The 72089-nt window shown below is 35.6% G+C and overlaps 1 long non-coding RNA gene across 1 annotated transcript; it reads left to right on the top strand.

The window, feature by feature from the left end:
* The first annotated feature begins 11175 nt into the window (after window positions 1-11175).
* LOC123594100 lies at window positions 11176-26724 on the top strand. The gene is made up of 3 exons (XR_006710668.1): window positions 11176-11185; window positions 12939-12942; window positions 26440-26724. It is a non-coding gene; the product is annotated as an uncharacterized LOC123594100 (long non-coding RNA).
* Window positions 26725-72089: the final 45365 nt, after the last annotated feature.

A 72089-nucleotide genomic window follows, 5' to 3' on the forward strand; every position in this document is an offset into this window, starting at 1 on the left:
CTGTCTCTTATTGATATCCATTTTAAGGAATATCATACTTGAAAATGTACTTTACGCATTACACTTTTATAGAAAAATTCTGTTTGGAAAAGACAACTTTATACCACCACAGTAATTTCCCATAACTCATGTGCTTCTCATGCTGTGCAACTTACAAATGTTCTCCTTCTTGAACAGGATTAAAGTCATATATTTCATGGGTGATTAGATAGCCCCTTTTCTACCCCCAAGGTACAAGGAAGTGAACAGAAGAAATTTTCCCTTTAACAGACAATGGTGGATAAGCAAGGAAATATGCAAACTTAACTTTGAAAGGTCAGCTAATCGGCCCATGGCAGTGTCTTAAACATATACACAGCAATAAACCTGATAAAGAATACCTATTATTTCTTATTATGATATTTTCCTCTGGATTATAATATTACACCATTGGAATTTTCAGAGAAAATAGAGATTTCATATATTTTTTAAAAGTTTATGCTAAAACTAGCAAACTCGCTCACTCTACCTATCTAAAATCCAAATTTATTTTTAAGGGTTTTCTATTTCTCTCCTAATTTAAGACATACTTTCTGGAAATAATTCTATTTGTTTGACATATTCCACTTTTTGATTGAATCTCAAACACTATAAAAATAAATTTTTTTAATTACATATTACAGTTAGTGTAGTAAGCTTCAAAAATATCAGAAACTTGAGTCTAGTCTTCACCCATAGTGGCCCTGGCACAATTTTATTTCTTTATTGTCAATAGTACTATATTTGGTCTTAGGTGTAGTAAAGACAGAATCAGAGACTGAAAGATAACACAAAATAGTCTAGTTTTCTTATTTTCTCAAGCCAAAATCTTTGATAATAGATAGGACTTCTAATTAGTTTTTGCCATATACAGAAAGAAGTTTACCTTTCCAATATATTCTTTGGAGTGGTATTACTTCCTTGGTACAGTACCCAAGAGAAGGGTTTTATCCCTTTTCTAGTAATACACAACATATACAGCAGGAAGAAGGCAGTTCATGTACTTTTGAAATAGATATTAAACTTTGAAAAAATATGAATATATCTGGATTGATGGTACATTTGTGTGTATATTATCTTTGTCTGTGTACTCAAGTGGGACATCTGTCTTTAATTTGACAGTATATCTCATGAACATACAAACTGATAAATTTTCAGATCCGAGCTAATCAAGTTCTCTCTGAGAGCCCCAGCAATCTTTCTGTTTTGGGTTGGGTGACATATCTGTCCTCCTGGATCGAGTCATGACTAATGGATAAGAATGTTAACATCTTTCATCCTTTATATCTATCCAGACATAATTGAGGAGGGAGAGAAGATAGCGTTTGCCACATTAGGGCTTGTTTTGTTCATTCTTTGACAATTAAGAGGAGGCAGATGAATATGAAATATGACAAAACTAATATTTATTTTCAGCAGCAATGTTTTTACTTGAAGTCCTTTATTTGGTATGGGAGCTTCTTGTCAACACATCTGTATATCATATTTCTATTTAAATGAATGCTTATAGCTCACTGTGTCATTATGTGCCATGCCATGCTGAGGCCTTTGGGAACATCTTTTCCAAGAAGACAATCTCTAACTGGTCAAGCACCTATTCCTTTTGAAAGAGAGCCAAATGGGAAACTTTGCAGACATCCAAAAATCATAAGTACTATAAGGATGCCTGGGTGGCTCAGTAGGTTAAGCATCCGACTCTTGATTTCAGCTCAGGTCATGATCTCATGGCTCATGAGTTTGAGTTCTGCATTGAGCTCTGTGCTGACAGCACAGAGCCTGCTTGGGATTCTCTCTCTCTCTCTCTCTGTCTCTCTCTCTCTCTTTCTCTCCCTTCCCCTCCCCTGCTTGTTTTCTCTGCCTGTCTCTCTCTCTTTCTCTCAAAATAAATAAAATAAATATATATTTTAAACGAAGGTACTGTAGACCTGTGATTCCTTTTAATGCTGGAATCAATGCGTTGAAAGACAAGAATATTTGGGGATACAATAAGGATTTTTATTTTGCTTATTAAGTAAAAAAAGTAATAGAAGCTACATGAAGATCATACCTATAGTGGTATTGAAAATTCATTAATTTCTTCCCTTTTCTGTTTCTTTTATAGATTATTTTATTTCTCTATTATGTCCTAATTCTACAATGCCATTTAGGACCAAGGATATAATATTAACAGTAATATTTCTTCATTCTCTTTATAGTTAATATATTTATTCTTTACCTCATCCTTCTATAATTTACAGTAACAATGTTGAGCTTTGGAATTATTGAGAGGACATGAAAATAGGATTCTCTCAAGATTAATAAATCTCTTCCGGCATACACACCCACATGTTAATAAAGAACCTCTAGTCCCTCTCAAGGGGTACTCTTTCTTCATTGTTGGGGGGTTTGTTGTGAGTTAATCTTTGAAGATTATTAAAATACAATGTATTCTCTGGTAATCCAATAGTGATAAGCAGACTTCAGAATTTGGAGCCAGTTAGTTAACTTTTCAGCTCCCATATTTGCCACTAGTGGACAAGTCATTTAACCTATGAATATAATGAAGATAACATTAATACCTACCTTTTAATTTAGGCCACTCCAGAAACCATGTTTGATCATGTGACAGGACACATAAAATTTTAAAGAAAATGATGCAGAAAAAAAAGAGGGACAATAGAATGTAATGAAAAGATATGCTAGTCAAACTCTTTGAGGTTTCAAGGAAGAGAAAAATTAGGTTACTTTTAGTTTTGGAGATTTGCTATAATAATATTCAAGAATAATGTATTTTGAAAGGCCACTTCATCAAAGTTTTAGTCTGGGATTCATAGCACGATTTATGAAAATTTGAAAATTTGATCAGTGTTCCTTTTCGTGGCAGCCATAGCTAAAATAATCTATCTTCTATTTGTAACTCTAACACAGTTGCCCAGATGGAGAATCTGATTGGTTTGATAGACTGATATCTGATATGGAGTAACTAATAGACAGTTGGTTTTCTTCATATTCAGACCATTTACTGTTGCTTTCAAAGAAAGTGTTGTCACCTAGTACACTCCTAATTTTAGGGCAGCAGAGATTGTTTCTATGAAATGTAGTGTCAAAATTAAGTCACTGCAGCCAATGCATGAGAAAGAACACTAAAACTAATGATAAATCGTTAGCAAACAGATGTAGTTGTATAAGAATAGTATTAAGTATTGACTATAGTATTTTGATGCTGATGAACATATTTAATATGTCTTTTGTCTTCATTTTGTCCCAAAAACTCTGACAGTGGATATTTAAAAAGTTTCTTTTGTGAGAAAGTTTCCTTATTTTAAGCATTAAAAAGCTTTAGAAGATCTTCTTCCTCCTGAACTTCTCAGAAGTATGCACTGTTGGTGGGAATACAAACTGGTGAAGCCACTCTGGAAAACATCAGGGAGATTCCTTAAGAAATTAAAAATAGAATTACCCTATGACCCAGCAATTGCACTACTAGGAAGGATACAAAGGATACAAAAATGCTGATTCAAAAGGGCACATGTACCCTATTGTTTATAGGGCACTATCAGGAGTAGCCAAATTATGGAAAGAGCCCAAATGTACATCGACTGATAAATGGATAAAGAAGATGTTGTTTATATATATAATGTAATACTACTTGGCAATGAAAAAGAATGATACCTTGCCATTTGCAACAACATGGATGGAACTAGAGGATATTATGCTAAGTGAAATAAGTCAGAGAGAGATATAACAATTACACTCATATGTGGAATTTGAGAAACTCAACACAAACACAGGGGAAGGGAAGGAAAAATAAGATAAAAACAAGAGGGAGGCAGAGTATAGGAAACTCTTCAATACAGAGAACAAACAAAGGGTTGCTGGAAGGGAGGTGGGTGGACAGATGAGTTAAATGGGTCATGGGCATTAAGGAGGGCACTTGGGATGAGCACTGAGTGTCATACATAAGAGATGAAATCACTGGGTTCTACTCCTGAAGCCAAGATTACACTGTATGTTAAATAACTTGAGTTTAAATTAAAAATGTTCAACAAATGAAAAAGAAAAAGGCTCTAACATTCCTTAGCAGCAACAAAAAAGAAATATGTATGTATCGTAAATCTCCAATGGTAGAGGAAGTCCTTTACAGTGTGTGTCTCCATGTATTTTGTTTCACCTTATGAAACTGTTCTTAGAGTACAAACTAATATGTATTTCCCCTTAGGGTACAATTTGGAAAGCTATAGGAATTTAAGGGGTAGTATTCCATTTTGTCAGTTTTAAAGTAATATTCAGACTCCCCTTCCTAATCTCAAATTGGCTGGAGTATTACATAACCAAATTACACAATCCTTAAGAAACATAGTCATGGCAACATAAGTAAAATCACAATGGATTTTTTATTAATCTCATTTATTCTACATAATTTAGGTTATCTCTATTTCATAAAAGAACACCTATGAAATTTATTATTTTGCAGGTTCTTGAAATATAGTATTCCTAGGTTATTTGTAAGCAGGATTTTGGAAACTCTGAAGGAAGAAAGAGCTTTGGAAACCTTGTATTAGGGTCTAGGTTTGTTGGTTGGCCATTGTAGGACTCATACTTTGCAGGTTAAAGCACTCATTTTTCTTTCTTTCTTTCTTTTTCTTTCTTGTTACCAAAGAGCTGATTCTCATAACATTCTTCAGAAGGATTCTTGGTATTTGACAAGCATTTAAAGATTTTATATGCATTACCTGGAGCCATGCAATATGAAGAGGTACCATACTCAAAGGGTTAATAATATTTGGCTTATTTGATTAGTAATTTTTCTTTTTTATTTAATATGAAATTTATTGTCAAATTGGATTCCATACAACACCCAGTGTTCATCCCAACAGGTGCCCTCCTCAATGCCCATCACCCACCCTCCCCTCCCTCCCACCCCCCATCAACCCTCAGTTTATTCTCAGTTTTTAAGTCTCTTATGGTTTGGGTTCCTCACTCTCTAACTTTTTTTTCCTTCCTCTCCTCCACGGTCTTCTGTTAAGTTTCTCAGGATCCACATAGGAGTGAAAACATATGGTATCTGTCTTTCTCTGTGTGACTTATTTCTCTTAGCATAACACTCTCCAGTTCCATCCACATTGCTACAAAAGGCCAAATTTAATTCTTTCTCATTGCCACGTAGTATTCCATTGTGTATATAAACCACAATTTCTTTATCCATTCATCAGTTGATAGACATTTAGGCTGTTTCCATAATTGGGCTATTGTTGTAAGTGCTGCTATAAACATTGGGGTACAAGTGCTCCTATGCATCAGCACTCCTATATCGCTTGGGTAAATTACTAGCAGTGCTATTGCTGGATCATAGGGTAGATCTATTTTAAATTTTTTGAGGAACCTCCACACTGTCTTCCAGAGTGGCTGCACCAGTATGCATTCCCACAAACAGTTCAAGAGGGTTCCCGTTTCTCCACATCCTCGGCAGTATCTATAGTCTCCTGATTTGTTCATTTAAGTCACTCTGACTGGCATGAGGTGATATCTCAGTGTGGTTTTGATTTAAATTTCCTTGATGAGGAGTGACGTTGAGCATCTTTTCACGTGCCTGTTGGCCATCTGGATGCCTTCCTTAGAGAAGTGTCTATTCATGATTTCTGCCCATTTCTTCACTGGATGATTTGTTTTTCAGATGTGGAGTTTGGTGAGTTCTTTATAGCTCTTTTTTCATTTTTTAATATGAAATTTATTGTTAAATTGGTTTCCATACAACATCCAGTGCTCATCCCAAAAGGTACCCTCCTCAATACCCATCACCCACCCTCCCCTCCCTCCCACCCCCCATCAACCCTCAGTTTGTTCCCAGTTTTTAAGAGTCTCTTATGCTTTGGCTCTCTCCCCCTCTAAACTCTTTTTTTTCTTTCCCTCCCCCATGGACTTCTGTTAAGTTTCTCAGGATCTACATAAGAGTGAAAACATATGGTATCTGTCTTTCTCTGTATGAGTTATTTCACTTAGCATAAGTTCCATCCACGTTGCTACAAAATGCCATATTTCATTCTTTCTCATTTCCACGTAGTATTCTATTGTGTATATAAACTACAATTTCTTTATCCATTCATCAGTTGATAGAAATTTAGGCTCTTTTCATACTTTGGCTATTGTTGAGAGTGCTGCTATAAACAATGAGGTACAAGTGCCCCTATGCATCAGTATTCCTGTATCCCTTGGGTAAATTCCTAGCACTGCTATTGCTGGGTCATAGGGGTAGATCTATTTTTAACTTTTGAGGAACCTCCACACTATTTTCCAGAGTGGCTGCATCAGTTTGCATTCCCACCAACAGTTCAAGAGTGTTCCCGTTTCTCCACATCCTCGCCAGCATTTATAGTCTCCTGATTTGTTCATTTTAGCCACTCTGACTGGCATGAGGTGATATCTGAGTGTGGTTTTGATTTGTATTTCCTAATGAGGAGTAACGTTGAGCATCTTTTCACATGCCTGTTGGCCATCTGGATGTCTTCTTTAGAGAAGTGTCTATTCATGTATTCTACCCATTTCTTCACTGGATTATTTGTTTTTCAGGTGTGGAGTTTGGTGAGGTCTTTATAGATTTTGGATGCTAGCCCTTTGTCCGATATGTCATTTGCAAATATCTTTTCCCATTCTGTCGGTTGCCTTTTAGTTTTGTTGATTGTTTCCTTTGCTGTGCAGAAGCTTTTTATCTTGATGAGGTCCTAATAGTTCATTTTTGCTTTTAATTCCCTTGCCTTTGGGGATGTGTCAAGTAAGAAATTGCTATGGCTGAGGTCAGAGAGGTCTTTTCCTGCTTTCTCCTCTAGGGTTTTGATGGTTTCCTGTCTCACATTCAGGTCCTTTATCCATTTTGAGTTTATTTTTGTGAATGGTGTAAGAAAGTTGTCTAGTTTCATCCTTCTGCATGTGGCTGTCCAGTTCTCCCAGCACCATTTGTTAAAGACACTGTCTTTTTTCCATTGGCTATTCTTTCCTGCTTTGTCAAAGATGAGTTGGCCATACTTTTGTGGGTCTAATTCTTGGGTTTCTATTCTACTCCATTGGTCTATGTGTCTGTTTTTGTTCTAATACCATGCTGTCTTGATGATTACAGCTTTGTAGTGGAGGCTAAAGTCTGGGATTGTGATGCCTTCTGCTTTGGTCTTCTTTTTGAAAATTACTTTGAAAGAGCCTAAATGTCCATCAACTGACGAATGGATAAAGATACTGTAGTTTATATACACGATGGAATATTATGTGGCAATGAGAAAGAATGAAATATGGCCTTTTGGGGGCGCCTGGGTGGCTCGGTCGGTTAAGCGTCCGACTTCAGCTCAGGTCATGATCTCACGGTCCGTGAGTTTGAGCCCCACGTCGGGCTCTGTGCTGACCTCTCAGAGCCTGGAGCTTGTTTCAGATTCTGTGTCTCCCTCTCTCTCTGCCCCTCCCCTGTTCATGCTCTATCTCTCTGTCTCAAAAATAAATCTGTCTATTAGAATTCCCCAGGGAAGTCATCTGATCCTGGACTCATATTTGTTGGGACATTTTTCATAACTGATTCAATTTCTTCACTGGTTATGGATCTGTTCAAATTTTCTGTTTCTTTCTGTTTGAATTTTGGAAGTGTGTGGGTGCTTAGGAATTTGTCCATTTCTTCAAGGTTGTCCAGTTAGTTGGCATATAATTTTTCAAAGTGTTTCCTGGTAATTGCATGTATTTCTGAGAAATTTATTGTAATAATTCCTTTTTCATTCATGATTTTATCTATTTGGGTCCTCTCCCTTTCTTTTTGATAAGCTTGGCTAGAAGTTTATCAATTTTGTTTATTTTTCAAAAAACCAACTCGGTTTCATTGATCTGCTCTACTGTTCCTTTTTTAAGATTCTATATTGTTTATTTCTGCTCTGATCTTTATTATTTCTCTTCTTCTGCTGGTTTTGGGGTGTCTTTGTTTCTCTGCTTCTATTTCCTTTAGATGTGCTGTTAGATTTTATATTTGGGATTTTCTTGTTTCTTGAGATAGGCCTGGATTGAAATGTATTTTCCTCTCAGAACTGCTTTCGCTGCATCCTAAAGCATTTGGATTGTTGTATTTTCATCTTCATTTGTTTCCACATATTTTTAAATTTCTTCTCTAATTGCTTGGTTGACCCTTTCATTCTTTAGTAGGGTGTTCTTTAACCTCAATGCTTTTGGAGGTTTTCCAGACTTTTTCCTATGTTTGATTTCAAGTTTCATAGCATTGTGGTCTGAAAGTGTCCATGGTATTATCTCAATTCTTTTATACTTAAAAGGGCTGTTTTGTGACCCAGTATGTGATCTATCTTGGAGAATGTTCCATGTGCACTTGAGAAGAAAGTATATTCTGTTGCTTTGGGATGCAGAGTTCTAAATGTATCTGTTAAGTCCATCTGATCCAATGTATCATTCAGGGCCCTTGTTCATTGATCCTGTGTCTAGATGATCTATTCATTGTTGTGTGTGGGGTATTAAAGTCCCCTGCAATTACTACATTCTTATCAGAAAGGTTGCTTATGTTTATGATTAATCGTTTTACATATTTGAGTGCTCCTGTATTCGGGACAAGGACATTTTTGTTAGCTCTTCCTGATGGATAGACCCTGTAATTATTATATAATGCCCTTCTTCATCTCTTGTTACAGCTTTTAAGTTAAAGTCTAGTTTGTCTGATGTAAGTATGGCTACTCCAGCTTTCTTTTGACTTCCAGTATCATGATAGATAGTTCTCCATCCCCTCACTTTCAATCTGAAGGTGTCCTCAGGTCAAAAATGAGTCTCTTGTAGACAGCAAATAGATGTGTCTTGTTTTTTTATCCATTCTGATACACTATGTCTTTTGGTTGGAGCACTTAGTCCATTTACATTCAGTGTTATTATTGAAAGGTATGGGTTTAGAGTCATTGCAATGTCTGCTGGTTTCATGCTTGTAGTGATGTTTCTGGTACTTTGTGGTCCTTGCAACATTTCACTCACAGAAACCTCCTTAGGATCTCTTGTAGGGCTGGTTTAGTGGTGATGAATTTCTTACGTTTTTGTTTGTTTGGGTAAACCTTTATCTCTCTTATTCTGAATGACAGACTTGCTGGATAAAGGATTCTTGGCTGCACATGTTTTCTGTTCATCACATTGAAGATTTCCTGCCATTTCTTTCTGGCCTGCCAAGTTTCAGTAGATAGGTCTGCCACTACTCTTATGTGTGTACCTTTGTAAGTTAGGGCCTGTTTATCCCTAGCTGCTTTCAGAATTCTCTCTTTGTCCTTGTGTTTTGCCAGTTTCACTATGATATGTCATGCAGAAGATGGATTCAAGTTACATCTGAAGGGAGATGTGTGTGCCTCTTGGATTTCAATGCCTTTTTCCTTTCCCAGATCAGGGAAGTTCTCAGTTATGATTTGTTCAAGTATGCGTTCAGCCGCTTTCTCTCTTTCTTCTTCTGGAAGTCCTATGATATGGATATTGTTCCATTTGAATGCATCACTTAGTTCTCTACTTTTCCCCTCATACTCCTGGATTTTTTATCTCTCTTTTTCTCAGCTTCCTCTTTTCCATAATTTTATCTTCTAATTCACCTATTCTCTCCTCTGCCTCTTCAATCTGTGATATGGCTGCCTCCATTTTATTTTGCATCTCATTTATAGCATTTTTTAGCTCTTCATAACTGTTTCTTAGTCCCTTGATCTCTGAATCAATAGATTCTCGGCTGCCCTCTATATTTTTTTCAAGCCCAGCGATTAATTTTATGACATTATTCTAAATTATTTTTCCGTTATATTGCTTAAATCATTTTTGATCAATTCATTAGCTGTCGCTACTTCCTGGAGTTTCTTTTGAGGAGAATTCTTCCATTTCGTTATTTTGGGTAGTCCCTGTGGTAGCTCCAAACTTCAGGGCACTTCCCCTGTGCTGTCTGGAGTACTTGTGTTGGTGGGCAGGGCCTCAGTCAGACCCAATGTGTGTCCCCATCCCACAGCTAGGGCCTCAGTCAGACTGGTGTGTACCTTATCTTCCCCTCTCCCAAGGGTGGGACTCACTGTGGAGTGGTGTGGCCCCTGTCTAGGCTACTTGCACATGGCAGGCTTGTGGTGCTGCTTCGATAGGATCAGGCCAAGGGCATATTAACCTGGGTGGATCCACAAGGTGCACAGGGGCAGGAAGAGCAGGCTTAGCTAGCTTTGCCTTTGGTGATTCCCTGTGGGAGGGACCCTGCAGCACTGGGAGGGAGGCAGGCCTGTTGGAGGGATGGATCCTCAGAATCACTGCCTTCAGCATTTGTGTGGTGCAAGCAAGTTTGGTGTCAAGAACTGGTTCCCTTTGGAATTTGGGCTGGGGGATGGGAGAGGGAAAGGGCGCTTGCCAGTGCCTTTTTTCCCTTGCCAAGCTGAGCTCTGTCTTCCGGGGCTCAACAATTCTCCCTCCCAGCGTCCTCTCGCCCTCCCCACTCTCTGAGAGCAGAGCTGTCGACTTTTTAACATTCCAGATGTTAATTTCCACTCGCTGCCAGGGTTAGTAATTTTTCAAAGAAGGGGTACAGTTAATGGAGCATGGTTACAAATTATTGAAGACAGGATAAAATGATCCAGTGGTTCTGACACTTTTGAAATCTAAATAAAGTTTAAGAATTCCTGAGAATGAGCTAGTTACTATAAAATCTAGCCATCCACTTAAATGGATGGCTATCTATTTAGCACTATAGATAGTCATCAATATTTCATATAACAATTGCTCCCAGTGAGCTTACTATGTAATTTGAATTTGTATTTCTACTTTTTCCAATGTTCCTGGCTTCTAATAGATTTTTAAAGGCAGATTTCTGGATGATTCATAAAATCAGTGTGGTTGTCATAACTTAGACAAAGCTTATTTTTTGTAATATTTTGTTATTTGAGGGAAGGTAAAAAATCAAACACTAATATCATGTTTTCTGTATTCCAAGTATTGTTAAATTCTTTATTAATTCATTTGATACTGACAACAATCCATGATGTAGGTATCATTATCGTCATTCCTGTGGTAGTTTTAAAATATGTCCACAAATTCTTTAACATTCCTCCATTCAAGAGGTGGAGTTTAATTCTCCCCTGTGTGTGATCTAGACTTAATACCTACCTAATAAAGTAAGACACAAATGACAATGTATCATTTCTGGGATTTGGTCAAAAAGTTTTCTTCTGTTATCTCTATAGCAGTCATTCTGCAGCAATATAACTGCCATATCATGAGGACACTCAAGCCACCCTATACAGAGGCTTATGTGATACAATACTGATGACTCTTGTCAATGGCCATGAATGAACCAATCTGAGGCCTCCCACCAACAATGATGTGGATGTGTTTAGAAGTAGATCCTCCAGGCCCAGTTAATCCTGCAGATGACTGCAGCCTCAGCCTTCATCTTGACTGCAGTGTTATGAATGTTATGACTAAATTGTCCTCATTTATTCAGGACTTTGTTTGATTTTAGCATTAAAATCTTACGTCCCAGGCCTCCAGCTTTAATGAGAACTTATTTCAGTTTGCCAGAATCTGTCCCAGTTTTAAAACTGAAAGCCCCACATCTTGGGAACTTCCTCAGTTCCAGAGAAAACAGGACTATTGGTCACCTTTTCATGCAGAATCTATTAATTTTTTAAATTATTTTTAGAACTGTTATTTATTTTGAGAAAGAGAGGGGGGTGGAGGGGCAGAGAGAGAGGGGGACAGAGGATCTGAAGCAGGCTACATGCTGTCAGCATGGAGCCCAACACTGGGCTTGATCCCACCAACCATGAGATCATGAAACAAGCCGAAATCCACAATCAGAATCTTAACCAACTGAGTCAGTCAGGTGCCCGCTCATGCGGAATCTTGAGCCAAAATCTCCAGTTTAGTTTCTCCCAAATTCTTAACTCACAAAAACTGTGATAGAGTAAATTTTGATTGTTTTAAACCACTGTTTTGAGGTAATATTTACATACCAACAAATAACTAATACAGTATCTGTTTTACAGTTGAAGAAATGGTGGCAGACATTTTAGTTTAAAAAAAAAATCCCTTTGATATAGTTGTTTAACCCAAGTATTTAGCATGAAAATATACTCAATGTGATTGTGGACCACAATTACCAGTAAGATACATGTGCCAAAGTTATATGAAAACGTAAAAATATAAACCACCAGGGGCACCTAGTGGCTCAGTTGGTTAAGCATCCAACTCTTGGCTCAGGTCAAAATCTAATGGTTTTTGAGTTTAAGCCCCATGTTGAGCTCTGCACTGACAGCGCAGAGCCTGCTTGGGATTCTCTCTCTCTCCTTCTTTCTCTGCCCTGACCCTACTTGTGCTCTCTCTCAAAATAAATAAATAAATAAACTTAAAAAAAATATAAACTATCGATAATTAAGTTTTCTGCAAAGGCCTGGGATTTAAAAGAGAACAAATAAACATTTTTGGTCGTATAAACACTAAAACCTTCTGACACCTTCAGAATTTACTATTGAAGAAATTGATTACTCAGCACAATTTTGAATTAAGTAAGATAAATTGTTCTTTCTAAGCCATCAATATTTTGAATAAAATCCTCCAGTCAGTACCTTAATCATCTTTTAGGCTACTCAGTCAATGAAATGGGTTCCATGCATTTGTGTTTAATGCAGCAAGGCTTTCACAATAAGCCTTGTTGTTCCTGTAAGTATTTTGAGTAAGCAATCAAACATACTCAAAGTAGATGCAAATTTTAGCAGTCTGTCTTAAGCAGCCCCCAAATTAAGATTTTACTTGCAGCTATATCATTTATTGCATTGTTTTATTTTTTTCTGTTATTTATGTACAAAGCTATAGCTAAAGGTATTCTAGTGCTTCAAGATATGAGAAAAAAATCTGCCTTTTAAAGTTAGATTGTTATGAAATTGATAGTTTAGAATTTAATATCCTCCCTGTGTGAAACTCAGGTATGTGTTAAAATTTCACTTGTTTTGGATAAATGAAGGAAATCTTTTTCACATTCAAGTTAGTTAGAAGATATTAAAATTAATGAAATTTGCTGTTTTCCAAAATATATTTCTGGTAAATATAACAACTTCCAAGTCATATTGAATTGAACTTTAGATAACAAATTGAAGACTTTGAACGTGCATGCCAGCAATTCCTCAATCTTGCCTACAATCGTGACCTGGAAGCTTTAAAAAGACAGATTCTAAGACTGCAACCCAGACGGAATAGTGAAGGTAGCCATTCAGTATTTTTGCTTTGATTTATTTTTATCATAATTTGATGAAAGTGAAAAAGTGTTTTTATAAAGAAAATTCCAGGCAAAATGTACAAAAAGGACTGATATGAAGATAGAGTGATAAGAGATGAGTTTATTGAGAGGCAGTAGAAGCATATGTTCTAGGTAAGGAGTTTTTAATATAGTTTTAGGCATAAAGGTGAATGCCAAGATTAGGACAGTGGCAATGGTAATGAAAAAGCATGTTACTAATGTCAGACCTTTCCAAAGAAGTGTTTCTCTTTGCTATTTTTGGCTTGGTTTTGTTTAGCTCTCATGTGCTCTTCCTTTAAAGGCCAGATAATGTTAAATTTACATTTGTATAGAATAAACCACCAGAAATTCAAACACTTAGAAATGTCATCCTATTGGCCTGGATTCTGCTTTGAAGAGCCTTTCAGTATGAGAAAAGCTTGGACTTCCCCTGAGATTATATTTGATCCTCAAATCTTTATGTTTCTACCAAAAAAGAAAAGAGGTTAAAAAGAGAAAAAAAAATCTCAACAAATGCTTTTTGCAAACAACCAACACCAAAATAGAGGAGAAAAGATAATCAAGGTCAGGAGATAAAAGTCTCAGATAAGAGCATCCGTTTATGTACAGAATAATATTACCCATTACTCTTGGAAGTGGAGGTGAGTTGGATGAAAGCACTCTCATTTCATCAAGAGAAACAAGCAGCTCCAAATCACCCATGGAAGTCTGTCTAAGCATGTTGATATTGAGTAGCAACCTACTATTATACATGTTCAGTCAGATATCCTTAGCAAGTGCTCTTTGTACCTGGCCCAATCCTGATCATTCTCCCCAAAGATTAGAAATCTTTCAGAGTTGGGTTATATCATAATAACTTGATTTATTATATTCTATGTCAGCAATTACTGACCTAAAACAAAGTGATGTGCTACGTAAACTGTATGCTTTACCCAATCAGCATGATCAATACTACCAAAGTCAACCTAGGATATATTTAGAAATGCAAAGAAATATATATATATATATATATATATATATATATATATATATGAATAAGCTGAAGTAAATATTAACAATGGTAAAAGCAATGGCAATAGTAAAAGCAGCAGCAACAGCAACAGCAAATTTCAGCAAATTTCTGAAAATTTATTTTCTGCCAGGTATCTTTGGGATTCATATAAACTCTGTGAGAGCTGGGAGTTTTGTCTGATTACTGCCATACTTTCAGTGCATAGAACCAATGCCTGCAACCATTGCATGGACTCTAAAATACTGGAGTACCTTGGTGGCTCAATCAGTTAAGATCAAGTCTGACTCTATCTCAGCTCAGGTCATGATCTCACAGTTTGTGAGTTTGAGCCCTATGTCGCGCTCTGCACTGACAGTATGGAGCCTTCTTGGAATTCTATCTTTTCCTGTATCTCTGCCCCTCTCCCCTCTCAAAATAGATAAATAAAATTAAAAAAAAAAAACTAAAATAGGGCATATAACCAACTACTATATTCCAAGCACCTTTTTTTTTAAATCAAAAAGTGAACAACATAAATAAGATATCTGCCTATAAATTTTGTACTTTTAATGTATTTAAATTTGTTCATTCTGTGTTTCTCTCCATTAGAATATAAGTTCCATGTGGACCAGGACCTTTTCTTTTTCACCACATCCCCTAATGTGCTGAACAGTATCCTGCATATGACACTAAATAAATGTTGAATGAATGATTTAAACTACCTAAACTTGGTTTACATTTTCTGGGCATTTATCTCCTTCAGAAAAGGGGGAACTTACATTGAACCTAAAGTGCTTTAGTGGAAAGTTACCTGAGTAAAAGTCACAAAAAAAGAGCTGAAAGGTAGGAAAGTGGAAGCAATAGAGATTATATCCTAAAAGCAACTGGGAATGACAGATTTATATAAATGAAGAACAGATGGGGGTTTTTTAGAGGTTAGGAGCAAGGTAGGGTAGGGAAAAAAAAGCAATAGCTGTAAACTGCAACTCAAAACTCCTTGTGATGATGAAAGTATTTTGTATCTTGATTGGGTCAATGCCACTATTTTAGTTGTAATATTGTACTATATGTTTGCAAAAATGTTACCATTGGAAGAAACTGCTTAAATGGTACACTGGATTTCTTTGTATTATTTCTTACAATTGCATGTCAGTCTATAATTATCTCAAAATAAAAGTTTTAAAAAGTCACTGTAAATGAGTCAGAAATAATGTCCTTCAAACATTTAGATATTTTAAATACAGAAATTTGTTCACCCATAGAATGCTCACTTCTAGTTTTATTTTCAAAGGATTCATAGAGACGTCTCAGAAGCCCAAGTCAGCAATTACTGACATAAGACAAAGTGGTGTGCTACATAAGTATATGTGTTTTACCCATCTCTATTGCCATGAAAAGTATTTCTAAAATCCAAAATGTCATGTTTTCAAGTTATTCTCAAAGCTGCTGGCAGTTGTAGCTGTTTGTAACATTGATTCTCAGTCTGGAATGTATGCTGAACAATTCAAACATGGTTCTGGGATTTGGTGTATAGGTCTATTCATTCCTTTCAATGATTTTGGATGACATCCAAACAAACTCATAAATGTAATATTCAGAGCATACTTGTTTTCTTTCCTAGGCTTCTCCCAACATATAAGTCACTTTCAGGGGTGGTTATTTGGATACTTCCCACCTCTGAATATTTTCCGTGGTTTTTATTTTTTTTAATTATTTTATTAGAGTATACTTGATGCAGAATGCTACCTTAGTTTCAAGTGTAAAACATTGTGATTCAACTTCTCCATACTTATGCTATGCTCACCACAAATGTAGTTACTGTTTATCACCATACAACGCTATCACAATATCACTGACTATATTCCCTACACTGTGACTTTTATTTCCATGACTTATTGATTCCATAATTGGAACCCTGTATCTCCCACTCACCTTCATCTATTTTGCCCATCCCCTCACCCCTCTACTCTGGCAACCATCAGTTTGTTTTCTGTATTTATAGGACTGATTCTGCTTTTTGTTTGTTTATTCATTTTTTTTTGATTCCCCACCTGAGTGAAATCATTGGTGTTTGTCTTTTTCAGTCTGACTTATTTCACTTAGCATAATACCCTCTAGGTCCATCCATTTTGTCTTAAATACCACAATCTCATTCTTATGGCTGAGCAATATTGCATTATATATGTATACCAAATCTTCTTCATCTATTCATCTGTCAATTGGCACCTAGATTCCTTTCATATCTTGGCTATTGTAAAAAAATGCTGGAATAAACATAGGGGTGCATGTATCTTTTTCAATTAGTGTCTTCATTTTCTTTGTGTAAATTCCCAGTAGTGGAATCTCTGGATCATATGGATTTCTATTTTTAGTTTTTTGAAGAAACTCCATACTGTTTTCCACAGTGACTGTACCAATTTACACTTCTACTAACAGTGCATAAGGGTTCCTTTTTCTCCACATGCTTGTCAACAACACTGGCTATTTCTTTTTGATTTTGGTCATTCTAACAAGTATAAGGTGATATCTCAGTGTGGTTTTGATTTGCATTTCCCTCGTGATTAGTGATGTTGAGCAAATTTTCACATATCTGTTAGTCAACTGTGTTTTCTTTGGGAAAATGTCTATTCAGGCCCTATGCCCACGTTTTAAATAGATTTTTGTGGTGTTGAATTGTATAAATTCTCGTATTTTGGATATTTAGCTCTTATCTGATATATCATTTGCAAATGTATTCTCCCATTCAATAGGTTGCCTTTTCATTTCGTGGTTGGTTTCCTTTGCTCTGCAAAAGGTTTTTATTTTGGTGTAGTACCAATAGTTTATGTTTGCTTTTGTGTCCCTTGCCTTAGTAAACATATCTAGAAAAATGTTGCCATGCTACTGTCAGAGAAATTACTGTCTGTGTCTTTTTCTAGGATTTTTATAGTTTCAGGCCCCACATTTATGTCTTTAATCCATTATGAGTTTATTTTTGTGTATGGTTTAAGAAAGTGGTCCAGTTTCATTATTTTACATGTAGCTGTCCAGTTTTCCTAGCACCATTTGTTTTTCCCCATTGTATATTCTTGTCTCCTTTGTCATAGGTTAATTGACCATATAAGTAGGAATCTATTTCTGGATGCTGTTCTATTGATCTATGTGTCTATTTTTGTACCACCACCATACCATTGTGGTTACTACAGGTTTTCTTTCTCAAGATTGGTTTGGCTATTTGGGGTCTTTTGTGGTTGCTTACAAATTTTAGACTATTCCTTGTAGTCCTGTGAAAAAAGTTATTGATATTTTGATAGAGACTGCATTGAATCTATAGATTGCTTTAAGTAGTATGGACATTTTAAAAATATTAATTATTTCAATCTATGAGTATGGACTATCTTTCCACTTGTCTGTGTCATCTTTGATTTCATTTATTAGAGCTTTACAGGTTTTGGAATGTAATTCTTTCACCTCCTTGGTTAAGTTTATTCCTCAATATTTTATTCTTTTTCATGTAATTACAAATGGAATTTTTAGTTTTTCTTTCTGATACCTCATTATTAGTGTATAGAAATTCTATTGATTTCTGGGTATTAATGTTTATCCTGAAACTTTTCTGAGTTTATTTATTCTAGTAGTTTTTTGGTGGAGTCTTTATGATTTTCTAAATATAGTATGACATCATCTGCAAATAGTGAAGTTTAACTTCTTCTTTACCACTTTTTATGCCTCTTATTTATTTTGCATGTCTGACTGCCATGACTAAAATTTACAGTACTATGTTGAGTAAAAGTGGAGAGGGTGGACATCCTTGTCTTGTTCTTCTTAAAGGAAAAAGTCTCAGTTTTCACCATTGAGTGTGATGTTAGCTGTGAGTTTTTCATATATTGCTTTTATTATGTTGAGGTATATTCCCTCTAAACACAGTTTTTTTTATTGTGAATGGATGTTGAATTTCCTCAAATGTTTTTTCTACATCTATTAAGATTATCATATGATTTTTATCTTTTGTTTCATGGATGTGGTATATCACATTGATTGATTAGCAAATATTGAACCATGCTTGCTTCCCTGGGATAAGTCCTACTTGATCATGGTAAATGATCCTCTTAATGTATTGTTGAATGCAGTTTGCTAATATTTTGTTGAGGTTTTTTCCTTATCAGGGAGGTTGGCCTGTAGTTGCTTTTTTTTTTCCTGGTTGTTGTTATTTTTGTGTCTTTCGTTTTGGTATCAGGGTAATGATGGCCTCATAGAATGTATTTAGAAGCTTTCCCTCCTCTTATATTTTTTGGAGTAGTTTGAGGAAAATAGGTTTTTAGCTCTTCTTTAAATGTTCAGTAGAATTCACCTGTGAACCCATCTTGTCCTGGGCTTTTTTTTTTTTTTTTGGTAGTTTTTTTGATTACTGATTCAATGTCATTACTTATAATTGTCTGTTTAGGTTTTCTATTTATTTCTGGTTCTGTTTTAGAAGATTGTATTTCTTTTAGTAATTTATCCATTTTCTTCTAGGTTTTCCATTTTGTTGGTATATACTTTTTCATAGTATTCTTTTATAATTTCTTATATTTCTATGGTGTCAGTTGTTACTTCTCCCATTTCTGATTTTATTTATTTGAGTCCTTTTTCTTTTTCTTTTTTTTTTTTTCTCTTGGCGAGTCTGTCAAAGGGTTAGTCAATTTTGTAGATCTTTTCAAAGATCCACCTCTTGGTTTCACTGATATTTTCTATTGTTTTTTAATCTCTATTTCATTTATTTCTGCTCTGATTTTTATTATATCCTTCCTTCTACTCACTTTGGCTTTTTTATTTTTCTTTTTCCAGTTCCTGTAGGTGTAAGGTCAGATTGTTATTTGAGTTTTTTCTTGTTTCTTGAGGTAGGCTTCTATTGCTATATGTTTCCCTTTTAGAACTGGTTTCACTGTTTCCCAAAGGCTTTGGACCAATGTGTTTTCATTTTCATTTGTTCCCACGTATATTTTTAAATATTTATTTGATTGCTTCATTGACCCATTATTTATTAAGTATAATGTTGTTTAGCCTCCACGTTTGTGTTTTTTCCAGTTTTATTCTTGTGATTTGTTTCTAGTTTCATACATTTGTGTTAAAAAAAAAGGATGCAAGGTATGATTTCAATATTGTTAAATGTATATATCCATTATGTCCATCTGGTCCAATGTGTTGATTATTTCCTTGTTGATTTTCTGCCTGGATGGTTTATCCACTGATGTAAATGGACTATTAACGTCCCCTACTATTATTGTATTGCCATCAACTTCTTTCTTTCTGTCCATTGTTTACTTCATGTATTTAGGTGCTCCAGTTCATTCTGCCACCCTGTGTCTTTTGATTGGAACATTTAGACCATTATATTTCAAGTAAATATTGATAGGTATGTTCTTATTACAATTTTGTTATTTTCTTTCTGGTAGGTTTTGTAGTTCTTCTCTGTTTGTTTGTTTTTTTTTTTTTCTAGTTCTCTTGTTCTCTTTCTTGTGACTGATGAATTTATATAGTGATATATTTGATTTTATTTCCCTTTATTTTTCGTGTATCTGTTATGGGTTATGAATTTGTGGTTACCATGAAATTTGTATATTGCATTCTATGTATATAGCAATATAGTAAGTTGATGGTCATTTAAGATCAAATGACATTGTAGGGGCCATTGTAGGGGCGCCTGGGTGGCTCAGTCAGTTAAGCGTCCAACTTCGGGTCAGGTCATGATCTCGCAGTTTGTGAGTTCAAGGCCTGCGTCGGGATCTGTGCTGACTGCTTAGAGCCTGGAGCCTGCTTTGGATTCTGTGTCTACCTCTCTCTCTGACCTTCCCCAACTCACACTCTGTCTCTCTCTCTCTCTCTCTCTCTCTCTCTGTCAAAAATAAATAAAATATGAAAAAAACTAAGATCAAACTCATTGTAAAAACAAAACTTTCTTTTTTCTTTTTTTTACTTTCTCCTCCACACTTTATGTGCATGCTATCATATTTTACATCTTTTCATTCACACTTTTCTTACATTTAATTATGACCATTTTTTTCCACTTAAAGAAGTCCCTTTAACATTTCTTCTAAGGCTAGTTTAGTGGTGATAAAATCCTATAATTTTTGTTCCTCTGGAAAACTCCTTGTATCTCTTTCAAATATGAATGATAACCTTGCCAGGTAGACTATTCTTGGTTGTAAGTTTTTCCCTTTCAGTAGGTTGAAAATACCATGCCACTTTTTTCTGGCCTGCAAAGTTTCTGCTAAAGAATCAGGTGATAGTCCTATAGGTTTTTCCTTGAAGGTAAATTTTTGCTTCTGTCTTGCTACTTTTAAAATTCTCTTTTTATCTTTAAATTTTGACATTTTAATTATTATGTGTTGTGGTGTAGAGCTCCTTAAGTTCATCTTGTTTGGAACTCTCTTTGTTTCTTGACACTGAATGTCTTTTTCCTTCCCTAGGATGGAGATGTTTTCAACTGCTATTTATTCAAGTAAGTTTTCTTCCCATTTCTCTCTCTCTTCTGAGACCTGTATAATGTGAAGTTTTGTTCACTTGACATTTTTCTAAGAGATTCCTTAACTTCTCCTCATTTTTGAAATTATTTTCTTTTTTTGCTGTTCAGTTTGGGTACTTTCCATTACCCTGTCTTCCACAGCACTGATGAATTTTTCTGCATCTGCTAATCTATTTCAGATTCCTTGTAGTGTATTTTTTCTTATTTCAGTTATTGTACTTTCAACTCCAATTGATTCTTTTTTAAATTTTTTTACCTCTTTATTAAATGGTTCAGTAAGCTCTTCCACCCTTCTCTCCAGCCTGGTGAGCATCTTTATGATCATTACTTTAAATTGTTTAATGGGGTTGGGGGGACACCCCGGTGGCTCAGCTGGTTAATCCTCCGACTTCAGCACAGGTCATGATCTCGTGGTTCATGAGTCTGAGCTCCATCTTGGGCTCTGTGCTGATAGCTCAGATTCTGTGTCTCCCTCTCTCTCTGCCCCTTACCCACCTGTGCTCGGTCTCTCTTTCTCTCAAAAATAAATATTAAAAAATAAATTGTTTATCAGGCATATTGTTTACTTCCATTTCTTTTAGTTCTTTTTCTAAGATATTTTTCTTGTTCTTTCTTTTGGAGCATATTTCTCTGTCTCCATTTTTCTTGACTTTCTTTTTTTTGCTTCTCTGAATTCAGTGGAATAGCTACTCTCCTGAACTTGAAAGAATGGTCTTGTGTATGGTGTCCCCTATGTAAACTGTGTGCTTGGTGACTTTTCCAGGCTGACTGGCTCTGAGACGGGTATATGCTGGGGATCCTGGCATTCTCCATGCAGTGGGCACCCTAGCTGGAGAGCTAAAGCTGAAGTGGGCAAAGACTAATGTGGTCCCTGTGCTCTCCATGCAGTGGGTGCCTGGAAGGAGAGCTAAGGCTAAAGTGGGTGCAAGCTGAGGGGACCTGGGACTCTACACAGAGAAATAAACTTGGCAGGCTAGCTCAAGGCGAAGTGGATATAAACTGGGGTGTTTCAAGGCTTTCCACACAGAGAGTACCCTAGGGGGAATGACTGGAGCTGATGTGGGGTACAGGTCAGAGGATCCTCGGGTGCTTTGCACAGGGCATCCCTGGCAGGACAGCAAAAGCTAAAGTGGGTACAGGCCAGCGTTGTCCCTGGGCTCTTCATGCAAAATGTGCCCTGGTAGGACAGCTGAAGCTGAAGTAAGGCCAGTGCATGTAGGGTTGTTTTGGGGCACTCCATGAAAGGGGTGCCCTGGTGGGATGGCTGGAACGAATGCAGGCACAGGCCAGGGATCCCCAGGGCACTCTATGCATGGAGCAAACTGGCAGGGTGGCTAGATCTGAAGCAGGTATCAGCCAGAATGTTCCAGAGTGCTCTGTATCAAGGGTACTTTAGCAAGTTATCTGAAGCTGAAGTGGTGTGGACCTGGAGTGTTCTGGAGTGCTTTATGCCTGTGTTACCTTGGTACAAAGGCTTTAGTGAGCACTAACCAAGGATGTCCTGGGGTGCACTGCCTGTGGCTGACTTGGTGGGATAGCTGGGACTGGTGTGGGCTCAGGTCCAGGGCTCATTGAGGTGGTATACCATTTAGGACACCTCGAATGTGCACTGGTCTGTACTTTCAAGGTGGAGAGTGAGCATAGATTGTGTTCATCAGTCCCTCCCACTTAGAGAGAGTTCCAGCAGCTCCCTTGCCTTTTGATGATATCCTAAGAATGGCTCTTTTATATGCTATTTGCTCTTTTAAACCATGGCTTTTTCTTTTCTTTTCTTTTTTTCTTTTCTTTTCTTTTCTTTTCTTCTTCTTCTTTTTTTTTTTTTTTTTTTTTTTTTTGTAGCCCAGCACAACCCAGGCTGGTATGGGCCAGGAAACCTGGGGCTTGCTGGAATGGCAAATCAGCTATGATGGTTTTGGTCTCTGGATGCTGCTTTGGTCTGTGCTTTCAAAGTGGAGAGGGAATGTAAACTTTCACTCTCTAGTCCCTCTGACCCAGAGAGAGTTCTAGCAGCTTCTCCACCATTTGTTGGAGTTTTAGGGCTGGTTCTTTTATAAACTAGTTGTCATTTTAAACTGATATATATGTATATACATATACATATATATCAGTTTATATTTATATATTATATATATTTATTTATATTTATATATATTATATATTTATTTAAATATATAAATAATATATTTATATGTATATATATTTATATATTTATATTTATATTTATTTATATATAATATATTATATATTTTATAGCATCTTATATTTATATTTATATATATTTCTGTATCAAATGTATATATTTCTGTATCGAAGGACAGAAGAATCTGTTCCTGGTCTCATTATTATTCGTCCTCACTGCTGTTCATAGCATTGAAGGATGGTTGTTCCCTTTGTCACTGTGTCTCCATCTCTCTTGCTGTTCTCTTTTGCTATTCTCTCTATATTTTGTTGTACAGAAACTGTTCAGTCAGCCCTTAGTTTTTCTTCTAGAGGAATTGTTCTATAAATAGGTGTAATTTGGTGTGTTACATGGAGGAGGTGAGGTCAGGGTCTTCCTACATCACCATCTTGGTCTGGAACCTCCCATCTCTCATTTTAAACAAGAGGACAGTAGTCCAAAAAAACTGTATATCCTTTTGGATAAATTCACATATGAATTGTGGAAAAGAAAGTCCCATTTTTAAATAGCAGCCTACTAGTACTACATGACCTCCCAGCATTGCAGTCTCCAACATCTCAACAGCAACTTTTTGCAGTTGTTTGATATCATAAGTAAATAGTACTTATGTAAATATAAATAAACCTCAATTCTTATACTAGTGTTAAATTCAAATTGAGCACTCCTTTGAAAACTGGTATAAATTTTACAGGAAAACTTCTCAAGCTTCTGGTTTTTCATGATATCAATTCAAATAACAACATGACTATATGACAATGTGGTCACTATAAATAGTGTGTGAAAATGTTTAACATTATGAAACTTTTGTGAAACTATCACATTTGGTAAATGTCTAAATCTAATCATATGTTATTCAAAATATATATTGTATATTTATATATATTTAAATGTATGTTATATATGAGCTTATATATATTGTATATTATAAATAAGGATATATACATTCCTTATAAAAAGGATATGTGTTAATGATTAAGTTGCCTCAACCATATTAAATTCAGAATTATAATGTAGCTGTTAGTGCATATAGCATATTTCATAATTGTATTAACTGCTTTAACACCTGAAGTACCATTTATTCATTTGATAATTATGTGATTTTCTTTTGACATAGCTTTCTGATGATTATTATTTCTTTAAAACCTCATTTTCCATATATAACTCTAATATTACCATTGTAAAAATAAATCTAATGTATATTAAATGTAAAAAAAATACGTAAAACATAGGGGAAAGAAAGACAAGTCACAGGTAATCCCATTAAGAAAGGGACAGCTATGTAGAATTTAATGATTATATTACATAAGCATATGTACAAATAATTTATGTATTTCACTTAATTTTATTTTTTTACGTTGTTGTGATAGTTTCTAATGTAGAGGGGAACTTATGCATTTTAATTAAATCAATTGGATTTAATTTCTTTTTGCCTTTATCTTTCTAACCAAAAGATTTGAACAAGTCACATTACCTCTTTGATACTTGTTTTCATATCTGTATAATTATGATAATATCACATACTCCTCCATGTTGTGAAGATTAAATGAAATAATCCATGCAACAATTTCATAGTATTTCGATTTAAACTTTATTATTATTATTATTTGTATTTTTAATGTAAATGAGCTGTTACTGTGATGCCTTCTTTTATTTATGTCTTTTATTTTTATTTTTTTATTTAATTTTCATCCAAGTTAGTTAGCATATAGTGCAACGATGATTTCAGGAGTAGATTCTTTAATAACCCTTACCCATTTAGCCCACCCCCCCTCCCACAACCCTCCAGTTATCCTTTGTTTGTTCTCCATATTTAAGAGTCTCTTATGTTTTGTCCCCCTCCCCTTTTTTATATTATTTTTGCTTCCTTTCCCTTATGTTCATCTGTTTTGTATCTTAAAGTCCTCATATGAGTGAAGTCATATTTGTCTTTCTCCAACTGACTAATTTCACTTAGCACAATACCCTCTAGTTCCATCCACATAGTTGCAAATGACAAGATTTCATTCTTTTTGATTGCCGAGTAATACTCCATTGTATATATACCACATCTTCTTTATCCATTCATCTGTCGATGGACATTTGGGTTCTTTCCATACTTTGGCTATTGTTGATAGTGCTTCTATAAATATTGGGGTGCATGTGCCCCTTCGAAACAGCATACCTGTACCCCCTGGATAAATACCTAGTAGTGCAATTGCTGGGTCTATTTTTAGTTTTTTTGAGGAAACTCTGTATTGTTTTCCAGAGTGGCTGCACCTGTTTGCATTCCCACCAGCAGTGCCAAAGAGATCCTCTTTCTCTGCATCCTTGCCAACATCTGTTGTTGCCTGAGTTGTTAATGTTAGTCATTCTGACAGGTGTTAGGTGGTATCTCATTGCGTATTTTTTTTAATTTAAATTTTAGATAGTTAACATACAGTGCAATATTGGTTTCAGGACTATAATTCAGTGATTTATCACTTACATACAACACACAGTGCTCATCACAGGTGTTGTGCTTAATACCCATCAACCATGTGGCTCATTTCCCAACCACCTCCCTCTATCAACCCTCAGTTTGTTCTCTATTGTTAAGAGTCTCTTGTGGTTTGTTTCCCTTTCTTCTCTTTTTCCCCCACCCCCATGTGTTCATCTGTTTTGTTTCTTAAATTACACATATAAGTGAAATCATATACTATTTGTCTTTCTCTAATTGACTTATTTTGCTTAGCATAATACATTCTAGCTCCATCCATGTCATTGCAAATGTCAAGATTTCATTCTTTATGATGGCTGAGTAATATTCCTTTGCATATATAGAAAACACATCTTCTTTATCCATTCATCAGTCTATGGACATTTGGGCTTTCTCCATAGTTTGGCTATTGTTGATAATGCTACTATAAACACTGGGGTGTATGTCACCCTTCAAATCTGTATTTTTGTATCCTTTGGGTAAATACTTAAAAGTATAGTTGCTATATCATAGGGCATTTCTATTTTTAGTTTTTTTGAGGAACCTCCATACTGTTTTCCAGAGTGGCTGCACCAGTTTGCATTCCCACCAGCACTGCAAGAGGTTTCTCCTTTTTCTGCATCCTTGCCAACACCTGGTGTTTCTTGTGTTATTAATTTCAACCATTCTGACAGTTGTGAGGTGGTAACTCATTGCAGTTTTGATTTGTATTTCCCTGATGATGAGTGATGCTGAGTATCTTTTCACGTATATATTGGCCATCTGGATGTCTTCTTTGGAAAAATGTCTATTCATGTCTTTTGCCCATTTCTTAACTGGGTTGTTCTTTGGATGTTGAGTTTAATAAGCTCTTAGAGATTTTAGATACTAACCTGTTATCAGATATGTCATTTGCAAATGTCTTCTTGCATTCCCTAGGCTGCCCTTTAGTTTTGAAGATTGTTTCCTAACTGTACAGAAGGATTTTACCTTGATGAAGTCACAATAGTTCATGTTTGCTTTTGTTTCCCATGCCTTTGGTAATGTGTCTAGTAAGAAGTTGCTCTAGCCAAGGTCAAAGAGGTTGCTGCCATGTTCTCAGAATTTTGATGGTTTCCTTTCTCACATTTAGGTCTTTCATTCATTTTGAATTTATTTTTGTGTGTGGTGTAAGAAAGTGGTTCAATTCATTCCTCTACATGTTGCTCTCCAGTATTTTACACACCATTTGTCGAAGAGAGCGTCTTTTTTTCCATTGCATATTCTTTCCTGCTTTGTCAAAGATGAGTTGACCATACAGTTGTGTATACAACTCTTTGTTTTCTCTTCTGTTCCATTGAGCTAAGTGTATGTTTTGTGCCACTACTTTATTGTCTTGATGACTACAACTTTGCAAGGTTTTTTTTACATTTATTTTTTTTATTTTATTTTTAATTAATTTATTTAAATTCAAGTTAGTTAACATACAATGTAGGATTGGTTTCAAGGGTAGAACCCAGTGATTCATCGCTTGGATATCATACCAAGTGTTCATCCCAAAAAGTGTCCTCCTTAATGCACATCACTAATTTAGCCCATCACCCTACCCACCTCCCCTCTAACAACCCTCAGTTTGTTCTCTGTATTTACAAGTCTCTTTTGGTTTGAATCCTTCTCTGTAGCTTATTTTTTCTTCCCTTCCTCTATGTTAATCGGTTTTGTTTTTTAAATTCTACATATGGAGGCACCTGGGTGGCTCAGTCCGTTAAGCTTCTGACTTTGGCTCAGGTCATGATCTCATGGTTCGTGGGTTCAAGCCCTGCATTGGGCTCTGTGCTGATGGCTCAGAGCCTGGAGCCTGCTTTGGATCCTGTGTCTCCCTCTCTCTCTGCCCCTCCCCCACTTGTTCTCTCTGTCAGAAATAAATGCTAAACATTTTTTAAATAAAAAATAAAAAAATAAATCCCACCTATGAGTGAAATCATGTGATATTTGTCTTTTTCTGACTGACTTATTTCAGTTAGCATAATACATAATACATCTAGTTCTATCCACATCATTGCAAATGGCAAGATTTCATTCTTTTTGATCACTGAGTAATAATCCATTGTATATATATACCACATATTTATCCATTCATCAGGATGACTACAACTTTGTAATATGGCTTGAAATCTGAAATCGTGATGCCTCCAGTTTTGTTTTTCTTTTTCAGAATTGCTTTGACTCTTTGGCATCTTTTGTGACTCCATAAAAATTTTATGATTATTTGTTCTAGCTCTGTGAAAAATGTTTATGCTATTTTGATAGGGATTGCATAAATGTATAGATTTCTTTTGGTAGTATTGACATTTTAACAATGGTTGTTCTTCCAATCCATGAGCATGGATGTTTTTCCATTTCTTTGTGTCATTTTCAATTTCTTTCATAAGTGTTCTATAGTTTTCAGAGTAGATGTTTTACCTATTTATTTATGTCTATTCCTAGGTATATTATTGGTTTTGGTACAATTGCACATGGGATCTGTTCTTTGATTTATTTTTCTGCTGCTTTGTTATTGGTGTATAAAACGCAACGAATTTCTGCACATTGATTTTATATCCTGCACATTTGCTGAATTCATGCATTAGTTCTATCAATTTTTGGTGAATTTTTTCAGGTTTTCTATATAGAGTATCATGCCATCTGAAAATAGCAAAAGTTTGACTTCATCCTTGCCAATTTGTATGCCCTTAATGTCTTTTTGTTGTCTGATCGCTGAGGTTAAGACTTCCAGTACTGTTAAATAGTAATGATGAGAGTAGACATCCTTGTATTATTCCTGACCAGAAAGGCTCTCAATTTTTCCCCTTTGAGGATGATATCAGCTGTGGGTCTTTCATATATGGCCATTATGATATGATGTTCCATCTATCCCTACTTTGTTGAAAGTTTTTATCAAGAATGGATGCTGTAGTGTGTCAAATGTTTTTTCTGCATCTATTGACAGGATCATATGATTTTTATCCTTTCTTTTGTTAATGTAGTGTATCATGTTGATTGATTTGTGAATATTGAATTACCCCTGCAGTTCAGGAATGAATCCCACTTGATCATGGTGAATAATTGTTTTAATTTACTGTTGAATTCAATCTTCTAGTATTTATTGAGAATTTTTCATGAATTTTCATCAAGGACATTGGCCTGAAAATGTCCTTTTAAGTGGGATCTTTGGTTTAGGAATCAAAGTAATGCTGGCTTTATAGAATGAGTTTGAAAGTTTTCCTTCCATTTCTATTTTCTGTAACAGTTTGAGAAGAATAACTATAAACTCTTCTTTAACTGTGTGGGAAAATTCCCCTGGAAGCCATCTGGCCCATGACTCTTGTTTATTGGGAGATTTTTGGTTACTAATTCAATGTCTTTTCTGGTTATGGGTCTGTTCAAATTTTATAACTCTTCCAGTTTCAGTTTTGGTAGTTTGTGAGTTTCTAGGAATTTGTCCACTCGTCCAGAATGCAGTTTGTTGGCATATAATTTTTCATAGTATTCTCTTATACTTGTATTTTTTGGTGTTGTTTGTGATCTCTCCTCTTTATTCATGATTCTATTTATTTGGGTCATTTCTTTCTTTTTGATAAATCTGGCAAGGATTTAATCAATTTTGTTTACTCTTTCAAAGAACCAGCTCTTAGTTTAGTCGCTCTGTTCTACTGATTTTTTTTTGTTTCTATATCATTTATTTCTGTTCTAATATTTATTACTTCCCTTCCTCTCCTGGTTTTAGGTTTTATTTGCTGTTCCTTTTCTAGCTCCTTTAGGTTTAAGGTTACGTTGTGTATTTGGGACCTTTCTTGCTTCTTGAGATAGGCCTCTACTGCAATATACTTTCCTCTTAGGACTGCCTTTGCTGCATCCCAAAATGTTTGTCATGTACTTATTTTCATTGACTTCCATGTATTCGTTTCTCTCTTTAATTTAGTGGTTAACCCATTCATTCTTTAGTAGAATGTTCTTTAACCTGCATGCATTTTCAGGATTTCCAAATTTTTTCCTATGGTTGACTTCAAGTTTTATTATGTTGTGACCTGAAAATATACATGGTATGATCTTGATCCTTTTGAAACCATACTATGATCTCACTTGTTGAAATCTGATTTGTGACCCAGAATATGATATATTCTGGAGAATGTTCCATGTGCACTGAAGAAGAATGTATATTCTGCTGCTTTAGGATGAAAAATTCTGAAAATGTCTGTTAAGTCCATCTGGTTCAGTGTATTATTCAAAGCCATTGTTTCCTTGTTGGTTTTCTGCTTTGATTATCTGTTCATTGCTGTAAGTAGAGTGTTAAAGTCCCGTACTCTAATTGTATTATTATCAATGTTTTTTTTTATTTTTTTGATTAATTAATTTATATATTTGGGTTATGTCAAGTTGGGGGCATAAATATTTACAATTGTTAGATCTTCTTGTTCAATAGACCCCTTAATTAATTTATAATGTCCTTCTTCATCTTTTGTTACAGACTTTGTTTTATAATACAATTTGTCTAATAGAAGTATGGCTACTCTGGCTTTCTTTTGATGTTCATTAGCATGATAGATGGTTCTCCATCCCCTCATTTTCTATCTGTAGGTGCCTTTAGATCTAAAATTAGTCTCCTGTAGGCAGCATATAGATGGATCTTACTTTCTTACTCCATTCTGATTTTCTATGTCTTTTCATTGAATCATTTATTCCATTTACATTCAGAGTGCTTATTGAAAGATATGAATTTAGTGCCATTTTGATACCTGTAAAGTTGTAGTTTCTCATGATGTTCTCTGGTCCTTTTTGGCTTTGTTGCTTTGATCTTATTTTTCCCCTCAACTCAGACTCCCCCTAAAATTTCTTGCAGGGCTGGTTTAGTGGTTATGAACTCCTCTAGTTTTGTTCATCTGGGAAACTCTTTATCTCTCCTTCTATTTTGAAAGACAGCCTTGCTGGATAAAGGATTCAGGGCTGCATATTTTTTCCATTCAGCACTTAAATATGTCCTGCCAATCCTTTCTTTTTTTTTTTTAATTTTATTTTTTTTTTTAAATTTACATTCAAATTAGTTAGCATATAGTGCAACAATGATTTCAGGAGTAGATTCCTTAGTGCCCATTACCCATTTAGCCCATTCCCCCCTCTCACACCCTTTCCAGTAACCCTCAGTTTGTTCTCCATATTTATGAGTCTCTTATGTTTTGTCCCCCTCCCTATTTTTATATTATTTTTGTTTCCCTTCCCTTAAGTTCGTCTATTTTGTCTCTTAAAGCCCTCATATGAGTGAAGTCACATAATTTTTTACTTTCTCTGACTAATTTCACTTAGCATAATACCCTCTAATTCCATCCATGTAGTTGCAAATAGCAAGATTTCATTCTTTTTGTTTGTTAAGTAATACTCCATTATATATATATACCATATCTTCTTTATACATTCATCCATCGATGGACATTTGGGCTTTTTCCATACTTTGGCTATTGTTGGTAGTGCTGCTATAAACATGGGGGTGCATGTGTCCCTTCGAACAGCACACCTGTATCCCCTGGATAAATGCCTAGTAGTGCAATTGCTGGGTTGTAGGGTAGTTCTATTTTTACTTTTTTGAGGCACCTCCATACTGTTTTCCAGAGTGGCTGCACCAGCTTGCATTCCCACCAACAATGCAAAAGAGATCTTTTTCTTCATCCTCGCCAACATCTGTTGTTGCCTGGGTTGTTAATGTTAGCCATTCTGACAAGTGTCAGGTGGTATCTCATTGTGGTTTTGATTTGTATTTCCCTGATGATGAGTGATGTTGAGCATTTTTTCATGTGGTGGTTGGCCATCTGGATATCTTCTTTGGAGAAGTGTCTATTCATGTCTTTTGCCCATTGCTTCACTGGATTATTTGTTTTTTGGGTGTTGAGTTTGATAAGTTCTTAATAGATTTTGGATACTAACCCTTTATCTGATATGTCATTTGCAAATATCTTCTCCCATTCTGTCGCTTGCCTTTTAGTTTTGCTGGTGATTTCCTTCACTGTGCAGAAGCTATTTATTTTGATGAGGTTCCAGAAGTTCATTTTTGCTTTTGTTTCCCTTGTCTCTGGAGACGTGTGGAATAAGAAGTTGCTGCAGGCAAGATCAAAAAAGTTTTTTCCTGCTTTCTTCTGGAGGATTTTGATGGCTTGTTTAGGTCTTTCATCCATTTTGAGTTTATTTTTGTGTATGGTGTAAGTAAGTACCTCAGTTTCATTCTTCTGCATTTTGCTGTCCAGTTTTCCCAGCACCACATGCTGAAGAGACTGTTTTATTCCATTGGATATGCTTTCCTGATTTGTCAAAAATTAGTTGGCCATATGTTTGTGGGTCCATTTCTGGGTTCCCTATTCTGGTCCATTGATCTGAGTGTCTGTTCTCGTGCCAGTACCATACTGTCTTGATGATTATAGCTTTGTAGTACATCTTGAAGTCCGGGATTGTGATGCCTCCTACTTTGGTTTTCTTTCTTTCTTTTTTTAATATAAAATTTATTGTTAAATTGGTTTCCATACAACACCCAGTGCTCATCCCAACAGGTGCACTCCTCAATACACCTCACCCACCCTCCCCTCCCTCTCACCCTCCATCAACCCTCAGTTTCTTCTCAGTTATTAAGAGTCTTTTATGTTTTGGCTCCCTCCCTCTCTAACTTTTTTTTTTCTTTTTTCCTTCCCCTCCCCCATGGTCTTCTGTTAAGTTTCTCAGGATCCACATAGGAATGAAACATATGGTATCTGTCTTTCTCTGTGTGACTTATTTCACATAGCATAACACTCTCCAGTTCCACCCACGTTGCTACAAAAGGCCATATTTCATTCTTTCTCATTCCACGTAGTATTTCATTGTGTATATAAACCACAATTTCTTTATCCATTCATCAGGTGACGAATATTTAGTATCTTTCCATAATTTGGCTATTGTTGAGAGTGCTGCTATAAACATTGGGGTACAAGTGCCCCTGCGCGTCAGCACTCCTGTATCCTTTGGGTAAATTCGTAGCAGTGCTATTGCTGGGTCATAGGGGTAGATCTATTTTTTAACTTTTGAGGAACCTCCACACTGTTTTCCACCAACAGTGCAAGAGGGATCCCATTTCTCCACCTCCTCGCCAGCATCTATAGTCTCCTGATTTGTTCATTTTAGCCACTCTGGCGTAAGGTGATATCTGAGTGTGGTTTTGATTTGTATTTCCCTGATGAGGAGCGACGTTGAGCATCTTTTCATGTGCCTGTTGGCCATCCGGATGTCTTCTTTAGAGAAGTGTCTATTCATGTTTTCTGCCCATTTCTTCACTGGATTATTTGTTTTTTGGGTGTGGAGTTTGGTGAGCTCTTTATAGATTTTGAATAATAGCCCTTTGTCCGATATGCCATTTGCAAATACCTTTTCCCATCCCATTGGTTGCCTTTTAGTTTCGTTGATTGTTTCCTTTGAAGTGAAGAAGCTTTTTATCTTGATGAGGTCCCAATAGTTCATTTTTGCTTTTAATTCCCTTGCTTTTGGGGATGTGTCAAGTAAAAAATTGCTGCGGCTGAAGTCAGAGAGGTTTTTATTCCTGCTTTCTCCTCTAGGGTTTTTATGGGTCCTGTCTCACATTCAGGTCCTTTATCCATTTTGAGCTTATTTTTGTGAATGGTGTAAGAAAGTGGTCTAGTTTCATTCTTTTGCATGTTGCTGTCCAGTTCTCCCAGCACCATTTGTTAAAGATACTGTTTTTCTTCGATTGGATATTCTTTCCTGCTTTGTTAAAGATTAGTTGACCATAATTTTGTGGGTCTAATTCTTGGGTTTCTATTCTATTCCACTGGGGTATGTGTCTGTTTTTGTGCCAATATCATGCTGTCTTGATGAGTACAGCTTTATAGTGGAGGCTAAAGTCTGGGATTGGTATGCCTCTGGTTTGGTCTTTTTTTTCAAAATTACTGTGGCTAATCGGGGTCATTTGTGGTTTCATACAGATTTTAGGATTTCTTGTTCTAGCTTCGAGAACAATGCTGATGCAATTTTGATTGGGATTGCATTGAATGTGTAGATTGCTTCGGGTAGTATTGACATTTTAGCAATACTTATTCTTCCAATCCATGAGTATGGAATGTTTTTCCATTTCTTTGTATCTTCTTTTATTTCCTTCATAAGCTTTGTATATTTTTCAGAATTCAGATCTTTTACATCTTTGGTTAGGTTTATTCCTAGGTATTTTATGATTCTTGGTGCAATTGTGAATGTGATCAGTTTTTTTATTTGTCTTTCTGTCGCTTCGTTGTTAGTGTATAAGAATGCAACTGATTTCTGTACATTGATTTTGTATCCTGCCAATTTTCTGAATTCATGTATCAGTTCTAGCAGAGTTTTGGTGGAGTCTATCGGGTTTTCAATATGTAATACCATGTCATCTGCAAAAAGCGAAAGCTTGACTTCATCTTTGCCAATTTTGATGCCTTTGATTCCCTTTTGTTGTCTGATTGCTGATGCTAGAACTTCCAACAGTATGTTAAAGAACAGTGGTGAGAGTTGACATCCCTGTTGTGTTCCTGATCTCAGGGAGAAAGCTGTCAGGTCTTCCACACTGATGATGATATTAGTGGTGGGCTTTTCGTAAATGGCTTTTAGGAGATTTAAGTATGTTCTTTCTATTCTGACTTTTTTCGGGGTTTTTATTAAGAAACGATGCTGAATTTTGTCAACTGCTTTTTCTGCATCGATTGACAGAATCATATGGTTCTTTTCTTCTCTTGTATTAATGTGACGTATCACATTGAATAATTTGAGAATACTGAACCAGCCCTGCATCCCAGGACTGAATCCCACTTGATCCCGGTGAATAATTCTATTTAAATGCTGTTGAATTCAATTTGCTAGTATCTGATTGAGAATTTATGCATCCAAACTCATCAGGGATATTGGCCTCTAGTTCTCCTTTTTTGCTGGGTCTCTGTCTGGTTTAGGTATCAAAGTATTGCTGGCTTCATAGAATGAGTCTAGAAGTTTTCCTTCCCTTTTTATTTTTTGGAACAGCTTGAGAAGGATAGGTATTATCTCTGCTTTAAATGTCTAGTACAATTCCCCAGGAAAGCTATCTGGTCCAGGGCTCTTATTTTTTGGGACACTTTTGATAACTGATTCAATTTCTTCACTGGTTATGGGTCTGTTCAAGGTTTCTATTTCTTCCTGTTTGACTTTTGGAAGTTGGTGGGTGCTTGGGAATTTGTCCATTTCTTCCAGGTTGTCCATTTTGTTGGTGTATAATTTTTGATAGTATTCCCTGATAATTGCTTGTATTTCTTAGGGATTGGTTGTAATAATTCCATTTTCATTCATGATTTTATCTATTTGGGTCATCTCCCTTTTCTTTTTGAGAAGTCTGGCTAGAGGTTTGTCAATTTTGTTTATTTAAAAAAAAAAAACCAACTCTTGATTTTTTGATCTGCTCTACATTTTTTTTTAGATTCTGTATTGTTTATTTCTGCTCTGCTCTTTATTATTTCTCTTCTTCTGCTGAGTTTGGGGTGTCTTTGCTGTTCTGCTTCTAGTTCCTTTAGGTGTGCTGTTAGATTTTGTATTTGGGATTTTCTTGTTTCTTGAGATAGGCCTGGATTGAAATGTATTTTCCTCTCAGGACTGCCTTTGCTGCATCCCAAAGAGTTTGGATTGTTGTATTTTCATCTTCATTTGTTTCCATATATTTTTCAATTTCTTCTCTAATTGCCTGGTTGACCCATTCATTCTTTAGAAGGGTATTCTTAACCGCTATGCTTTTGGAGGTTTTCCAGACTTTTTCCTATGGTTGATTTCAAGTTTCATAGCATTGTGGTCTGGAAGTGTGCACGGTATGATCTCAATTGTTTTATACTTAAAACGGCTGTTTTGTGACGCAGTATCTGATCTATCTTGGAGAATGTTCCATGCGCCCTTGAGAGGAAAGTATATTCTGTTGCTTTGGGATGAAGAGTTCTAAATATATCTGTCAAGTCCATCTGATCCAATGTATCATTCAGGGCCCTTGATTCTTTATTGATCCTGTGTCTAGATGATCTATCCATTGTTTTAAGTGGAGTATTAAAGTCCCCTGCAATTACCACATTCTTACCAATAATGTTGCTTATGTTTGTGATTTATTGTTTTATATATTTGGGGCTCCCGTATTCGGCACATAGACTTTTACAATTGTTAGCTCTTCCTGATTGATAGATCTTGTAATTATTATATAATGCCCTTCTTCATCTCTTATTACAGCCTTTAATTTAAAGTCTAGATTATGTGATATAAGTATGGCTACTCACGCTCTCTTTTGACTTCCAGTGGCATGATAGTTCTCCATCCCCTCACTTTCAATCTGAAGGTGTCCTCAGGTCAAAAATGAGTCTCTTGTAGACAGCAAATAGATGGGTCTTGTTTTTCATCCATTCTGATACCCTATGTCTTTTGGTTGGAGCACTGAGTCCATTTACATTCAATGTTATTATAGAAAGATAGGGGTTTAGAGTAATTGTGTTGTCTGTGGGTTTCATGCTTGTAGTGATGTCTCTGGTGCTTTGTGGTCCTTACAAAATTTCACTCACAGAATATCCCTTTAGGATCTCTTGTAGGGCTGGTTTAGTAGTGATGAATTCCTTCAGTTTTTGTTTGGGAAGACCTTTATCTCTTCTTCTATTTTGAATGTCAGACTTGCTGGATAAACAATTCTCAGCTGCATATTTTTTCTGTTCATCCCATTGAAGATTTCCTGCCATTCCTTTCTGGTCTGCCAAGTTTCAGTAGATAGGTCTGCCACTACTCTTATGAGTATCCCTTTATAAGATAGAGCATGTTTATCCCTAGCTGCTTTCAGAATTTTCTCTTTATCCTTGTATTCTGCCAATTTCACTATGACATGTCGTGCAGATCGATTCAAGTTATGTCTTAAGGGAAATCTCTGTGCTTCTTGGATTTCAGTGCCTTTTTCCTTCCACAGATCAGGGAAGTTCTCAACTATGATTGGTTCAAGTACACCTTCAACCCCTGTCTCTCTCTCTTCCTCTTCTGGAATTCCCATTATACGCATATTGTTCCGTTTGACTGCATCACTTAGTTCTCTAATTCTCCCCTCATACTCCTGGATTTTTTTTATCTCTCTTTTCTCAGTTTCCTCTTTTTCCATAATTTTATCTTCTAATTCACCTATTCTCTCCTTTGCCTCTTCAATCCTAGCTGTGGCCACCTCCATTTTATTTTACTCCTCATTTATAGCATTTTTTAGCTCCTCATGACTATTTCCTAGTCCCTTGATCTCTGTAGCAATAGATTCTCTGCTGTTCTCTATACTTTTTTCAAGCCCAGCGATTAAATTTATGACTATTATTCTAAATTCTTTTTCCTGTTACATTGCGTAAGTTGTTTGTGATCAATTCGTTAGCTTTTGCTACCTCCTGGAGTTTCTTTTGAGAAGAGTTCTTCCCTTTCATCATTTTGGGTAGTCCCTGGGGTGGCGCAGAACTGCAGGGCACTTCCCCTGTGCTGTCTGGAGTAACTTGTGTTGGTGGGTAGGGCCGCAGTTAGACCCCATGTCCTTCCCCATCCCACAGCTGGGGCCACAGTCAGACTGGTGTTTACTTTATCTTCCCCTTTCCCAGGGGCAGTACTCACTGTGGAGTGGTGTGGCCCCTGTCCAGACAATTTGCACACTGCCAGACTTGTGTTGCTGCTTTGATGAGATGTGGTGTATTAGCTTGGGTGTATTTGCAAGGTGCACAGGGGCGGGAGGGGCAGGCTTAGCTTGCTTTGTCATAGGTGGTCCCCTGAGGTTGGGGCCCTGCAGCACTGGGAGGGAGGCAGGCCCATTGGAGGGATGGATCCACAGAAGCACAGCATTGGGCGTTTGTGTGGTGCTAGCAAGTTTGGTGATGGGAACTGGTTCCCTTTGGGAGTATGGCTGGGGAATGGGAGAGGGAGATGGCACTTGCCAGCACCTTTGTTCCCCTGCCAAACTGAGCTCTGTCTTCCCAGGTTCAACAACTATCCCTCCCGGTGTCCTCTCTCCCTCCCCCTCTCAGAGCAGAGCTGTTGACTTTTAACATTCCAGATATTAAGTCCCACTGACTGTCAGAACTCACAGAATCTGGCCCCTCCACTTTTGCAAGCCAGACTTCAGGGGTTCTGCCTTGCCTGTCGGGCTGCCCCTACACTGCCCCTGCTCCCTCCTGCCAGTCCGTGTAGCATGCACTGCCTCTCTGCCCTTCCTACCCTCTTCCATGGGCTTCTTATCTATGCTTGGCTCTGGAGAGTCCATTCTGCTCTGGTTTTCTTTTTCAAGTTTGTTTTGGCTATTCGGGGTCTTTTCTGGTTCCATACAAATTTTAGGATTATTTGTTCTAGCTCTCTGAATAATGTTGTTGTTATTTTGAAAGGGATTGCATTGAATATGTAGATTTCTTTGGGTAGTATCAACATTCTAACAATATTTGTTCTTCCTATCCAGGAGTGTGGAATTTTTTCCTCTTTTTGTGTGTGTGTCTTCATCAATTTCTTTCATAAGTGTTCTATAGTTTTCAGTCTATACATTTTTCCACCTCATTGGTTACATTTGTTCCTAGGTATTTTATGGCTTTTGGTGCAATTGTAAATGGGATCAATTCCTTGATGTCTCTTTCTGTTGCTTCATTGTTGCTGTATAGGAATGCAACCAATTTCTGTGCATTGATTTTATCCTGCAACTTTGCTGAATTCATGAATCAGTTCTAGCAGTTTTTTGGTGGAATATTTAGGTTTATCCATATAGAGTATCATGTCATCTGTGAAGAGTGAATGTTTGACCTCCTCCTGGCTGATTTGGGTGCCTTTTATTTATTTGTATTCTCTGATAGCAAAGGATAAGAATTCCAATACTATATTGAATAACACTGGTGAGAGTGGACATCCCTGTCTTGTTTCTGACCTTAGGGGGAAAGCTCTTAGTTTTTCCCCATTGAGGATGATATTAGCATTGGACATTCATATATGACTTCTATGATCTCAAGGTATGATCTTTCCATCCCTACTTTCTTGAGGGTTTTTATCAAGAAAGGATGCTGTGTTTTGTCAAATTCTTTCTCTGCATCTATTGAGAGCATCATATGGTTCTTGTTGTTTCTTTTATTGATGTGATGAATCACGTTAATTGTTTTTCAGATATTGAACCAGCCCTGCATCCCAGGTATAAATCCGACTTAGTCGTGGAGAATAATTTTTTTTTTTAACGTTTATTTATTTTTGGGACAGAGAGAGACAGAGCATGAACGGGGGAGGGGCAGAGAGAGAGGGAGACACAGAATCGGAAACAGGCTCCAGGCTCCGAGCCATCAGCCCAGAGCCCGACGCGGGGCTCGAACTCACGGACCGCGAGATCGTGACCTGGCTGAAGTCGGACGCTTAACCGACTGCGCCACCCAGGCGCCCCAAGAATAATTTTTTTAATGTATTGTTGGAACCGGTTGGCTAATAACTTGTTGAGGATTTTTGCATCCATGTTCATCAGGAAAATGGTCTATAGTTTTCCTTTTCAGTGGGGTTTCTCTCTGGTTTTGGAATCAAGGTAATGCTGGCTTCATAGAAAGAGTTTGGAAGTTTTCCTTCCATTTCTATTTTTTGGAATAGCTTCAAGAGAATAGCTGTTAACTCTTCCTTAAATGTTTGGTAGATTTCCCCTTGAGGCCACCTGGCCTTGGATTCTTGTTTTTTTGTCAGATTTTTTATTACTAAGTCAATTTCCTTACTGGTTACGGGTCTGTTCAAATTTTTTATTTCTTCCTGTTTCAGTTTTGGTGGTGTATATGTTTCTAGGAATTTGCCCATTTCTTCCAGATTGCCTATTTTATTGGCATATAATTGCTCATAATATTGTCTTATTATTGTTTTTATTTCTGCTGTGTTGGTTGTGATCTCTCCTCTTTCACTCTTGATTTTATTTATTGGGTCCTTTCCTTTTTCTTTTTGATCAAACTGGCTAGTGGTTTATCAATTTTATTAATTGTTTCAAAGAACCAGCTTCTGGTTTCATTGATCTGTTCTACTTTTTTTTTTGGTTACAGTATCATTGATTTCTGCTCTAATCTTTATTATTTCCTGTCTTCTGCTGGTTTGGTTTTATTTGCTGTTCTTTTTCCAGCTCTTTATGGCATAAGGTTACGTTGTGTATCTGAGTTCTTTCTTCCTTCTTTAGGAAGGCCTGGATTGCTGTATACTTTCTTCATGTGACCACCTTTGCTGCGTCCCAGAGGTTTTGGTTTGTGGTGTTATCATTTTCATTGCCTTCCATATACTTTTTAATTTCCTGTTTAACTTCTTGGTTAGCCCATTCATTCCTTAGTAGGATGTTCTTTAGTCTCCAAGTACTTGTTACCTTTCCAAATTTTTTCTTGTGGTTGATTTTGAGTTTCATAGTGTTGTGGTCTGAAAATATGCACAGTATGATCTCCATCTTTTTGTACTTGTTGAGGGCTGTTTTGTGACCCAGTATGTGATATACTCTGGAGAATGTTCTATGTGCCCTGGAGAAGAATGTATATTCTGCTGCTTTAAAATGAAATGTTCTGAATATATCTGTTTAGTCCATCTGGTCCAGTGTGTCATTCAAAGCCATTGTTTCCTTGATGATTTTTTGTTTAGATGATCTGTGCTTTGCTGTGAGTCTCCTACTATTATGGTACTACTATCAATATGTTTCTTTATGCTTGTGATTAATAGATTTACGTATTTGTGTGCTACCATATTTTGCACATAAATGTTGACAACTGTTAGTTCTTCTTGGTGGATAGACCCCTTAATTGTAATATAGTGTCCTTCTGCATCTCCTTGTACAGTCTTTATTTTAAAGTCTAAATTGTCTGTTATAAGTATGGCTACTCTGGCTTTCTTTTGTTGACCATTATCATCTTAAAAGTTTCTCCATCCCCTTACTTTCAATCTGAAGGTGTCTTTAGTTCTAAAGTGTGTCTCTTGTAAACACCATATACATGGATCTTGTTTTATTATCCATTCTGTTACCCTATGTCTTTGGATTAGAGCATTGAGTCCATTGACATTTAGAGTGAATACTAAAAGTCATGAATTTATTGCCATTATGTTGCTTGTAGAGTTGGAGTTTCTGGTGGTGTTCTCTGGTCTTTTCTAATCTTTGTTGCTTTTGGTATTTATTTAGTTATTTATATTTTTATCTTTTATCCCTTCAGAGAGTCCCCCTTAAAATTTCTTGCAGGGCTGGTTTAGTTGTCACAAACTCCCTTAGTTTTTTTTTTTTTTTTTTTTTTTTTTTTGTCTCAGAAACTTTTTATCTCTCCTTCTATTTTGAATGATAGTCTTACTGGATAAAGAATTTTTGGCTGCATATTTTTCTAATTCTGCACATTGAATATATTCTGCCACTCCTTTCTGACCTGCCAAGTTTCTGGGGATAGGTCTGCTGCAAACCTGATCTGTCTTCCCTTGTAGGCTAAAGACTTTTTTTCCCTTGCTGCTTTCATAATTCTTTCTTTGCCTGTGCATTTTGTGAATGTATCTATGATATGTCTTGTTGATGGTCGGTTTTTGTTGAATCTAATGGGAGTGCTCTCTGCTTCCTGGATTTTGATATTGTGTCTTTCCCCAGGTTAGGAAATTTTTCTGCTACGATCTGCTCCCATAACCCTTCTACCCTTATTTCTCTCTCTTCCTCTTCTAGGACCCCTATGAGTCTGATGTTCCTTTTTAATGAGTCACTGGTTTCTCTAATTCTTAAATCGTGCTCTTTTTTTCCCTTAATCTCCTTATTTTTTTCTGCTTTCCTATTCTCCAGAAGCTTTTCCTCTATATCGCTGATTCTCTGTTCTGCCTCATCCATCCTTGCCACCATGGCATCTATTCATAATTGCACCTCAGTTATAGCATTTTTAATTTCATCCTAGTTTTTACTTCTTTTATCTCTGCAGAAAGGGATTCTAATTTCTTTTTGACTCCAGCTAGTATTCTTATAATTGTGATTCTAAATTCTGGTTCATACATCTTGCTTGTATTTGTGTTGGTTAAGTCCCAGGCTGTGGTTTCTTCCTGGTCTTTATTTTGGGGTGAGTTCCTTTTTTTCATCATTGTGAAGGGAGAAAATGAATTAATGAGATAGAAGAAATTAAATGTAAAAAAATTAAAATTAAAAATTGAAAACACACACCCACAAAAGAAAAATTGAATAAATGATTCAAGATCCTAGGTGTGTTTTGGTCTGGGTGTTCAAAGTGGCTTGGTAGATTAGAGAAACAAAGGGGAAAGAAGGAGAAAAAGGATATTGTTTGAAAATTTGAAAAAAATGAATACACTGAAGTAGACTAAATGGAAATGATGGAAGTAAACTAGAAATTGAGAAAAATGTACACAAAAGTAAAAAGTATAGTGGAAAGATTAAAGAAAGATATTTAATGAAAATTAAAATAAAAATTAGTTTTTTCTCTTTCTGTATTCAAGAAAAAGTAAAGAAATGGAAAAGAGAAAAAAAGAAAAGGAAAAATAAAGGAAAGACAATTTAATTGTTCAACCTAACAGACTGAAATACGACTGAAATTATTTCATTTCCCCCTAAAAGTCAGACTATTTATCACTTTATATTTCATAAACTAAGCAGGCGTTGAGACTTTTGTTCTTGAATAGCAAAGTTGGCCCAGTTGGGCAGGGCTTAGTGTAATGGTTCCATTCTCCACTAGATGGTGCTGCTAGCTTACTGGGGCTGATTGTTGTGGGGCTTTTAGTTGTGTATGCGCATGTGCAGGAGCGGTGAACATGGTGTCACCCAGCTACCCAGTCTCTATTATTGGAACTCTGTTCTCCCCAATCAGCAATCGCACCCCTATCCTTTGTCTTCATCTTTCGTCCACTCCCTGCTTTTACACTGTGTCCAAGCCCCGGGTATTACCTCTCTCCCACGTTTTGTGTCAGATGCAGCTGTTTCCCCAGCCCCTCACTTCTGAGGGACTGGGGCTTTGACCTGTTCTGTCCCTCTGTGGAGTGTCTCACCCAGCAATGGCTGAATGCCGGCCACACTCAGGCAAGTTTGCAGGGCCGTGCTGCTGCTGAAGCCCAGAGATTGCGGTCAGGTGCCAGCTTGCCCCAGAAAAAGCTCGCAAGGTGTAGCAGCAGCGCTTCAGGGATTATGGAAAATCACAATACACATCTGATACCAGGCTTCACCCTTACGGACCTTTTTCCAGCACCAGCGTATGTGGCCATTCTGTGGGGTCTGCTGGGCCCAGGTTGCCTCACAACCTCTACCAAATGACCTTCCAGCAGTGGAACCGCTTCTCTCTGTGTGGCCCGAGAAACTCCTGGACTCCACTCTGTTCCTAAGGATTCTCCCTTCCCACCAGAGCACTGCCAGGTATCAAGCTGTGGAATTGCAGACTCTCTGTGCCCCCTCTGTTTGTAGTCTTAATGGAATTTAAACCCTCTCTTTTCTCCTTTCTCCCTTTTTATTTTAGTCCCTGTGGCTGTTTCCAATTTTTCACTCTCTCTCCAGCTGCTTTTGGGGAGGAGTGTTTTTCTCATATTCTCCCCATATTCTCCTCACTGTATCATCCTCTCTCCACATGCAAAAGCACCTCTCTACCCTCTGCAGCTTCTCTCTCCCCAAGTTCATCTCTCTGCACCGCGTACCTGCTGAGTTCTGTGTTTCAGGCTGTGCAGATTGTTGTGTTAATTTTCAGATCAATTTTCTAGGCGTGCAGGATGGTTTATTGTTGGTCTGTCTGTATTTCATGGACGGGAGACACACAAAAAACTTCCATGCTGTTTTGCCATCTTGGGTCCTTCCTCTCCTGCCACTCCTTTCTGGCCTGCCAAGTTTCACTGGACAGGCCTGCTGCTAACCTTATGTGTCTACTCTTGTAGGTTAAGGACCTTTTGTCCGTAGCTGCTTTCAGATTTCTTTTTTATCTTTTTATTTTGCACGTTTCACTATATGTCATGGTGTTGACCTGTTCTTTTGGTTTTAAGGGGATTTCTCTGTGCCTCTTGAATGTGAATGCCTGTTTCCTTCCACAGATTAGGAAAGTTCTCAGCTATAATTTGTTCAAATAAACTTTCTGCCCTTTTTTTTCTTGTCTTCTGGGCTCCCACTACTTGTCTGCTATCTTAACTCTTCCCCAGTACTTGAAATTTAATAATTACCCAGTGAATATTTGCTTCTGCTGTTGCTACTGCTAGTACTAATACAACCACCATCACACCACTATTATGTACTTTTCTGTTCTGTATGTTCTGTGTTTATTGTCTTTAAAGTTATTACAATAAGCTTTTCTCTTAGATATTGAGACTCTATATACACATAATTTAATACATATTGATGCATTTAATTAAATTTGCCATTCCAGACTATGTTTTATAAACAACACTTTGGTGAACATCTTTGGAAATAATATAATAAAAACCTTATTTTACTGTTTTTATTTCTTTAAGTTTATTTTGAAAGAAAGAGGAATAGGGAGACCATGAGCAGGGGAGGGGCAGAAAGAAAGGGAGAGGCAATCCAAAGCAGGCTGCATGCTGTTATCACAGAGCCTAATGCAGGTCTTAACTTTATGACCCGTGAAATCATGACCCAAGACAAAATCAAGAGTTGGACACTTGGCCAACTGAGCCAAACCCCAAATCTTATTTTAAACTATATTTTTCTTACATTGAAAATAAACCCATTCCATAACACAGTCCACCAAGTGGTATCTCAAGTATTTTAATTCAGTGCTGAATCATATTGGTTATATAGATTTTCATTATCTGTACCTGGAAATCTAGACTATTTGTTATGCAGGATAACTACTTCTACAGTCCATCTACTAAAGTAAACAAATCCATCAGAACCCAATTAATTTATAAAGTGGGGATTGCATATAATACTGAGCTTGATGTTTGTTTTTATTTTTGCACATATTCTATTAATCTATTTATGTCAACTAATGTATAGATATCTATATTTATAATCACTCACACATTTTTATAGTCATATACATAGGCCACTCCATATAGAGTTACTGGCAGTAGAATTACATCTAGGTATTAATAGAAAGCCTTTGATCTGTTAAAAATCTATCTCACTGTCCCAAGTTGTTTTATGTTATTGAATGTCATTTTGGAACTAGACCACAGATGGAAGCAGTGATGAAAAGAAATAATAATAATAATAATAAAACAATTGGTAAAGGTGCCAATAAAATGATTTGACACAGTGCTTAGCACACAGTGTTTATCATAAACTTGTAGATGACAGAAATTAGACAATTCTATGTGACAGTACCAACAAACTAAACAGAGTCTGTAGATGATACTGCAAAAATCATCTATAACATTTGGGAGGTTATTTATCATTTGCAAAACTACACATTCCTTGATGAACTGAGGATACATAGGTAAGCTTAAGTAAGCTAGAAAGTTAATAATATAGCTTAAAATTACCAAAAAGGAACAAATTTCACATGTGTTTGTAGTATGTTAAAAAAAATCTGAACATTAAAATAATCAAGAAGTTCCTAACTTAAATGTTATTCAGTATTTATTAGAGACATATAAAGAGACAACAATAATTGTCTTAAGTAAATGAGCTCTCTAAAATATAGAAGTTTCAAAATGTAAATGAGGTAATTGCTCTAGACATACAATTTTTAGATAGAATAAAGAAAGCAATGCCTACTGTTATCAAAAACCATGCCAAAACAATATACTTGTAAAAAAAAAAAAAAAAAAAAACCCTGCACATTTTAGTAAAGCTAGAAGACTTCAGTAACTGTATACTTCAAAAATGTGGGGAAGAGTTGACAAATACAAAATAACTCAGAGGACACCTAGAAATACACATAGGAAGAAAGTCTGCAAGTACAAATTTCAAAGTGGCATAGCTAAAATTGCCAATAAGTTGTTTAGAAAGAAGAGCATGGACATTTACAGAGTATTTTACTATATTTCCTATATTCCAATAAGTATAAAAAGAAGCCAGGCTTATTGAAGTATGAAATAATAAGTGGTCTATGGTTGTTTGGGAAGAAATAAAATTTTAATTACTCACACACAACTCTGTGTCTTCACTTAAAAAAAAAGCCTACCCTTTCCCCTCTTCCACATAAGACCCTGTAAACTGAGGCTCCATTGATACTTGGTTTATTCAAAGATAAGGAATCAGTAATGAGGAACCAGAAAATTGCCTATAAAAATATACCATAAAAAAGATATAATAAAAGGAAGAGGGAAAACAAATGGTAGTTGCAAAATATAAGAAATATACTGGAAATTAATAGATGATACGATTAAATATATTACTATAAATTCAAGTAACTCAATAAAACAATTATGTATTTGAAATAAGAGCTCATTTTACAATATAAGCATATATAAAATCATCACTTTGTATACCTTAAACTTACACAATAATATACGCCAATTATATTTCAGTAAAGCTGGAAAAAATAAAATAAAACAAGAGTTAAAAGCAGTGTTATAATATGTCAAAAAATATGTAGTAAAGCAATAGTGCAAGATAAATTATTATCCAGCAAATTCAAAAGAAAAACCGAAGAGAAATATAGAGTCATCTTAAATTTTAAATAGCATAAAGGAAAGTAACCTATTGAAGACATAACAAGAAATGTGTAAATGAGAATTGAAAAAAGCTAGTAAGAAAGGCATGGATATGACCAGAGTTTTAAAAAGATTAATTTAAGATGATAAATACCCTTATAATCTAGCAATTTCAGTACCGGGTATTTACCAAAAGAATATAAAAGTACTAATTCAAAAGGATACATGCTGGCACAAAAACAGACACATAGACCAATGGAATAGAATAGAAACCCCAGAACTAGACCCACAAACGTATGGCCAACTCATCTTTGACAAAGCAGGAAAGAACATCCAATGGAAAAAAGACAGCCTCTTTAACAAATGGTGCTGGAAGAACTGGACAGCAACATGCAGAAGGTTGAAACTAGACCACTTCCTCACACCATTCACAAAAATAAACTCGAAATGGATAAAGGACCTGAATGTGAGACAGGAAACCATCAAAACCTTAGAGGAGAAAGCAGGAAAAGACCTCTCTGACCTCAGCCGTAGCAATCTCTTACTCGACACATCCCCAAAGGCAAGGGAATTAAAAGCAAAAGTGAATTACTGGGACCTTATGAAGATAAAAACTTCTGCACAGCAAAGGAAACAACCAACAAAACTAAAAGGCAACCAACGGAATGGGAAAAGATATTTGCAAATGACATATCGGACAAAAGGCTAGTATCCAAAATCTATAAAGAGCTCACCAAACTCCACACCCGAAAAACAAATAACCCAGTGAAGAAATGGGCAGAAAACATGAATAGACACTTCTCTAAAGAAGACATCCGGATGGCCAACAGGCACGTGAAAAGATGTTCAGCGTCGCTCCTTATCAGGGAAATACAAATCAAAACCACACTCAGGTATCACCTCACGCCAGTCAGAGTGGCCAAAATGAACAAATCAGGAGACTATAGATGCTGGAGAGGATGTGGAGAAACGGGAACCCTCTTGCACTGTTGGTGGGAATGCAAATTGGTGCAGCCGCTCTGGAAAGCAGTGTGGAGGTTCCTCAGAAAATTAAAAATAGACCTACCCTATGACCCAGCAATAGCACTGCTAGGGATTTATCCAAGGGATACAGGAGTACTGATGCATAGGGGCACTTGTACCCCAATGTTCATAGCGGCACTTTCAACAATAGCCAAATTATGGAAAGAGCCTAAATGTCCATCAATTGATGAATGGATAAAGAAATTGTGGTTTATATACACAATGGAATACTACGTGGCAATGAGAAAAAATGAAATATGGCCTTTTGTAGCAACGTGGATGGAACTGGAGAGTGTGATGCTAAGTGAAATAAGCCATACAGAGAAAGACAGATACCATATGGTTTCACTCTTATGTGGATCCTGAGAAACTTAACAGGAACCCATGGGGGAGGGGGAGGAAAAAAAAAAAAAAGAGGTTAGAGTGGGAGAGAGCCAAAGCATAAGAGACTGTTAAAAACTGAGAACAAACTGAGGGTTGATGGGGGGTGGGAGGGAGGAGAGGGTGGGTGATGGGTATTGAGGAGGGCACCTTTTGGGATGAGCACTGGGTGTTGTATGGAAACCAATTTGACAATAAATTTCATATAATAAAAAAAAAACAAAAAAAAAAAACCAAAAGGATACATGCACCCACATGTTTATAGCAGTGTTATTCTACAATAGCTAAACTATGGAAACAGCCCAAGTGTCCATCGATGTGTGTGTTTGTGTGCGTGTGTTTGTGTGTATGTATATATGTGTGTGTGTATACATATATATATATATATATGTATATGTATTATTCAACCATCAAAAAGAATGAAATCTTGCCACTTGCAACAATGTGGATGGAGCTACAATGTATTATACTAAGCAAAATAAGTCATTCATAGAAAGACAAATATGATTTCATGCATATGTGGAATTTAAGAAATAAAACAGATGAACACAGGGGAAGGAAGGAAAAAAAGAAGGAAGCACACCATAAAAGACTATTAACTATAGAAAATAAACTGAAGGTTGCTGGAGGGGAGGTGAGTGTGTGATGAGATAACTGGGTGATGAGTATTAAGGAGGGCCCTTGTGATGAGTACTGGGTGTTATATGTAAGCGATGAATCACTAAATTCTACTCCTGCAACCAATATTGCACTATATGTTAACTAACTAGAATTTAAATAAAAACTTGAAACAAAAACTAAGTAAATAAAAACTTTAAACACAGAAAAAAAAAAAACAAAACACACACACACACAAAGAAATCATTAAACAAAGAACAATTCATATTAACAGAGTGCAATTTAACATCAAGGTGTGTCTGTTATTTTTCAAATAAGATAACGCTTAGAAAGTCATACAGCAAAAAGTACCAAACAACCCTGAAAACAACCAAAAACTTTACTAACTGCAAAGACAAATTGGTAATAACATTATTAGTAGGAGAACCTAATTAACTTCTTTCCTCCATTAAAATTGAAAAGCAAAAGTAAGATTATAGAAGACCTAAATGCATACGTAATTGGTTGGATCTAATAGATACATAAATAAAAACAGAGAGTAAGACCTTATATAAATTGCTGATGAAATTTTCACAAAATTTTACCAGATATTAGGCCAAAAGGAAACTAAAAATAAACACCCATGAGTGGTAAATTACCAAAAAAAAAATTTACCAGTGAAATTTATCATTAATAACCAAATCAGAAGAAAAACTTAACACCTATAAGTATAAGAGTTAAAAATTTCAACATCTGAATTAAAGAAATACAAACTATAATTATAAAAAAGCTAGAGGATAATGGGAATGAAAGAGCTACATATTTCACCATAGAGGATGCAGATAAACAGTTCTCAAAGGAAATTTCAGACTTTTCAATATATGCTAATAGATAAGAAAAAATGGAATGCAAAATAGTACTGGAAGTCCTCCCCAAAGCAATCAGTTAAGGAAAAGAAATAAAAGGCATCAGAACTGGAAAGGAAGTAGTAGAATCATCTCTATTTGCAGATGGCATGATTTTATGTATAGAAAATCCTAAGGACTCCATCAAAAGACTATTAGATATAATCAACAAATTTAGTGAAATTACTGGAAACAAAATTAACATACAAAAATAAGTAGGATTTCTATACATTGACAACAAATTATCTGAAAAAGAGATAAAGAAAGTGAGCCCATTTACAATACCATCAAAAACAACCAGATTTTTACCAATGAATTCAACCAAGGAGGTGAAAGAGCTCTATTCTGGAAGCTAGCAAACATAGATAAATAAGATAGATAAATGATAGATGATAGATAGATAGATAGATAGATAGATGATAGATAGATAGATAACAGATGCACGTAAACAGAAAGGTATCCTATGTTCACCAATGAGAAGAATATTGTTAAAATATTCAAACTACCTAAAGCCATCTATAGATTCTGTGCAATCCCTATAAAGATTGTAACAGCATTTTTTTTAATAGAAGTAGCAAAAAGCAATCCTAAAATGTATATGGAATCACAAAAGACCCTGAGTAATCAAAATAATTCTGAGAAAGAAGAACAAAGTGGCAGGCATCACACTTCCTGATTTTATCTATTTTATAAATTGATAATAATCAAAACAGTATGGTACTAGCAAAAAGACAGACACACAGGCCAAAGGAAGATATTAAGAGCCCAGAAATAATCTCATGCATGTATGGTTAACTATTATTTGACAAGGGAGCCTAGAATACTCAATACAGAAAAGATAGTCTCTTCAATAAATGGTGCTGAGAAAATTGGATATTCACATGTAAAAAAAAATGAAATTAGATACCTGTCTTATACCACTCACAAAAATAAACTTGAAATGGATTAAAGACTTAAATGTAAGACCTGAAGCCATAAAATTCCTAAAAGAAAACTTAAGAAAAAACTTGACATTGGTCCTGGCAATAATTATTTTTAATATGACACCTAAAACACAAGCAATAAAATAACACAGAAAGAAAGAAAGAAAGAAAACAAAGAAAGGGAGGGAGGAAGGAAGGAAGCAAGGAGGAAAAAGTCAGACCTCATCAAACTAAAAACTACTGCACAGCAAAGGAAATAATCACCAAAATGAAAAGGAAACCTACACAATGGAAAAAAGTATATGTAAATCATATATCTGATAAGATATTGATATCCAAAATATATAAAGAAGTCATACAACATAATAGCAAAAGAGCCAATAACCCAGTTTAAAAGTGGGCAAAGGATCTGAATATATATTTTTCCAAAGATGACATACAAATGGCCAACGGATACAAGATGCTCAAATCACTAATCATTAGGGAAATGCATATCAAAACCAAAATGAGTTATCACCTTATACTTGTTCTAATGGTCATCAACAAAATGTCAAGAGATAACAAATGCTGGCTGGCAAGGATGTGGAGAAAAAAGGAATCCTGGTACACTGTTGGTAGGGTTGTAAATTGGTACGACCATTACGGAAAACATTACAGATGTTCTTCAAAAAATTAAAAATAGAGCTAGCATATGATTCAATAATTCCGTTTCTGGGTATCTATCTGAAGGAAAAAAATCCCAATGTTGAAGAGATACCTGCTACCCAGTGTTCATTACAACAGCCAAGGCATGGAAACTACCTAAGTGCCCATCAGTGGATGAACATATAAAAAAAAATATGGACTGTGTATATATGCATATGTATACACTTAAATATTATTCAGCCATTAAAATAAAGGAATTGTGCCATTTGGGATAGTGTAGATGGGCATTTAGGTCAGTATGGTAAATGAAATAAGTTCAACAGAGAAAGATAAAGTACTGTATAATCTCTCTTATATGTGGAATCTAAAAAAAATCACACTCATAAAAAAAGAAATTAAATTTGTGGTTATAATAGTTAGGAAGTGGGGGTGGGAGATTGGATAATTGGATAAAGGTGGTGAACAGGTACAAGCTTTAATTTATGACAAATAAGTACTAGGGATATCAATGTACAACATGAGGACTGCAGTTAATACTGCTGTATGATACATTTGAAATTTGTTAGAAGAGAGTAGAACCTGGGGTGCCTGGGTAGCTCAGTTGGTTGGTTTGGGCACACGTCATGATCACACAGCTCATGGGTTCAAGCCCTGCATCAGGCTCCATGATGTGGAGCCTGCTTGGGATTCTCTTTCTCTCCCTCTCTCTCTCTGCCCCTCCCCTGCTCAAACTCTTTCTCTCAAAAATAAATAAATAAACTTTAAAAAAAGATTTAAAAAATGAAAGAGTGGATCCTAAAAGTTCTCATCACAAGAAAAAAAATATTTCATTTTTTTCTTTTTGTATCTATGTGAGATGATAGATGCTAACTAAACTTATTGTGGTAATTATTTCACCATATATGTAAGTCAAGTCATCATGCTATGCAGCTCAAACTTATATAGTACTTGTATGTCAATTGTATCTCAATAAAACTAAAAGAAAAAAGTATCTAATTTTCAAAATTTTCACACAATAAAATATACTTATTTTCAAAAAAATCAATTTTTTATAAAATCATCTTTGTTATGTTTCTCAGTACACTATTTAGGGACATATTTTATGAGGATTTATTTAAGCAAGTGTTTTGCTTTATAAAAATTTAACTCAGGAAGAAATTAAAAACCTGAATAGATCTACAATCATTTTTAAAAATCAATAATTCAAATATTAATGTACAGTTGACCCTTGAACAACATAAGATTAAACTGCATGGGTTCACTTATATGTGCATTTTTTTTAAAGAGTTGACAGTAAAAGTTACAAGGCATTTATTTATAACTGCCTACTCCAATCTTCACAAGACTTAACTGAAGGCAACTGGCATAGAAGCTGCTCTTCAAGTACCTGGGAGGCTTGTTGAGGCTATCAACAGCCCCTATAAGCCCAGGACAAGGCTGGGCTGCAATTTTCCCCACTCCACATGACAACAGGGTAATGGGGTCATGCACCCAGGGATGATGGGCAGTAGGCTGGGCTGAAGTGGGGAAACATGCCCAGAGAGCAGAGATGGCACTATTCAGGGAAACCTGTAGCCCTGGTGCCCCAAACCCTGAATCTTCTATGTGCCAGGGTCTAGGTCTATGCTAGGATGGTCATGGGAGGGCACCTCTGAAGCTGGGAGCAGACTGCTACACATGGCTGTGGCTTGGCCCTGTGTCCACCAAGAGGCCAGCATACTCACTTGTGTGGAGCCATTGATGTTCACTGACTGGTGGTACAACACTTAGCAGATGAGGCAGCTCCACTGTGCCTCCCAGCTGCTGTTGCTGCCCATTGGCCTCCCTGGAAGCTGACACTGCTAAGCTGAGGCCACCATGCTATGGAACATCACCATCCTGGGATGAGTTTCACTGCCATCACCATTGCCCTAGCCTAGCCTGGGCAGCCTGACTATACATGAATTTTTTTTCAATAAGGGTATGTACAGTACTGCAAATGTATTTTCTCTTATGATTTTCTTAATAAGATTTTCTTTTTTCTAGTTTACTTTATTGCAAGAATACAGTGTAAAATACATATACAAAATATGTGTTAACTATGTGTTTATTAAATCTTCAGGTAAGTAGTAAGCTATTAATAGTTAAGGTTTTGGGGAGTTAAGAGTTATACACAGATTTTTGACTGTGCAGGGGTTGATGCTTCTAAACCTTCATTATTCAAAAGTCAGCTGTATTTACAATTTAAAACTGAATAAGGTTTTCATGGAATTTGAAAATCTGATTCTAAAATTTATAGCACCTAAAAATAGCAAAAATGTTGACAAATTAGAATAAAGAATGAATACATGCTGTATCAGATAATTTTGTTTCACAATAAAGGAATTAAGATGATGTATATTGGCTCAGGGATAGATATACATATGAAAGGAATATAACAGGGTTCTGAATCAGGAGGATCATTTGGGAAAACATGGACTGATTGCAGCCTGATGCTAGGTTCATATGTTGTCATATTGGAAAAAAAAAAAAAAAACAAAAAGAGTGGAAATAGGGAGACCTGGGTGGCTCAGTTGGTTAAGTATGGTCATGATCTCACAGTTCATGGGTTCAGGCCCACATGGGACTCCACACTGACGATGTGGAGCCTACTTGGGATTCTCTCTCTTTCCCTCTCCTTCTCTGCCCCTCCTCCACTTGATCTCTCTCTCTCTCTCTCTCAAAATTAATTAGCAAAAAAGAATGCAAACAAATCCTGTAAAAACTATTCAAATCAACGTGATAGATTAACCACAGTAGGGACAAACACAAAGAAACAAACAAACAAAAAAGTAAAATGGAGCAATTAATTAATTGATGAACTGTAAAATAGCAGAACTAAAAAAATAAATCCATTTTTTGGTATGTGCAAAATATACTAGAAAATACCACATTTAATGAATGAAAGAAGTAGAAAGCATTGAAACTATAGAAAACAGAAAGAATGTTAAAACAACTGAAGAAAAGCAATCATAACTAGCTATGTCTGTCAACTGTTTACTAATATATTTAAAAACTTGGATGATTTGGATTAGTTTCTAGGAAAATACAAATAACCAAAACTGAACTTAGAATAGATAGGAACTTTTAAAAGTCCAGTTACCATAGAAGAGATAAACTTTTTCAAAAACTGCATTTTCCCCCATCACTTAAGCTGCAGAAAGGTCCCAGGCCTGCATAATTTCACAGTGGAATTCTACCTAAATCTTTAAAAAATATATAACCTTCATGCTATATAAACTACCATAGCAAGTAGAAAAAGAAAAGCCTTTGAACATATAATTATAGGGTATGTGTGATTTTATAATTATAGCATTAATATCAAAACTTGAGAAAAATAAGAACAAATTAAGAATACAGCATATTTTAATTGCTAAATTGTAAATATTACTAAACAGAAGAATGTTTCAAACATTTAACATTATTCCCAAAAATAATTCATGGCAAAGAGGTAATAACAAATCAATGATAGCAATTCTATTAATATGAATTATATATATAAGGAGAAAAAGTGACAAAAGATTACAAACATAACCATAATTCTTGAAAAGGGATCTAATAAAATTTAACATTGATTCAGATAAAATAGAAGTTGACAGATAACACAATCTTTCTGTTTTTATGATTCTCTATCCTACTAGAAAGAAGGGGTTGCTATTCTTATATCAAATAAAATAAACTTTAAACTACAAATGGTCAAAAAAGACAAAGAAGGTCATTATATAATGATAAAGAGGTGAATTCATCAAAAAGATATACAAAATTGTAAATATTTATGCACCCAACATTGGAACACCTAAATGTATAAAACAAAAAAAGAATTACAAAGAGAAATAAATAGCATTACAATAATAGTTGACTTTAATACTTCACTATCAACAATGGATAGATCATCCAGGCAGAGAATCAATAGGAAACAAGGAATTTGAAAAATACTATAGACAAAATGGACCTAGCATACATAGAGCATTCCAAATGTCACATCAATAGGTGAGTGGATAATGAAAATATGTTATATATGTACAATGTAATATTATTTAGCCTTTAAAATATGGGGATCCTATCATGTGCTACAACATGGATAAATTTTGAGGACTTTATGCTAAATGGAATAAGCCAGTCAAGACAGACTGTATGATTCCACTTAAAAGAGTTATATTAGTAAAATTTATAGAAACAGAAGGTAAAATAATGGTTTCCAGGGACCAGAGGGAGATGGAAATGGGGAATTGTTCAATGGGTATAGATTTTTCAGTTTTGTAGGATGAAAACTTCCAGAGATCTGTTACACAATAAATGTGAATATACTTAAACTACTAAATTGTACCCTTGAAAAATTCTAAGATAGTAAAAGTTAAAAATAAATGTTATGTTTTTTTACCAAAATTAAAAAATTTTAAATTAGTTTTTAAGATGAAAAATTCCCCCTTAAGGTCAGGAACAAGAGAAAGATGTTCACTCTTGCCACTTCTAGTCACCATTATATTGGAAGACCTAACCAGTGTAATTAGCCAAGAGAAAAAAACAATAAAAGGCATTTAGATGAAAAACGAATTAAAATTACTTGTTCACAGATGATATAATTTTAATGCAAAATCTCCAAGAAACCCACAAAATATAGTTTATGTATACAATAGAATACTACTTGGCATTAAGAAAGAATGAAATCATACCATTTGTGGCAACATGGATGGAACTGGAAGATATTATGCTGCGAGAAATAAGTCAGTCAGAGAAGGACAGATATATATTTTCACTCATGTGTAGATCTTGAGAAACTTAACAGAAGATCATGGGGGAAGGGAAGGGGGAAAATAGTTAAAAAACACACAGAGGGAGGGAGGCAAACCATAAGAGACTTTTAAATACAGAGAACAAACTAAGGGCGGATGGGGGGCGGGGCAGAGGTGAAAACGTGTGATGGGCGTTTAGGAGGACACTTGTTGGGATGCTGGGATGAGCATTGGGTGTTGTATGTAAGTGATGAACCATGGGAATCTACCCCAAAAACAAAGAGCACACTTTACAAACTGTATGTTAGCCAATTTGACAATAAATTATATTTAAAACAAATCCATCATTCCATAAACCTAAATAAATAAATAAATAAGTAAATAAATAAATAAAAAGAGTTCAGCAAAGATGTAGCATACAAGATCAATACACAAAAATCAGTTGTGTTCTGTATACCAGCAATCTGAAAAAAAATAATGAAATAATTACATTTATATCATCTAAATAATAAAATAGTTAGGAATAAATTTAAGCAAAGAAGAACAAGACACGTACACTGAAAACTGCATAATATTGCTGAAAGAAATTATAGAAGACTTAAGTGTCAAGAGCTACCATGTTCATGGTTTGGAAGATTTTAATATAGGTAAGATAGTCATCAAGGCAATCTATGGATGCAATGCAATCCTTATCATAATGCCAACTGTTTTTTTTTAAGTAATAGAAAAGATTATGCTAAAATTTATATAAAATTTTAATGCACTCTAGACAGAGAAAACAACCTTGAAAAAGAATAGTGGGAGTCCTTACACTTCCTAATTTCAAAATTTACTACAAAGCTACAATAAATCAAAACCAATGTGACACGGAACATAGGTAGACATATAGATCAGTGCAATAGCATTAAGCGTCCATAAATTTATACCTCTATGGTCAACTGATTTTTGACAAGGGTGCAAAGACCAATCAATGGGGCAAGAATAGTATTTTCAACAAATTGTGCCAGGGCAATTGGATATCTACATGCAAAAGAGAGAATTTTGACCTTTATCTCCATTTATATATGTATGTATGTATATACACAATAGATCAAAGACCTAAATATGAGTTAAAACTGTAAAACTCTTAGAAGCAAAAATAATTATAATCCTTTACCTTGGATTAGGTAACAGTTTCTTAAACACTATCACCAAAGCACAAACAACAACAGGAAAAATAAATAAATTGTACTTCATCAAAATTAAAAACTTTTGGGCATGAAAAGATACTATCAAGAAAGTGAAAAGGCAACTCACAGAATTGGAAAAAATATATATGCAAACCATATAATTTATAATGCAGTTGTTTTATAGAATTCATAAATTGATAAAACTCAACAAAAAGAGCCAAATTTTAAAAATGGGCAAAGTACATTAATAAAAATTTCTCTAAATATATATAAATTATAATAAGCAGTTGAAATTATGCTCAAGATAATTAGTTATTAGTGGGGCGCCTGGGTGGCTTAATAGGTTGAATGTCTGACTTCGGCCAAGGTCACGATCTCACAGTTCATGAGTCCAAGCCCCACATTGGGCTCACTGCTGTCAGCCTGTCAGCATAAAGCCTGCTTCAGATCCTCTGTCCCCCTCTCTCTGCCCCTCCCCTGCTTGTACCCCCCAAAAAGATCATTAGTTATTACATAAATATAAATGAAAACCACACCAAAATACAAGTTTACGTCAACCAGAGTCACCATAATAAAAACAAAACCAAGAAACAAAAACCAAATAGAAAACAAAAGTCTTGGCCATATTATGAAGAATTTTATCATTCATAAATTCTCATGGGAATGTAAAATGGCTCAGCTGCTATGAAAACAGTTTAGACATTACTCACAACATGAAACAGAGTTACTATATGTATGATACAGCAATTCCAATCCTAGTCGTGTAATCAAGGGAATTGAAAACCTGTGTTTGCACTTAAATTGGTACAACAGTATTAATAGCATTATTAATAATCATTAAATAGTGGAAACAACTCAAATATCCATGAACTGATAAATGCATAAACAGAAATTTGGTATAGTCATACAGTGGAATATTATCTAGCCATAAAAAATGTAGCACATATACATGTTACAAGATGGATGAACCTTGAAAATATTATGCTAAGTAAATAAACCAGTCACAAAGACCACATATTCAAAGATACATCATATCTCATACCTTTGCTTACCAAGAACACATCCTAGTTTTCTCCAATAGGGATATTATCCTTATTTATTCCTAGTAGTTTAAATTATATATATTAATTAGAATTCTTAACACTTAGAATCCTCAATTTCTAGTGAAAACTACAAAGTAAGAAATTATGGACTGTTATACTAGTATTCTGTGGATTGGCAAATTTAAAAGCATATTTCATAATTTTTAGAAGTATATTTTTCCTTAGTAAATTTTTCATTGTTACACAAAACATGTTTAATAATAGACCCAAATTTCTTTAGTTCCTCTTTAATAGGAAGCCAAAGGTAGACAAACCTATGCTCAGTAATCAATATTTCAGTACTTTATCTTATTTGTAAATAATATAGATATTTAATGAATATTCATTATTTACTTTATTCCAGTATAACTTAAAGTTTCAAGTTTTTGAAAATATTTTTGAATCTATTTTTAAGTAGACATATGAAACAATTATTATTGAAAATTTGTAAGCTTTTATCTTTCATCTATTTAATTTACTTGTTCTTAATGATTGATTATGTTTAAATTACTCATGAAAATTTCGTGAGATATTAAATAGCTAGCCATCATGTTATCTTTCTTGCTGGCAAATTCTGTGTCAGAGATAATGTGAGCTTATTTGACTTTTAATAAACCTAGGTAGAAAAAAAGTTATAGGTCTGCATTGTATTCAATGCTGAGAATTCTAAAGAACTACATGTTTTAATTAAACTAACAAATTTAAATTAGCTTTTATCAAAGATTAACCTAAAACATATGAACTTAAAAAACATTTGGGATAGTTTCTATATTTCTGAGAGTACACTTGACTCATATAAATGTTTAATTTTCTTTAAGCCAGTTAGAGCTCTTGAAATTAGTTTTAGCTATACCATCCAGAGTTTAAAAAAAAAACACATCTGTAATGTACATACATAGACATACATAAACATAGAGATATTTGCAAACAGATACAGCTTTATAATAATAGGTATAATAATGCAAAACTCACACATTTATAAAAGAACAGTTGGTTTCAAATTGTGTTTATGGCAGATGGAATAAGTTAAGTTTACCTGCTGAGATAGCTGAAATTTTCCACTATATCTGTGATAAGTATTTTTAAGATTTTTCTTTTGCTTAGTTACTAAACAGCCTTTCCTTTTTTTTGTTTTTCTTCTGATAAGAATTACCTCCGGAATTTTGCATTTCAAAGAAATGGCTTAGATAAGAGTCCCAAGAGAAAATCAGGAAGAAAATTTACATCTCAAAAGAACAGGGAAAGAATGCAAGTTCCTCCAAGAAGTTTTGTTTCCTAAATCTAGAATTTTATCATACCTACAAGCCATTATAGATGTATAGGTAAAATTTGGGGATTAGAAAACAGGATAAGTAAGCTCTGAATTGTTTTTAGGACTTAATTTCTGTTCTTATAATCAACTTATAAAACAAGGACAGTTTTTAATTCTTCAAAGAATTGGGTTACAACCTGAATGATATCTAATAGCTGACCCATTCTTCCAACTACATTATATCCTATTTGTTTCTTTAAATCAGGAAGAAGATCTTCAATTAAGATGGAAATATAAAAGAGGGGTGCCCAAGTGGCTCAGGTGGTTAAGTGTCCAACTCTTGATTTTGGCTGGGATCATGATCTCATGGTGTGATTCTGAACCCTGTATCAGCCTGTGTGCTGTGGCAGCACTGCTGCCCACATGGCTTGACTCTCATGAATGACATAGACTTCTAAAACCTCAAAATTTGAACACCACTGCTTATAAAAAAACTTGCAACAGCGAGCTGCTCTCGATTCCCCAGGCGATGGTTTTGGGGAAGTGTTTTTCTTATGTAAACTCAACACACTGCTCTCTCTCCTCTTCTTTCTTTCTCTTCTCTCCATGAGAAGTGTTCCCTTCTCTCTGCAGCACCATGGCTTTTATCTCCCCTAATTCATGTCTCTACAACTCTTACCTGACACATTCTCTCCTTCAAATTGTGTAGATTGTTCTCTGATGCTCTAATCAATTTCTTAGGTGTTCAAAAATATTTGATGTTAATCTATCTGTGTTCAAGTGATGAAGCAAGCGCAGGGTCACCCTACTATTCCTCCATCTTGTTACTTGCCCTAATAACTTGTAATTGTTTGACTTGGGCCTGCTTGGATTTTGATGTGCCATTGATCAAAACAGTCTGAATTTCCTGTCTTAATTTATTTCCCTAAGTCTTCCAGTTGTTTATGCTGTGGATTTACCTTCAAGCCTGTGTAGTCCCCTCATGGAGACTTAGATTGAGGGCTATCCATTATTTCCCCTTGTTAAAATAGTTTCTGGTATATGGGTTAACTTTATCAGCTCCAGGCCCAGCATGCATTATGGAATATATATTATATTAATTATATTTATTACACATTGTATTGTAAAATAAAATAATATAATATAATATATTTAAAACATATACAGTAAAACCTTGGTTTGCGAATGTAATTCATTCTGGAAACATGCTTGTAATGCAAAACAATTAAAGTGAATTTCAAGAACCATTGGCTCAGTTGTGATCATGTGATGTTAGGCATCATGAGCTACTTGTATTGCAAGACATTGCTCATTTACCAAGTTAAAATTTAGTAGAAACGTTTGCTCATCTTGGGGAACATTTATAGAACAAGTTATGTGGAACCCAAGGTTTTTCTATATACTTATTATACATATTTAATATATAATATGTTTGAAATTTATTTTTTATTCATATAAAGATTAACAGACTTGATATCAAGGTATCAGTGTATTAGGCCATATATTATATTTTAAAGAAAAATGTATTATTATATTATGTTGAAGAAAAAAAATATTAAACAATAATAGACCTAAGGAAAATACATAAAAATAATACACAAAATTACAGAGAATAGAAAAAGAAGATCACTCTTTGTATAACCTCTTTCACTTGATTATGGGTAGGATCTAGTGACTTGCCTTGAACTAAATATGGCAAAGGTGATAGAATGTCACTTCCAAGACTACGTTACAAAAGTCTGTGATTTCAGACTGTGACATTCTCTTGCTCTCACTTGCTCACTGTAAAACTGTCACCTTACCATGCTGTAAACCTTCCTGAGGCTTACATACTGCAGAATTCAGGCAACGTTCAGTCAATAACCAGCAAGAAACTGCAGCTCTTAGTCAAACAACACTCAAATAAATCTTTCCAACCATCAAATGAGTGAACTTAGAGACTAATTTCTTTCCAGTTGAATCTTGAGATGACCACAGACCTGGCTAATATCTTGACTGAAGCCTGTGAGATACTTTGAAACACAAGACTCAGGTAAGCCACATGTACATTTCTTTCTTTTTTTTATTTTTCAGAATGATAAAGTACTTGATTTTTATTTTGCTCTTAAAAATCACTAGTTGTCAATATTATTTTAGGCAATGCATCATTCTAGAATCAATTTTGAGTGTTAAAAAAAGCATTTTATTATTATTTTTTAGCTTTGATATTTTAATTATTTAATTATTTATTTGTTTATTCAATTTATTGTTAGGTTAGCTAAGATACAGTGTAGTCTTGGCTTCAGGAATAGGTTCCTATGATTCATATCTTCCATATAACACCCAATGCTCATCTAAAATTTCCCTCCTCAATGCCCATCACCCATTTTCCCATCCCCCCACTTCCCACCCCCATCAACCATCAGTTTGTTTTCTGTATTTAAGAATCTCTTATGGTTTGCCTCCCTCTCTGTTTGTATCTTATTTTCCCTTTCCTTACATTATGGTCTTCTGTTAAGTTTCTAAAATTCACATATGAGTGAAACAATATGATATCTGTGTTTTTCTGACTGACTTATTTCACTTAGCATAATAGCCCCCAGTTCCATCCATGTTATTGCAAATGGCAAGATTTCATTCTTTTTCATCACCGAGTAGTATTCCATTGTATATATATACCACTTCTTTATCCATTCATCGGGTGATGGGCATTTGGGCTCTTTCCATAATTTGGCTATTGTTGATAGTGCTGCTATAAACATTGGGATACCTGTGCCCCTAGGAATCAGCACTCTTGTATCTTTTGGATAAATACCTAGTAGTGCTAGTTCTGTGTCATAGGGTAATTATTTTTCATTTTTTAAGGAACCTCCATACTGTTTTCCAGAGTGGCTTCACCAGTTTTCATTCCCACTAGCAGTGCAAGATGGTTCCCTTTGTCTCCATCCTTGCCAACATCTGTCATTTCCTGAGTTCTTAATTTTAGTCCCTCTGACTGGTGTGAAGTGGCATCTCAGTGTGGTTTTGACTTGTATTTCCCTGATGATGAGTGAAGTTGAGCACTTTTCATGTGTTTGTTTGGTATCTGAATGTCTTCTTTGGAAAAGTATCTATTCATATCTTCTGTCCATTAATTCACTGGATTATTTGTTTTTCAGGTGTGGAGTTTGGTAAGTTTTTTATAGATTTTAGATACTAACCCTTTATGTGTTATGTTATTTGCAAATTTCTCCCATTCCGTCAGTTGCCTTTTAGTTTTGTTGATTGTTTCCTTTGCTGTGCAGAAGCTTATTTTGATGAGGTCCCAGTAGTTCATTTTTGCTTTTGTTTCCCTTGCATTTGGATACATGTCAAGGAAGACATTTCTGCAACCAAGGACAAAGAGTTTGCTGCCTGTTTCCTCCTGTAGGATTTTGACTGTTTCCTGTCTCACATTTGGTCTTTCATCCATCTTTATTTTATTTTTGTGTATAGTCTAAGAAAGTGGTCCAGTTTCATTCTTCTGCATGTTGCTGTCCAGTTCTCCCAGCACATTTGCTAAAGACACTGTCTTTTTTCCATTGGGCGCTCTTTCCTGTTTTGTCAAAGATTAGTTGTCCACATATTTGTGGGCACATTTCTGGGTTCTCTATTGTGTTCCACTGGTCTATGTGTATTTTTTTTGTACCAATACCATACTTTCTTGATGATTACAGCTTTGTAATACAGGCTAAAGTCTGGGATTGTGATGCCTCCAGGTTTGGTTTTATTTTTCAATATTACTTTGACTATTTAAGGACTTTTGTGGTTCCATACAAATTTAGGATTGTTTGTTCTAGCTCTGTGAAGAATGATGGTGCTATTTTGATTGGGATTTCATTGAATGTGTAGATTCTTTTGGGTAGTATCGAAATTTTAACAATATTTCTTCCAATCCATGAGCATGGAGTGTTTTTCCATTTCTTTGTGTCTTAAATTTCTTTCATAAACTTTCAGTGTACAGATCTTTTACCTCTTTGGTTAGGCTTATTCCTAGGTATTTTATGGGTGTTGGTGCAATTGTAAATGAGATTGATTCCTTAATATCTTTCTGTTGCTTCATTATTGGTGTATAGAAATGCAGCAGATTTCTGTACCTTGATTTTATATCCTGTGACTTTGCTGAATTCATGTATCGGTTCTACCAGTTTTTTGGTAAACCTTTTAGGTTTTCCAAGTAGACTCTCACGTCATCCGCAAAAGTTAAAAGTTGATTCTCCTTTGCCAATTCGGATGACTTTTGTTTCATTTTGTTGTCTGATTGCTGAGGCTAGGTTTCCAACACTATGTTAAACAACAGTGGTGAAAGTGGACATCCCCATCATGTTCCTGATGTCAGCGGAAAGCTCTCAGTTTTTCCTATTGCAGAAGATATTAGCCATGGGCCTTTCATATATGGCTTTTATGATATTTAAGTATGTTCCTTCTATCCCGACTTTCTTGAGGGTTTTTATTAAGAAAGGATGCTGCATTTTGTCAAATGCTTTTTCTGCATCTATTGACAGGATCATTTGGCTCTTATCCTTTCTTCTGATTGGCAAATATGGAACCAGCCCTGCAGCACAGGAAAAAAATCCCGCTTGACTGTGGTGAATAATTCCTTTAATATAGTGTCGTATTTGATTTGCTAGTATCTTGTTGAGAATTTTTGCATCCAGGTTCATTAGGGATATTGGACTGTAATTCTCCTTTTTAGCGGGATCTTTGCTTTGGGAGTCAAGATAATGCTGGCTTCATAGAATGACTTGAGAATCTTTCCTTCCATTTCTATTTTTTTTTTTTTTTTGAACAGCTTGAGAAGAACAGGTATTAACTCTTCTTTAAATATCTGGTAAAATTCCCTGGGAAAGCCATCTTATTTGTTGGGACTCTTTTTTGTTGGGATATTTTTGATAACTGATTCAATGTCTTCACTGGTTAGGAGTTTGTTCAAATTTTCTCTTTCTTCCCATCTGAGTTTTGTAGGTTATGGGTGTCTAGAAATTTGTACACTTCTTCCAAATTGTCCAGTGTGTTGGCATATAATTTTTCATAGAGTTCTTTAAAAATTGTATTCCTGTGGTGTTGTTTGTGATCTCTCCTCTTCCATTTGTGATTTTATCTATTTGGGTCATCTCTCTTTCAGTTTGAGAAGTCTAGCTAAGGGTTTATCAATTTTTTCTATTCTTTCAGAAAAAAAAACAAGTTTTAGATTCATTGATCTGTTCTACTGTTTTTTTGGGGGGATTCTATATTGTTTATTTATGCTCTAACCTTTCTTATTTTTCTTCTGCTGCTGGCTTTGGGCTTTCTTTGCTGCTGCCTTTCTAATTCCTTTAGGCGTGAGATTAAGTTATGTATTTGGGACTTTTCTTGCTTCTTATGATAGTCATGAATTGCAATGTGTTTTCCTCTTGGGACTGCCTTTGCTGAATCCCAAAGGGTTTGGAATGTCATGTTTTCACTTTCATTTTCTTCCATAGAAATTTTAATTTTAATTTCCTAGTTGTCCTATTTATTCTTTAGTAGGATGTTCTTTAATTTCTATGTATTTGGGGGCTTTCCAAATTTTTTCTTGTGGTTGATTTCAAGTTTCATAGCGTTGTGATCTGAAAATATGCATGGTATGATCTCAATCCCTATATACTTGTTGAGGACTGTTTTGTGACCCAGTGTGTGATCTATTTTGGAGAATGTTCCATGTGCACTAGAGAAGAATGTGTATACTGCTGCTTTTGGATAAGAAGTTATGAATATATCTGTTAAGGCCATCTGGTCCAATGTGTCATTCAGAGCCGTTGTTTCCTTATTTATTTTCTGCCTAGATGGTCTGTCCATTGCTGTAAGTGCAGTATTAAAGTCCCCTAAAATCATGATATTATTATCTATACATTTATTTTTGTTCGTGATTTTGTTCGTTTAACATATATATATTGCATATATATTATATATATTATATACATACATATATATACACATATACATATGCATATAATATACATATTATATGTATACATATGTATATACATATACATATGCATATACATATATATTATATACATATATATGTATATATTTGGGTGTTCCATGTTGGAGGAATAAATATTTACAATTATTAGCTCTGTTTGAATAATAAACCCTTTAATTGTAATATAATACCCTCCTTCATCTCTTGTTACGGTCTTTGTTTTAAAATCTAGTTTTTCTAATATAAGTATGTATACACTGACTTTCTTTTGACATCCAGTATGATGATACATGGTTTTCCATCTCCTCACTATCAATCTGCAGGTATCCTGATCTAAAAGGAGTCCTTGGTAGGCAGAATATAGATGAATATCATTTTTTTATCCATTCTGATACCCTATGTCTTTTTCTTCATTTTTCTTTTTTATTTCTTAATTTACATCCAAGTTAGTTAGCATATAGTGAAATCATTATTTCAGGAGTAAATTCCAGTGATTCATCCCCTATATATAACACCCAGTGCTCACACCAACAAATGACTTCTTTAATGCCTCTTACCCATTTAGCTCATCACTCTACCCAAAAACCTCCCAGCAACCTTCAGTTTGTTCCTTATATTTAAGAGTCTTTTTTTTTGTCCCCCTCCCTGTTTGTATATTTTTGCTTCCCTTCCCTTATGTTAATCTATTTTGTATCTTAAATTCCACATATGAGTGAAGTCATATTATGTGTCTTTCTCTGACCAGCTAATTTCGATTACCATAATACCTTCTAGTTCCATCCACATTGTTGCACATGACAGGATTTCATTCTTTTTGATCACCGAGTAACATTTCATTGTGTGTGTGTGTGTGTGTGTGTGTGTGTGTGTGTCTGTGTGTATACCAGAACTTCTTTATCCATTCATCTGTCAATGGACATTTGGGCTCTTTACATACTTTGGCTGTTGTTGATAGTGTTGCTATAAACATTGGGTGCATGTGCCCCTTTGAAACAGCATAGCTATATCCCTTGGATAAATAACTAGTAGTGCAATTGCTGGGTCATAGGAAAGTTCTATTTTTAACTTTTGGGGGGCTCTCCATACTGTTTTCCAGAGTGGCTGCACCAGTTTGCATTCCCACCAGCAGTACAAAAGTGATCTTCTTTCTCTGCCTCCTCAACATCTGTTGTTGCCCCAGTTGTTAATTTTACCCATTCTGACTGGTGTGAGATGCTATCTCATTATGGTTTAAATTTGTATTTCCCTGGTGATGAGTGATGTTGAACATTTTTTCATGTGTCTGTTAGCCATCTGGATGTCTTTTTTAGAGAAGTGTCTGTTTAATGTCTTTTTCCCATTTTTTTCACTGGGTTATTATTTTCGGGGGGAGGGGGTGTTGATTTGATAGGTTCTTTATAGATTTTGGATACTATCCTTTTATCTGATATGTCATTTGCAAATATCTTGTCCCATTCTGTCCCTTTTAGTTGATGATTGTTTCCTTCACTGTGCAGAAGCTTTTAATCTTGACAAGGTCCCAATACTTCATTTTTGCTTTTGTTTCCCTTGCCTCTGGAGACATGTTGAGTAAGAAGTTGTTGTGGCCTTGGCCAAAGAAGTTTTTTTCCTGTTTTCCCTTTTAGGATTTTGATGGTTTCCTGTCTCACATTTAGGTCTTTCATCTATTTTGAGTTTGTTTTTGTGTATGGTGTAAGAAAATGGTCCAGGTTCATTCTTCTGCAAGTCACTGTCAGGTTTTCCCATCACCATTTCTTGAAGAGACTGTCTTTATTACACTGGATATTATATCCTGCTTTGTTAAAATTTGGTTGGCCATATGTTTGTGGGTCCATTTCTGGGTTCTCTATTCTATTCCATTGACCTAAGTGTCTGTTTTTGTGGCAGTACCATATTGTCTTGATGATTACAGCTTTGTAATACATCTAAAAGTCTGAGATGTGATGCCTCCAGCTTTGGTTTCCTTTTTCAGGATTGCTTTGGCTATTTGGGGTCTTTTCTGCTTCCATACAAATTTTAGGGTTGTTTGTTCTATCTCTGTGAGGAACGCTGGTGTTATTTGAATATGGATTGCATTGAATATGTAGATTGCTTTGGGTAGTGTAGACATTTTAACAATGTTTGTTCTCTAATCCATGGAATCCATGGAATATCTTTCCATTTCTTTCTGTCTTCTTCAATTTATTTCACAAGCTGTCTATAGTTTTCTGTGTATATATTTTTCATCTCTTTGGTTAGGTTTATTCCTAGGTACTATTATGGGTTTTGGTGAAATTGTAAATGGGATAGATTCCTTGGTTTCTCTTTCTGTTGCTTCATTATTGATGTATAGAAAGGCAACCAATTTCTGTGCATGGATTTTGTATCATGCTACTTTGCTGAATTCATCGATCAGTTCTAGCAGTTTTTTGGTGGAATCTTCTGGGTTTTCCATATAGAGTATCATGTTGTCTTTAAAGAGTGAAAATTTGACTTCCTCTTTGCCTATTTGTATACATTTTATTCCTCTGTGTTGTCTTATTGCTGAGGCTAGGACTTCCAATACTATTTTGAATAGTATGAATGGTGAGAGTGGACATCCCTGTCATGTTCCTGACCTTATGGGGAAATCTCTTAGTTTTTACCCATTGTTAATGATATTAGTGCTGGATCTTTTGTATATGACTTTTGTGATCTATAGGTTTGACCATTCTATCCCTACTTTCTTAAAGGTTTTTATCAAGAAAGGATGCTGTTCTTTGTGAAATGCTTTCTCTGCATCTATTGAGAGGATCATGTAGTTCTTGTCTTTTTCTTTATTGATGTGATGTATCACATTGATTGCTTTGCAGATATTGAACCAACCCTGAATCACAGGTATAAATACCACTTTATCATGAAGAATAAAATTTTTTAATGTATTGTTGGGTATTCTGTTGGCTAGTATATTGTTGAGAATTTTTGCATCCATGTTCATCAGGGAAGTTGACCTGTAGTTCCTCTTTTAGGTGGGGTCTTTGTCTGGTTTTGGAATTAAGGTAATGCTGGCTCCATTGAATGAGTTTGGAAGTTTTCCATCCATTTCTATTTTTTGAAACAGCTTCAAAAGAATAGGTGTTAACTGTTCTTTAAATGTTTGGTAGAATTCCCCTGGAAAGCCATCCATCCCTGGACTCTTTTTTTTTGGGGGGGGGGCAGATATTTGATTAGTAATTACATTTCTTTACTGGCTATGTGTCTGTTTAAATTTTCTATTTCTTCCTGTTTCAATTTAGTAGTTTATGTTTCTAGGAATTTGTCCATTTCTTCCATATTGCCCAATTTATTGGCATATAATTGCTCACAACGTTCTCCTATTATTGTTTGTATTCCTTCAGTATTGGTTGTGATCTCTCCTCTTTCATTTGTGATTTTATTTGGCTCATTTCCTTTTTCTTTTTGGGCAAACTGGCAGGGGTTTATTAATTTCGTCAATTGTTTCAAAGAACTAGCTCCTGGTTTCTTTGATATATTTTACTATTTTTAAAATTTATTTCAATAGAATTCATTTCTGCTTTTTGCTCTAATCTATTATTTCTCATTTTCTGCTGTTTTGGGATCTTATTTCCTGTTCTTTTTCCAGCTCTTTAAGGTGTAAGATTAGGTTGTGTATCTGAGATATTTCTTCCTTCTTTAAGAAGGCCTGGATTGCTATACACTTCCCTATTATGAACGTCTTTGATGAATCCCAGAGTTTTTGGGCTGTGGCGTTATAATTTTCATTGGCTTCCATGTAATTATTTATTTCCTTTTTAACTTCTTGGTTAGCCCATTCATTCTTTCATAGTCTCTTCTTTAGTCTCCAAATATGTGTTGTCTTTCCAAATTTTTTTCTTGTGGTTGATTTCTCTGTTGTGGTCTGAAAATACTCATGTTAAGATCGCAATCTTTTTGTACTTGTTCAGGGCTGATTTGTGTCCCAGTATGTGGTCTATTCTGGAGAATATTCCAGGTGCACTCGAGAAGAATGTCTATTCTGCTGCTTTAGGATGAAATATTCTGAATATATCTATTAAGTCCATCTGGTCCAGTGTGTCATTCAAAGGCATTATTTCCTTATTGATTTTCTGTTTAGATGATCTGTCCATTGTTGTAAATGGGATTTTGAAGTCCTCTACTATTATGGTTTTATTTCCAATGAGTTTCTGTATATTCATAATTAATTGATTTATGTATTTGGGTTCTACCACGTTTGGAACATAAATGTTTACAATTGTTAGATCTTGATGGATAGACCCCTTGATTATGATATAATGCCCTTTTTAATCTCTTGTTACAGTCTTTATTTTAAAATCTTGATTATCTGATATGTGTGGTTACTCCACCTTCTTTTGGCAACTACTAGTATGATAGATGGTTCTCCACTCCCTTCCTTTCAATCTGAGGTTGTCTTTAGGTCGAAGATGGGTCTCTTGTAAACAGCATATAGATGAATATTGTTTTCTTATTCATTCTGTTACCCTAAATATTTTGATTGGAGCATTCAGTCCATTGACATTAAGAGTGAATACTGAAATATATTAATTTATTGCCATTGTGTTTTCTGTAGAGTTGGAGTTTCTGGTGGTGTTCTCTGGCCCTTTCTAGTCTTTGTTACTTTTGGTATTTTTGTTTTGTTTTGTCTTTTATCCCCTCAGAAATTCCCCCTTAAAATTTCATGCAGGACTAGTTTAGTGGTCACAAACTCCTTTTGTTTTTGTCTTTCTGTGAAGCTCTTTATCTCTCCTTCTATTTTGAATGACAGACTTGCTGGATAAAGAATTCTTTGCTGCCTATTTTTTTGATTCAGCACATTTAATGTATCCTGCCACTCCTTTCTCGCCTGCCAAGTTTCTGGGGATAGGTCTGCTACAAACCTGATCTGTCTTCCCTTGTATGTTAAGGACTTTTTTTTTTAACCCTTGTGGCTTTAATGATTCTTTCTTTGCCTGAGTATTTTGTCAATTTGACTATGATATGACTTTGTGATGGTCGGTTTTTGTGGAATCTAATGGGACTTTTCTCTGCTTCTTGGATTTTTATGTGTGTCTTTCCCCAGGTTTGAAAGGTATTCTACTATGATTTGCTCACATAACCCTTCTACCCCTATTTCTCTCTCTTCCTCCTCTGGGACCCCCATGATTTGGATTTTATTCTTTTTTTAATGAGTCACTGAGTTCTTTAATTCTTATATTGTGCTTTTTTGCCTTGGTTTCCTTTTTTGTCTGCTTCATTTTTCTCTATAAGTTTGTCCTCTATATCGATGATTTGCTGTTCTGCTTCATCCAACCCTGCTGCCTGCCCTTAGGAACGTTCATGCAAATGTGCTGCTGCAGATATCCAGAGTGTGTGGCCAGGTTCTAGCCCACCCCAGAAAAAGTTTGTGTGATCATGTAGCAGCAGCATTTCAGGGATTAATATAAATCACAATAGATATCTGGTGCCAGACTTCACCACTCCCTAACATCCTTATTACAACACCAGTAAACGTGGCTGTTCTTTGGGGTCCACTGGAACCTTTGCTTGTGGGGAGGCTGCACAGCCTCTACCAAACGTTCTCTCAGTAGGGGAATTGCCTCTCCCCAAGTGGCTCGAGGAGACTTCAGACCTCGCTGTGTGCTTCTAGGGATTTACCTTACCCACCAGAGCTCTGTCAGGTATTGCACTGTGGAGTTTCACACTCTGTGCTTCCTTGTTTATAGAGTCCTAATAATATTTAGACCCTCTCCTTTCTCCTTTCTCCCCTTTTTGTTCAGTCCATTATGGGTGTTTCCACTCTTTCTCTTTCTCTCTAGCTGCTTTTTTTTGGGGGTGGGGAGTGCTATTCCTGTACTCTCCACCTGTCTCCATCCTTTCTCTGCAAGCAAAAACAGCTCCCTACCCTCCACAGCTTCTCTGTCCCCCAGTTCACCTCTCTGCGCCATGTACCTGCTGAGTTCTGTGGCTCAAGTTTTGCAGATTGTTGTCTTAATCCTCAGATCAATTTTCTAGGTGTGGAAGATGGTTTGGTGTTGATATAGCTGCATTTCAGGGACAAGAGAAGCAGAAAACTTCCATGCTACTCCACCATCTTCTTAATTTATTTCTTTGCATTGAATAAGTTCTCTTAATTCTGAAGTAGCATAGATTGGGGTAAGCAGCAGGAGAGTGTTACCTTAAATAAATCTACATATCCTGGGGTGGAAGGATTGCACAGTACAATATAGCCTCAGCAAATGTGCAGATCCAGAAGATCTCATGAACTTCCTTTCTATCTCTGGGTCCAGGTGCAACTTTGGGTTAGTGACTCCTGAAGGCAGAGCTACCAGTCCCTACACTTCCTTTACTATGGTTCTTCTTGCCTGCAGCTTTCCTATCACATGCACGCAGCCCAAAGAGGGTCGCCCTCCACTTTGCCATAGGGAAACCGTTCACAAAAGAGGCTTATCAACTCTCAGGCCCTGTGTTTAGTACCAGCAGCTGTGCCTGGCTCTGTCTATGTCTTTTGATTGGAGTATTTAGTTCATTTACATTCAGAGTGATTATTGAAAGACATGGATTTAGTGTCATTGTGTTATACGTAGGTTTCGTGTTTGTGGTGATATCTCCAGTCCTTTGTAGTATTTGCTGCTTTCCACTCAGAGTCCACCTTAGGATCTCCTGTAAGGCTGGTTTAGTGGTCATGAACATGTTTAGGTTTTGTTTGTCTGGGAAGTCTTTATCTCTCTTTCTATTCTGAATGACAGCTTTGTTGGGTAAGGAATTCTTCGCTGCATATTTTTGCTATTCAGCACATTGAATATTTCCTGCCACTCCATCTGGCCTCCCAAGTTTCAGTAGACAGGTATGCTTATAAACTTATGTGTATACCCTTGTAGGTTAAGGCCCATTTTTCCCTAGCTGTTTTCAGAATTCTCTCTTTATCTTTGTGTTTTTTTCCAATTTTGTTGATTTTGAAGGGAGTTTTCTGTGCCTTTTGGTCTTGCATGTCTGTTTTCTTCTCCAGATTAGGGAAGTTCTCAGCTATAATTTGTTTAAATAAAACTTCTTCCCCTTTCTCTCTCTTCTTATTCATCTTCTTGAACTCCTATGATATGGTACTATTTATTTTCATTGAATCACTTAAGTGTCTAATTCTCCCCTCATGGTCTCGTAATTTCCTTTCCCTCTTTTTTTCAGCTTCATCATTTTCTGTAATTTTATTTTCTATTTAACCTATTCTTTCCTTCTTCTACCCTTGCTGTCACTTTATCTAGTTTATTTTGCATTTTATTTACACCATTTTTAATTCATTGTGACTATTTCTTAGGTCCTGTATATCTACAGCAATAGATTCTCTGGTGTCTTCTATGTTTATTTCAAGCCCAGCTATTAGTCTTATGACTGTTATTCTAAATTCTTGTTTTATATCTGTTATATCTGTTTTGGGCAATTCTCTGGCTACCATTCCTTCCTAGAATTTCTTTTGAGAATTCTTCCATTTCATCATTTTGGCTAAATTTCTGTCTTTCACATGTTTTAATAGGATGTTATGTGTCCTGCACCTGCAGATAC

The sequence above is a fragment of the Leopardus geoffroyi genome, chromosome X (genome assembly GCF_018350155.1).
Source record: "Leopardus geoffroyi isolate Oge1 chromosome X, O.geoffroyi_Oge1_pat1.0, whole genome shotgun sequence".
Taxonomy (NCBI): Eukaryota; Metazoa; Chordata; class Mammalia; order Carnivora; family Felidae; genus Leopardus; species Leopardus geoffroyi.